Raw genomic sequence first — 72,089 nt, forward strand, 5'->3', positions numbered from 1 at the left:
AATCATTGTCGATAGTTATACCGATAATTATTATGTTCAGTAAATATTGTTAACGATATTGATCACGATACAATCATCTTTGGTAATTATCATTGCCGGCAATTACCACGATGTTATCGCTGTTTGTAATTATCTTATAAACAATACATATTTATCAAAACCATTTTTTTCGAAAATGAGCGTTTTGTTTTAAGCGCTCGAAGTCTGTTGACTTTTTTTATCGAGTACTTTTTACGAAAATCAAGTTTTCCTATTGACATTGTCTCTCTTTGATCCAGTAGTTTTCTTTAGTAAAGCCATAAAAGTGCCTAGAAAGATTTTGTATTTTCATGCAATGAAAACATATTACTCTCTTTATTATTTTACTGATTGCACCTACTTTCCCCCTTGTACTTTTCCTAAAATTTAAATTATAATCTATCTTTACGAGGGTTAGATTATTTTCTGTTATACTAATAGCAATTAAATGTTTTAATGCTAAAAACTTGATTCAGTTTGTATTAAATTGGGTAACGTAAAGCGAAACTGTTAAAAACTCTGCCATATTTTTTAACTTACTTTCATTCATTTATTGTAAATCAAATAAATAAAGAAAAATCCGAAAGCCGAAGCCCTAAATGACGCAACTATTTTTCTTCCCGTAACACTATTTACATAACAGGCCACGAACTTAACTTTCGCTTTCAAAAATCTAAAACGCAACAAACAAAATATGCAACGACTATAAACATTTACTCCATTTTACAAAAACTCTTTTGTTAAATTAACCATTTCATCGTTTGAAAACCCACCTTCTAAATCTGACGGAGTGTGAAATGTGTATTTATGACGATTATCATCTTAACTTCAGTTCTGAATGTCACTCATAGCGGAGGACTCTGTGATGATTACAGGTGCTTTTCATTTCGAATTCGAACTTTTCGCCTTGGCATGCTGACCTCGATTTTTTTTTTTTTTAAATAATTTTTGATCGTCTGTTTTCTCTAAAAACGCGAACGATTTATTTACGTTAGTATTTTTTTAAAGTTCTTTTCTCACTTTTTCAATGATTAATTTAACTGTGCGTTAATTTTTATAATTACTTTCCAACGCTTTTACTCTTGCTTCTCTAAGAGGAGAGTCAGGATTCCTTTATTTAAATAAACATTAGTTTGGTGGAATAACCTTAAATATTTTAAAGAACGTTATTCCAATTCAAGTGAAATAATCGATTGTTTTTGGTATTGTTAGCGAAAAATGTGTCGTTTACATATTTTTAACTGATATTGAAAGGCCGTGCACACGAAATACGTACCAATTTCACGTTTCAGGGAAAACTTAACATAGAACTAATCTTACAAGCAAGACATATCGAAGAAGAAGAAGAAAATACGAGTTTGATTTGCCGTTTGTTACGTTTTTAATACCATTCGTTCGATATTTCAGGAATTTAGCTAACCTTTCACTGCGGAGATCAACAGTTCAATGCCGATGAAACAATGGAATGCTGTTGAAGTTATTAAAAAATTTAAATCCTTAAAACATATTATTGATCAGCAAAAATTGAGAAATCACTTCTGTCATTCATGTATGTTAAATTAAATTAAATTATAATAATTTTTTGACTCTATCATGCTCCATTATTGCTTATTTAAATAAAACGCTTGTTCATGAAAAAGATAATAAGAATTCAAATTAGAGTTATCGTCTTAGTATTCTTATTTCAATTATCATTTTTTCTTTTTTTTTTTTATCGTTTGTTTTCTCTTAACATGCAAACGATTATCAGCGTTAGTATTTTTTTGAAGAATTTCTTTTTCAAGAATTAACTTTAGTGCTTTAATTTTATTTTATAATTATATTTTCACTCCTTCACATTTACTTCTCGAAGACGAAAGTCAGGATTGTTTTACGTAGAGATCCAGGTATTTTTGCTTTGCTACATAAATATTCTTTTTTTTTTTTATATATATATATACTGTAAGGAAAACTGTTTTAGTTGTTTATTGTCTTGATAAAATAAAAGGAAAATGTATTATTTACGTAGTAATTAACATTGTACTTATATCATAGGTATTTGATAGCTCGACATATGAACTAGGTACCGATTTTACGTTTTAGGACTAATGAAATAAGTTAATTTTAAAACTACGCGTTTTCTTTAAAAATAAATCAATGAGTCTGATTAATTCGTTAGTATTGGATTATCGGTTATAATTCGATATCGCTATTAATTGTCACAAAATATCGATATTTAAAGAAGTAGCGCAATATGTATTCCTAATTTATTTCTTTACTTTCATACAGGTCAATGTTTACATAGTAATTAACATTGTACTTATATCATAGGTATTTGAATAGCTCGGCAGATGAACTAGGTACCGATTTTGCGTTTTAGGACTAATGAAATAAGTTAAATTTAAAACTGCGAGTTTTCTTTAAAAATAAATCAATGAGTCTGATTAATTCGTTAGTATCGGATAGTTGGTTATAACAGAATTTCGATATCACGATAAATTGTCACAAAATATCGATATTTAAGGAAGTACTACAATATGTATTCCTATTTTATTTCTTTACTTTTGTACATGTCAATATTTTCACCACTTATCTGAAGTAAACTTTAAAAATAATTATCAATTATAATTATAATTAAAAAAATTACCAATTAAACTAGCACACTCACGATAATATTTTATCCAATAGTTACCACTACATTACCATATTCAATTATTACTGTTAATAATTATGACCGTAAAATTTTCACTTTCAATATTTATAAAGGATTAGGATTTACTTAGATATATCTCCCCCCTTTCGACGTTAGTTTTCGTTCTTAAATATCATTTAATTTTCTAAAAATTAAGTTCTAAACTGGTGTGAAAATAAAGAGCGTTAAAAATTTATATAGATATTCTGTTTCTCAAAACTTATCAAAGTTGACAACTAATAACTACGATTGTTTCTGAAAGCGTATCGTCTACTATGATATTAATTGAAATAATTTATTAGCAGATTCTTTTACTTTCAATTCAACCTGAAACCTACAATTTACCTACAACTTGACCTGAAACCTACAATTTGACCTGAAACCTATAATTTGACTTGCAATTTTTTTTAAAACCATTTTCTTACTTTTTTCTGGTTTTTTATACATTACATGAATTATGATTGATTAATTGACTAAAAGCTGTTATATATCCTCAATCACTGAAATTTAGAATTGGTAAATCGTGGTATTTTTTATGGTTTATTTTTTCATTACTCAATTAAGTTCGAAACATGAGAGCGACGTCACTTGAAGGCATCCAATTAATTCTGGTCCAAAAATTGATTCAGTGAGATAATAAATCAAATCCAATAGCTGTAACGTTATCACGCCATGCACAACCACGTGATTCGACACAACCATGTGATTTCAGCGGTGTTCTTCTCCTTCTCGAATTGTAGGTAAAGTTGCATGGCCCTACAGATATGAATTCACTTAATTGACTGATTCTATATTCTTACAGAAAAAAAATATTTGATTTATTTCTTACCTAATACAAAGACAGACACGAAGCCATAATGTATAAACAAACTAATTATGCAACAATGTTGCCAGATGCATAAACCCAAATATTCTTGGTTTCACTAAAATATATGAACAAATAATGAATCTAAGCTAAATAAAAAACATAGACTAGCAAGTCTTTTTTATTTTTTTTAATTTTTTTTTATTTATCAAAATCGTCATACAATACTGAGTTGTATTTAATTAACATTCTAACTTATGTGGAGAAAATTAGCTCTACTTTTGCCAGCGACATCGAGAATATTAGCACGTCATCTAGGTCATAAACAACCAGCTCGAACCGAGGTCTTAGGTCATGTGGTTGTGTATCAGTAGTCTTCTTCTTCTCTAATCGAGATTTTCTCATTGTGTAAATAAGGAAATTCAATGAGTTTTTTTGTTGTTCCAAATGAAGTTTCAAAGTAGTATTGAAATTTATACAAATCAAATGAAAGATAAATAAGTAAAAACATAACAATATATGAAATGCTTATAAATTGAAGGTTTTACGGAAAGCGTATGTTGCACAATTTTAGAACTTTATCTTAAGAAGAACTTTATCTTATTCACCATTCAAAACAAAGCTAGACAAACTTAGTTCAGTATCCAAAGAGCGTACGAAGCGAGCTCAGATAGCAAAGCGATCTGAAAAGAACTGGAAAAGCATTACTGAGGTTTGACGTTAATAAACGCAGCGAAAAGGGGTTGTAAGCCCTTGTTTAAACTGTTACAATACTGCTCTTTTATTATAAGTTCTTCATTATTATCTAAAAATAATTACTATAATTGAGAACTTTATTTATTTATTCATTTTATTTATGTATTTTAATAAAAAATAATCTTTACGACTGTCGTGCAAGCTAAGTGAGGCTACAATAAAAAAAAAACTATATACATTAATTATGAAACTATATAAATTTTATTACTTGATTAAAAACTTCATTTGCTTCAAAAATATACAAATTTGAAGTTACAGTCGACGTGTTTCCAGCGCTCAAAAACAGGTGTCCATTTTCAGGACTTGACCGGACGTGAATCAGAAGAATCAAAAGTGATTTGAAATGTAAAACGTAAAGTTGGCAAGAGAATGAAATTTATATAGTCATTATAGAACTGCTATTTTTGAAGAGAATGAAGACTTTAATCAAGTAATCCCGGCTTCAGTTCCTTGGTATTATTTATTTAGTATATACATTATATTAACAAGGTACTAAAATGATATTTTAAGCGATACAGACGTATAGTACCAAGCCTGCTTTGAAAAAAAAAAGTAGTAACATTTCATTAATTGAGTACTTGCACTTAAAGAAGAAGATCACAGATACCCACACATGTGACTTATGACGTCAGCTCTAGCTGATCGTTTATAAGCAAAGTGGCGTGTTATAGTTGAGCTACGTTTCTCCACATAAGTTAGAGTGAAATTAATTAAATGCAACACCCTATCGCACACAATTTGTTGAAATATAATTCTTTCTTGTCAACTTCTTTTATTTATTTGCTTGTGTATACTTCTTTTACTTATTTGCTTGTGTATTTTATTGTAATTGTGATAGATTTTTGTTTCGTGCACCTGGCAGTTTCGATGCATTATCAATTTGTTTATGTTCTACGTGACTTCATGCCTGTCTTTGTGTCACATAAGAGAATTGATAATTGACGGTCATGGCTTACTTGAAATAGAATGGAAAGAAAAGTTGCTAACGTAAACAAATGCCACGTTTCAACAACCAATAAGGATCGAGATACCCACTCTACGTCATTTACATGCCTCTCATTGCCAGCGAAGTTAACTTCAAACTTTTATGCTTAGGTTAACCTTAAAAATAACTTTCAAATTAAGTGTTGCCATTCAACAGATTAATTTCTATTATGACTTCGTTGAAATAAATAAAATTTAAATTTTAGCTGAAAAATTATCTTCATCACAAATTAATACTATCCGGAAATAGTGATAATAATTGAAAAGTTAACTTGTGTGTTCTTTCATGGGTGACTCACCATACACACCCGAATATTTTAACCCGCTGACCAACCTTAACAAAGTAACACCTAGAAAAAAAACCATATAAATGAATGAGGTGTCCGTTTCTTATAACTGTAGCCGATTCTTCATTTTCTACTCCATTTGACAGCTATTATCACTCCTAAATACAACTCCACATCTTTTGAACCTGTTATTTCTTTACTAAAAGAAATAAATTTTCATTCAATATCAATGCATAACAACCTATGTCGGGCGTAACCCAGGAACTGCCCCTGGGATTTGACCCCTTCCTTTTGTTTTCTTAAACCGCCAATTTGGCGCGATGCCACCTACTCATCTGTCTTATTCACTTTTTTTTTAAAAACTTATTTTTTACGTAGATCTATCCAAAAGTGTAGCCTTTTTCGTATAATATTTAAAAAGAGAGCTCATTTTGAGAAATGTGCTGGTGAAAGGAGTAAGAGTTTAAGTGTGGGATTTGCTTTATTTATAAATGCAATACAGAAAGTGTAGACAGAAAAACGAATCTAAACATTAACCAGGTGTTGATGCTATCATCATCGCGTATTTACACTAAAAATCACGGATTGCAAAAATAAACAATACAACGCCATTTGTGGATTGGTTATGGTGCTTGTTGTCTTGAATAATTTCATGAAACACATTTAGTTCTTATATAGAAGTTAATCTACATCAAATAGACCAATTTTCAGATCGATCGCCACCTTTGTTAGAGTGTAGTATTGGGTGTTCGTTGAATTAGTTAAACATTTGGTTCAATTTTGCAGAAACCCCGTTTCTTAACCCTGTTTGAAACCACTGTTTTATTTTAGTTTGATAAATTAATATCAATGCTAAATGTTTTAATGTGTTTAAGTGGTTTTAAGAAGAATTGTAAAAAAAAATTTTTTTTTATTACTTTTTGGCTCTGTTGGCGCAAAAAAAAAATCGCCAAAATTAAGGAGACACTCAATTTTAATTTTTACCGCTATCTTAAAATTTCCAATGCTATAACTTACTGAACTTTTCTTTCAATCGAGAACTTCTGTAAAAATTCAATTTCAAGAACAATCGATGCACTTGTATACTAATTTATACCAAAACTGGAAATGTTACGGTGGGATAAATAATTCCACATTTTAATGGAAGTAATTTGCAGTGTATATTTTTCGTGTATTGTTTCTGTATGTCTTGTTTAGTGGTTGACAGAAATGGAGTCCCGACTTGGCAAGTTAGCAGGCCATTTTGCCAAATATGGCATGCTTGGGAGCAAAGCATCTATGAGGGCATTTGTTGTCAGAAGGCAAAGACCTCTACAGAAATAGATTTTGCAATCCCTTGGAGTCGACGAGCGTAGCAAGCAGGGGTGGAAATTCATATTTCATGCCACCCGAATAAACGGTAGAAAAAATTTCAACAAGTTTTAAGATTAGGGATTAGAATTATCTCTCGCCTTCGCTATTTGTATTTCAGATTCTTAGTACAAAAAGTTCTGGTCTTATAAAGAAGACACATAGGCTCCCAATTAGATTAGAAGAACTTATATTATTTTTGGTCACTTGTTTAAGAAAAGAAAAAAAAACTTAGTCGCACAAATGTAATGAGATCGAGTTAGTTTTCGTGAATAAATTTTCCAACATTTTTAAACAAATGCTTGCCATTAGTATTTTTGCAAACTTTCTTTACTAATTATTACACATGTGTAACGCACAACAAAGGGGGGGAAAGCTTTTTAGCTCTGCAAGCTGATATATGGTTTCTCTGCAATGCAAACGAGTTTCTCCTCTCCTGTGCCATAATTCTGTGAGAAAACGGTGCATGCAGGAAAAACTACCAGCTTTCTCTTGGGTACAATGCAATCACAACACTTTAATTTTAATGTCAAAATGGAATGAAAGATATAGATTACATGGATCTCTTAGACCAAAACAGGTTTAATAATAAGTCCTGTCCTAATAATGCAATAAAATTAAAAATTAAGTTCAAAGTTTTTTGTCCTCTTGGATGTCTTTTTAATTACAGAAAATAATATGTTTGTAGGTAAAGTACAAGCTAAATTATTTTTGCAAACATTAATTTTGAAAATATAAAGAAATGAAGATTTAAAAGTTTAATTTTCAAAATAAATATTTCTAAATAATATATTTCCGGATATTTAGTATTTAAGAAATGCTGCCATAAAACAAGTATTTCTATATTTCCAGGTATATAATATTTAAGAAAATCAGCCATAAAAATTAAATTTGCCAAGCAAATATGTCTAAATATATTTCCAGATACTTGATATTGAAGAAATGCATCCATAAAAATTAAATTTTTAAAGCAACTATTTCTAAATAATATACTTCAAACTATATAATATTGAAGAAATGCAGTCATAAAAGTTAAATTTGCAAATCAAATATATATCCAGTTATTTGATATTGAAGAAATGCAGCCAAAAGAGTTGAATTTATAAAACAAATATTTCTAGATAATATACTTCCAGGCTCATAATATTAAGGAAATTTAGCTATAAAAGTTAAATCTGAGAAGCAAATATGGCTAAATATCTTTCCCATTATTTGATATTGAAGAAATGCTGTTACAAAAGTTAAATTCGAAAAGAAAAAAAATTAACTTTATATTTTTCAAGTTATTTAATTTTATAGAAATACAACTATGAAAGTTACAATGAAACAAGTATTTCTAAACAATATAATAATATATTATTAATGTTATAATAACATTTATTGTTATAATAATTTAAATGAAATATATTTCATAAGTTGACCTTTTTTATATAATAATAAATAGTTTTAAACATTTGATAAAAAGTTTAAGATACATTGACTTCAAGATTTTTGAACATATTGGAAACAAATTTGATAGGTTATTATGCTAAACGAGTATAATTCGACCTTAAGTAAGCAATTGGTGAAAAAATTAATATTTAATTAATCTTAATAATATGTTAATTTTATATTAATTATATATTTCATTAATTAAATTTTTAAAATTAATACATGATAACTTTTTATAATTAATGTTTCCATTTAGGTCTACTATTTTTTGCCGCGTCTCTTAAAGAAAATATTTAACTTTTAGATTGATGTTATTTTTAATACACATTAGACTAATATCCGAAAAATAATCTTAGACCTTCAACAACAATATTCAAGAGAAAAACTGAGTCTATAATGAAAGATTCTGAAACTTACAACACTTACCGCCATCTAGTTTCATAAATAGAAATGAAAATGTTTATGTATGGTAAAGCTATTTTTCCAAATAGCGAAAATAAAACATTTTTTTTTATTTTATTGAAAACAATTTAGAAATAAAAATAATTTTATTTAGAATTTATTACATTGGCTGAAATCATTTTCGTGAAATTGTTGAAAGGAAAATAAATTTTCTTTTTATACTTCTTAATAATTAATTAATAATAATGTTGATGTAAATAAGGATATTTTTTTTCCTCACAAAAACTAGAAATATACAATTATTATTTTAAATAATACAACTATGTTTTAAATAATTACATTTTAAATAATTCAATTTTAAATAATACTATGCAATTTTTTTAAAACATAAATTGTATTTAGTTTATTATTTCACGTTAATTTTCTTTGACTTGTAAAAAGAAATTATTTTCAATAAAATGAGCATTTTAATCAATTGTATCATCATTTCATCATCCAGTTTTCAATTATTGATTATTTCAATTAATTTTATCTTCATTTTATCATAATCATTTTTATCGTCATTTCATCATTTTTATCGCCATTTCATCATTTTATCCTAATCATTTTTATCTTCATTTGATCATTTTAAAATTACTCCCATTAAATTTTTGATCAATCATCATTTTATCGGAATAATTTTTATTGTCATTTTATCATAATCATTTTTATCGTCAACTCATCATTTTATCATAATCATTTTTATCTTCATTTCATCATTTTAAAATTACTCCCATTCAATTTTTGATCAATCATCATTTTATCGGAATCATTTTTATTGTCATTTTATCATAATCATTTTTATCGTCATCTCCTCATTTTATCATAATAATTTTTATCTTCATTTCATCATTTTAAAACTACTCCCATTCAATTTTTGATCAATCATCATTTTTATCAATTTCATCATCATTTTAACCCTCATTTATTAAATTTTTATCTCCAAACATTTCGAATAATTAATTCCGTCAATTATTCACGTAAAATAGGAATCAAATTTTCATTTTTTCTGTTAAAAAAAAGAAGAAAACAATCCGAACATGGTAACATTTACAGCCTGGATCCGTTCCCAATGGCGAAAGAAATGGGAAAGATAAATCTTTGAAAAGAAAAAAGAAATAGACATACCTCAAAAAATATCTCGTTCAAGGACTTGCTAAAACATGGAAAACATATAGCAAACTTTAGAATAGTACATCAAGCGTCTGACATAAAAAGCAGCGACTTTATTGCCTTCTAAATCAGCGGAAATGTGTTTCTTTCCAACATTCTGGAAGAATGAATCCTTCCAGATTTCTTACTTTGTTGCCAAGGTGAAGGTTGTGTGAAAGAAGAGGTTGAAAAAAAAATTCGTATAAAATTATTATGATAAAAATAATTTTTGCTACTGAATGAATTTTACCGATTGATCTAACCCAGTCATAAGCGTAGCGTCGAAGGGGCACACGGGGGTACGTCCCCCCTCAATAATTTTTCATAACTCCAGAATTTTTTTTAAAGGTATTACCATATTTTAGCTGTCTTAACTATATTATTTTTCAGGTAATATTTATTTAAGTATATCTCCTTAAATATTTGAAAAGTCTAGAAATAAAAAAAACGAGGAATTAAAAAATCGAGAAAATTCGCTTAAAAAAATGGATTTTTTTTCTTCTTCTTTTTTTTTTATAATTATTTTTTTAAAACTGCGCCCAGAAAGATAGAATAACGGATAAGATACGCGAGAAGAATAGAATTTTTGGTTTATTATTCCTTGAAATAGGATTGTGCAATGAGCAAAAATAATAGAAAAAAGAAAGAAAAGCGAACCATCTTGAATAACTTTGATTTTGATCTAATAATCGGACCTTCACGTTCTAGGACTCAATCTTAATAATTCGAGAGATTGACCTCAAATGTGCAAATTAATTAGTAACAAACGCTATTTAAAATTGCGAAATCAGACCCGAAAATGTACTTCTTCTCAATAAACATACCTTTTTTTATGATGGATTTGGATCTCTGACTCCCAGTCTCAATCTGGGAAATATGGTCCCCATTCTTTGGCCAGAAGAGCGATCCAAAGTTAGAACCCCTTTATATTAATTTTATTTTTTCAATATTTCGCTATATCTTGATAACATTTTAAGCGAATTGAAATTTTTTTGCACTTAATTATGAAATTTGCATGTCCAAATATAATTCCGTGAAAAAACTTATTTTTCGTAAACATTTTTTATTTTTTTAAGTAATAGTCGAAAAAATATTGAATTGTAAGTTAAAAAATTTTTTGCATCATTTTAAAGAATGTAATTTTACATGGGAAAATACAAAATTTATGCGAAATTAGTTGAACAGCTCCTGAGAATTCGAATTTTAAAAATGTCTTATATTTAATATTTGATTTCTCAGGAAATATACGACCAATTTTGCTAAATTTTTGTATATTTACCATGTAAAATTACGTTCTTCAAAATAACGTAAAAAATTGTATACATTAAAATTCAAAATTTTGTCGACTTATAATAGATTAAAAAATAATAAATAGTAGCTGAAAAATTTTTTTTTTCGCTTTTCCTGACAAAGTAAGAGAACTATATTTTCCAGATTGCGTCTACCCCTTTCATTGGGGGGTTAAAAATACGAATACCGCAAAAAAAGAAAAAAACGATATGCTTATTCAGAGAAAGACAACTTTTTGTTTGATTTCGTAACTTAAAATATCGCCTGCACTAATTAATTAACATGTTTGAGGTCTTCCCCTTGAGTTCTAGATTAATGTTGCGCCCTCGAACGTGAAGTTCCGATCTTTCAATCAAAAGTTATTCTGGGTGGTCCGTTTATTTTGCCATAACTTTTTTTAATTTTAAGAAAATAAAACCTGAAATTCAGACTTTCCATGGTTTTGCAATATGCTCTGAATACACTACAGAATCCGTCATATTCAACGAAATTTTTTGGTTATCGCCAAAATACTAGTATAACTCCTCCGTTGAATACAGAAAATTTATCTTAAAATTAGAGGCATTTATAAAAGTTCCTCTGTGTATTTCATTTAGAGTTTTAATATAGATATTGATATTCTAAACACTAAAAATAAATAATAAACAAAATTTGAAATTTTTTTTTTGTCTCCTCAAAAATTTCGTTTATGCTTGCTACGCCTATGAATCCAGTCTATGCTAAACTAGCCAACTTTAAAGAATTTTCTCCCCAGAAAATACATTTGAAAACTTTTCCAATTTTTTTTTTTGGAAAGTTTATTCTCTCGGCGTATGTCGTCGAATTCATCAAAATACTTAAACATGTCGTAAACACTTTTACATTTAACAAGCATGATTTATTTTTTATAATATATTATTCAATTTAGAATGCAGGGAATGAACTTTAACGTACGTAGCACTAACTGGTAATGAATCTAAATCGAAACTTTCCGAGTAAAAAAAAAACTAAAGAGGGTATATTCCGATTCGAATGCACATGCGTGTGATAAGAATTCGTAAACATAGTCTTAAACGGATAAATACACTACTAAAATATTTCTTAATTGCTTAAAATATTGCTTAGTTGATAACAGATAAAATATATCATGTGGAAGTGTTCGATTCTGGACATAGCACAAAATGCGCGTTTAAAATAATGGAGATAAAATTCCGTATTTAAAAAAATAGACACATAGCTCAAAATGCGTGTTTAAAATAGCCATGGCTCAAAATGCGTATTATAAATAACAGATATAGCTCAAAACGCGTACTTAAGAAAATGAACACGGATTTTAAATGTGCTTTTTGTGCAGCGTCTTTTTTTTCTTAAAAATGAATTTTGAGTTTGTCCATTTTCTGATTCGTTTAAATAGTTCCTCAGATATGGAGAAATATGCAAGAAGTAAAATTGACAAATGATTCGAATTGACGAATTTCAATTTGGTAACGGAAATATTTATCAATGTAACAACAATGAGAAAAGAATATTGGAAAAATGTCCAAAAATGTTGATATTTTCAGACGATGTGTCACGATAGTAATATCTGACATCTCCTCGAACAAATGTATAATCCATATCGAAGATAGTATTCTTGAAATACGTGACATTTGTGGAATTGACAGTTGTTCTTTGGGTGACAATTTTCTCTAAAAGTATTCTATTCAGTATATAGTTCAATTTTGGAACAATTATTGAATTTTTGACTTTTTGTGTTTTGAACAGTTATACAAATAATTTTTCAAATAAAGGTTATTCAAATAATTTTTAATTGAAGAATTTAAGAGAGAAAAAATGTACAAAAAGCGAATTAAAAACAGAGAAATGACAAAAATAAGGGGTAGATGGAGAAATGAGAAGAGATTTATTTCTTCAACTCTACGTCGATTGAATTCCTCTATTTCTTCCTTTACCAAGCATTTTTTTCTCATTGTCATTTTTAACTACCTGATGAAGGAAAGCTTGTTCTTTCTGAAGCACATCGTTCTACTTTTCTGTTTATTGTGTCGTTAGAAATCGTAAAAGATACATATCTTATGCCAGTTTTGTACTCTTCAAGTAAAAAAAACAAAAACACATCTATTTATAATGAGAGAAATATAATTTTGTAAATTAAATTTCAATATAACCTATTAGTCTAGATTCTTTTTCTTTAGGGATAGTAACTTATTGTTGATTTTAAAATATTTTTTTGTTTCTTGTTAAAGAATTTATACTTATGAAAAAATGACATGCATAAAAAATTACCTAATTCTTATTTTAATATTCAATTCTTATGGAATAGACTGCATATGCCGAAGTTTATCGAACCTTATTACCATTCAAATTTGCTTCAACCTTAATATGTCATATAAGTTGAACTACATTTTCTTATTTCTTAAAACTTAAGGATACTATACTATGATTCATTTTAAATCAAGACATGGTTCCACTAAACACTTCATTAAATTTGCAGCACATGCGCGCCCTATCATGGTTCAAAGTACTGATATTATCGCTTAATGTTCCAATTTTTCTGAGACTGTAGGTATAAAAAGGTACATTTCCCACTAATCTGAACTATGTCTACCCTGATCTCACGGAACTCTGAGATAATTGAAGCTATATTTTGTTTTATACTTTATAACCGGCCAACCCATTTTTGGGTAAAGCATTGTAATTTTGAACCCAACTCATAAGATAAGGGAACTTTTAGCTCAGCATTTTATATTTTATTTTATAACCGTCGTTAAACAGCCGACCCAATTCTGAGTTTACGACTACTAATGTTTAACTTCGTAGCCTTGTAATTTTGAACCCAATCCAGAAGACAAGGAAACTCCTGGATCAGTACCCCCAGAGGTATGATTTGTTATTGGAACAAGGAGGACTTTGTGATCCGACAGATTTAACGTACATCAGCCACCATTTACTACACGGGAAGTCTTCGGCCGGCGAGATCAAACCCACGACCTCTTAGACATGGGCCCAGCGCCCTACCAGCCAGGCTATCCCGGCCTTTTTAGCTCAACATTGGGACAAGAACTCGCCTTCGTTGATAGATTTTTGATGGAAATTATCCTCATTAGCGTTATATCAGGAGAAAAACATCCCGTGGTTAGCCTTATGACAAGGGGATTCTAACCCGTGTTCCGACTACCGCTGAGGACATTTTACGTCAGCACTGTAGTCGATGCGAGCCGTGAGCAGAAATCGTAACTAGTCTTATAATGATAAACCTTAAGAATAAATAAAGTTTAAATTTATTTTTTTTAGGCTGGACTTCTTTTGATTTATTCTTTTATATTATTTTAATTTTTAACTATTTTAGTATCTAGAAGGAATAGCCTTATAATGACAAAAAGAAACAATTCAGCTAACTTAAAATAGAGTTCTTAGTCATTACTCATGGCCAAGAAGCTATTTCTTCTTACCGAAAAGAACTACAGCTATTTTAAAGTAACTGTTGCTTCTTTTTTTTTCTACATTTTCTCCCTCTTTTCCAAAATTTTTCTTTACTTCCGAGAATGAGTCAGATTTACGTCACTTTTACTCTTGGCACTGAAAGAGTTAAATTTTTTGTTACTTTGATGTCTAGTAAACAGGTGGCTTTAAACTTTCTGTGCCAAAGCATGATTCAATTGTTAAGGAAAAGTATCTTTTTTTAATTTAAAGAAAAATAGCCCATAGGGACTTTTTAGTTTTAAAGTGTTGTTTTATAATGCTAAAGTATCGTAAAATTTATTGCGTTCATATTTTGTGAAGATGCATGATAAAATTAGTTTTCAAAATTTACACAATCTATAAATTGTTTCCGCTCAACCATATGTCAGCCGAAAGTTTATTCGTCTTGAAAAATGTGTACTATTAATAAGCGTAAAAAAAATGTGAAGTGAACAATTTTTTTTAAATAATTTATTTTTTACATGGCGCATTTAACGAATCGTTTCCTATTTCCTTTTTTAAACTTATGTTACAGGTATAAGACATATCAAACTTTCTGGTTGGTACCACATTTTATTAAGAAAAATTATGTATATGAATTAAGGAACAAATTTTCTTAAATCATTGATTGTTTAAATGGCGAATTTTTTGAATTGTTTTCTATTTTAAACTTTAAATATGGGTATAAGATATATCAAGAAGCTTTCTGGCTGATACCAAAATTAACTTCGTGTGTCTTATTTTATTAAGAAAAATTATGAATATGAATTAAGGAACACATTTTCTTAAATCATATTGATTGTTTAAATGGCGCATTTTTTAAATTGTTTTCTATTTTAAACTTTAAATATGGGTATAAGATATATCAAGAAGCTTTCTGGCTGATACCAAAATTAACTTCGTGTGTCTTATTTTATTAAGAAAAATTATGTATATGAATTAAGGAACACATTTTCTTAAATCATATTGATTGTTTAAATGGCGCATTTTTTAAATTGTTTTCTATTTTAAACTTTAAATATGGGTATAAGAGTTATCAAGAAGCTTTCTGGCCGATACCAAAATCAACTTCGTGTGTCTTATTTTATTAAGAAAAATTATGTATATGAATTAAAAAACACAATTTCTTAAATCATTGTTTAAATGACGCATTTTTTGAATTGTTTTCTATTTTAAACTTTAAATATAGGTATAAGATATATCAAGAAGCTTTCTGGTTGGTACCAAAATTGACTTCATGTGTCTTATTTTATAAAGAAAAATTATGTATATGAATTAAGGAACACATTTTCTTAAATCATTGATTGTTTAAATGTCGCATTTTTAGAATTGTTTTCTATTTTAAACTTTAAATATGGGTATAAGATATATCAAGAAGCTTTCTGGTTGGTACCAAAATTGACTTCATGTGTCTTATTTTATAAAGAAAAATTATGTATATGAATTAAGGAACACAATTTCTTAAATCATTGATTGTTTGAATGGCGCATTTTTAGAATTGTTTTCTATTTTAAACTTTAAATATGGATAAAAGATATATCAAGAAGCTTTCTGGTTGGTACCAAAATTGACTTCACGTGTCTTATTTTATAAAGAAAAATTATGTATATGAATTAAGGAACACATTTTCTTAAATCATTGATTGTTTAAATGTCGCATTTTTAGAATTGTTTTCTATTTTAAACTTTAAATATGGGTATAAGATATATCAAGAAGCTTTCTGGCTGATACCATGATTAACTTCATGTGACTTATTTTATTACGAAAAATTATGTATATGAATTAAAAAACACAATTTTTTAATCATTGATTGCTTAAATGGCACATTTTTTAGATTTGTTTTCTATTTTAAACTTTAAATATAGGTATAAGATATATCAAGAAGCTTTCTGGTTGATACCAAAATTGACTTGATGCGTCTCATTTTATTAAGAAAAATTCTGTATATGAATAAAGGAACACATTTTCTTAAATCATTGATTGTTTGAATGGCGCATTTTTAGAATTGTTTTCCATTTTAAACTTTTAATATAGGTATAAGATATATTAAGAAGCTTTCTTGTTGGTACCAAAATTTACTTCACTTGTTTTATTTTATTAAGAAAAATTACATATATGAATTAAGAAACACAATTTCTTAAATCATTGATTGTTTGAATAGCCCATTTACAAAAAAGCGTTTTCTAATTTTTGATTTTAAACTATTTGTATTAGTATAAGGCGTAAAGCATATCAGAGAACTTTCTGAGTGATCCCAATTATTGACATATTATTGTCCATTTATTAAATTATTCCCAATTATTGATATCTATTAAAGAAACGTATAAATGTGAATAAAAGAACTCAATTTCTTAAATAATTTATTATTCGAATGACACATATTCTGAATAGTTTTCTAATCTTCTATTTTAAATTTTTAACATTCATATCAGACGTATCAACAAACTGTCTGCTGAGTGGTTCCAAAATCGACTCGTTGGGTCTCGTCTCATTGAAAAACCATATCTTATCAAAGAACAATTTTTTTTTAAATAATTGATTGCTTAAAGGGCACTCTTTCAAAATCTTTTTATTTTAAACTTTTATTGTTGACAAGAACCCTATAAAGTAACCTATTTCTTATCTTGTCTAGTAACGTATTTCTTTTTGCTGACTCGAATGAAATCAAAACAAAATCAGTAGAACTTTAGGTCTAGATAACCTGGAGTCTTACGTGTAAAAAGTACAGTTTTGCACTTATACCAATTAATAGCTCTGGTATTTATGGATGTGCAAACTAACGAAATAAGTATTGGATCCCATGAATTTTTAAACTAATTAAGATATTGAGACCAAAACCCAGCTGATAGGGCTTATGATTTAGAAGTAATAAGAATCATAAAAGTTCTACGTATAAAAAGTACTATTTTTGTAATTATTTATTTATGCGTCTAATATCGTTATCTGGAAAAGGGACATATTATTTTTAATGAATTTTTTTACGCTAAATTCTATGATAACAATTGTAAGTCGATGAGACAAAGAGTTTTGAAGTTAAATATTTCATGCATAAAATGATATAATTTAAACTTTCATCATTCTTGAACTTCTAGTCACTTGGACGTGGTTCTAATTTCATGCAATTCAGCGTAAAATAGTACATAGGATCTAATATTTTATTTATTTATATTAATACCACATTGCTGGACTTTTTATGCATAAAAACTTTAACTTTTGAATTATTATATCTTATCGACAGGGTAAAAAATAAATGAATAAATAAAATAGACACGAAACAGCACTTTGCCTAGATAGCAATGTTTGAATCCCCCTTTCAAGATGGTGGCTTAAACTCACCTCAGGGTTAAGGAACAAATTTTCAGTAGCCATATTAGACACAAGTCACAATTTTTAAAATAATTTCCAGCTCTTCTATAATTATTTACGTCTTCAACTACTTAGGAACTGGCCTATTATTTAATAATAAGCGTTGAATACTATTTATTATGCAATGCTATTGAATCATGATTATTAATTAATAGTAAATGTTAAATTCTCATTTTTTATTTAATAGCAAATACTGAATTTTTCTTATTATTTAATATTAAATAGTGAATGTCAATTACTATTTAACAATATTTTTGAAACCTATTCATTATTCAATATTGAATGTTGAATTCCATATACTATTTAATAATAAGTGAATTCCTTTTATTGTTTAATAATAGTAATGAGTTCATTCATTATTGAATAATAAGTGTTCAATTCCATTTATCATTTAATAATAACTATAAGAATTGAATTCTATTCATTTTTCAATAAGTATTTAATCACGTTTATTATTTAATAATAACATTAAATGTTGGATTCTATACATTGTTCAACAATAGGTATTTAATCCCATTTATCATTTAATAATTACAACATATGGTGAATTCTGTTCATTGTTCATCCATAAATATTTAATACTATTTATCATTTAATAACAACAAAAAGTCATGAAACCTTTCTATTTGCTGAGAAATAAAAATTTAATCCCATTTATCTCTTCATAATAATGTTAAGTGTTGAATTCTATTCATAAATCAACAGTATGTATTTAATCCCCTTCATCATTTAATAATAACAATAAATGTTGAATTCTATTCATTGTTCAACAATAAGTATTTAATCCCATTTATCATTTAATAAAAACTACATATGGTGAATTCTGTTCATTATTCATCCATAAATATTTAAAATTATTTATCATTTGATAGTAACAATAAGTGTTGAAATCTTTTTATTGTTCAATAGTAAGTGTTTAATCCCATTTATCAATTCACATAACATTTAGTGTTGAATTCTATTCGTTGATCAACAATATGTATTTAATCCTATTTATCATTTAATAATAACATTAAGTGTTGAATTCTTTTAATTGTTTAACTATAAGTATTTTATTCCATTTATTTTTTATTTGATATAACAATGAGTTTTGAATTCCGTTCATTCTTTAATGCATAATAAGTGTTTAAATAATTAAGCGTTATTTTATAGACAAATTATTTTTAACACTTAATCATTTATTTTGATTGAACAATTTTAACGATTTTTTGAAATGAATCTTGATTTTATTTTAAATGAATCTTGATTTTATTTGAAATAAATCTTGAGCTCAGTAGTGAAACCTAAGTAAAAAAAAAAAAAAAAATGCTGTACTTTTCTCATCTAAGAAATGAAATTACAATAATAAATTTGTTATTACACAAACAGTACAACACAGTACATTTCCATTTTTTAACAAAGGCTGTTATAATACAAACATAACTCAAGTACCAAAAATTTTATACAAACAATACAATATATGTAATCAAAAATACAAAGATTACTTATTTTTGAATCATGGCATTAGATAAACATAATTTATTCATAATTTGGTATGCTATAAAAACAAAAGGTTAAAACTAGATTACATATAAATTTGAATATTAAGTGAAATTACATATGAAAATTGGTGCTAATTTTTGCATCATGACTTTACAAAAAGACCATTCATTTCTCCATAATTCACAATATAATATTCTCCAAAGAGAAAAAGCAACAATTCAATTATTTTATGAAGATGAAATACCTTAAAATAATTTTTTATCACCAAATTTATATGCCTTTCATTAGCTCAATTTTTATACCTTTATAACAAAGTAAAAAAAAAAGCAACAATTCAATTATTTTATCAATATGAAATGCCTTATAACAATTTTCTATCAGCAAATTTATGTGCTTTTCATTAACTTAGTTTTTTATACCAAGTGATAACTTTCAGCAATGAAAAGTGTTAAAAAAAACGTCAGATTTATGTTCTATTTAAAAGGGTTTTTTAAGGGTCTGACGTCATTCTTGTACTTCATGAAGCGGATCTTCAACTGGAGTTGAAAAATCCGCTGTGCACCTTATGATAATAAATTTTTTAAACTTCAGTAATTTGATTAAAACAATATGAATTTATGTTATTTAATTATTAAAATTAAGGTTACATGTTATAAAATGTTTTAAAAATGTTTAAATTAGGAATGTTAAATGTCAAAAAAAAAATTTTTATAATATGAAAAAAACATTGGAAGCTAAGAAAAAAGGAATAATTTTCTTAATATTGAAAAAAATTTTTTTAAATACTTTCTTAATACTGTCTTAAATAAAGAGAAAAACGTAAAATAGTTTAAAATGAAACATGCATTTTGAAAAATGAGCAAGTTTAAGCATTAACCCTTTAATAGGCCATTTATTTCCAGTAAAGGTAAATTAAAGTATTTTTGGAATTGAAATTGATGTAAGAATAGTAATTGATATAAGAAAAAAAGAACTCATTTAGCTTATAAGAAATGAATCTAAAATTTAATGCCATTTCTTTTTTTTTGGTGGTAAGTATATTTTCCTCGACCTATTAGGAACTTATTGACTTTTATTTTTCGTTATTTATAATATAAATTTTATAAATACTACAAACTTCAAAAGGAATTATGTATTTTATAACTTTTATAAGTTTTCTTACACTATCGAATGGTTACCAATTTCATTCAGGAATGGGAACCTAAATTGAAAGTGGTAAAAAAGTTCGCAATGGGCTTTAAAAATTGGTTGTAAGTATACTTACCACGGCCTTAGAAAGGATTAAACAAAACCATCTCAAAATTAATGTTTAATATTTTTAAATATTTATATCTAATTATATTTCAATTTAGTCTTCTTGTTTTATGAGACTTTCCCAGAATTATAAATTTATTCGACTCATTTCGTACCCGTGATCTAAAAAGGATTCTTTTAAATTTGGATTAGTCAATAGTTAATTTTAAATAAAAAAAGACAAAAATATTTCATACAATATTGAAATTTATTAGACCGAAATCTTACTTCATCATAAGAATTAATTTCGAAAATCAAAATGCACTAAGCGAGATTACCGAGAATTCACAGGAGCTTTGGTGACTTTTCACCAAAAAAATTATGCGATGGATCATTTTGGTTTTGTTTTGATTGCATGAAACGAGGACTTTTTTATATAGAATCACATACCTTGACAAATATTCCGGATCAAATTACGGTAAAAAGAACGGCATCCTGAGTGTCTGTACTTTTTATCGTAAAATCCATTTTTGCCGGAGCATCTTACGGAACAAAAAAACTCATATACGGTAATTTTCACAATGTTAACACAGGTGGGGAAAAAAAAAATTTCGTACTAAGTAGATTTTACGCTGGAATTATTTATATTAAGATTCCATTATTTTGATTCCACCTGAAATAGGTAATTCTTCACCCATAGTTCCAGTCTTTAGGTATAAATCCGTAGTTAATAGAGATTTTATTGAATTCAAATGTTCTATTTCTTTGCCTAGAATATTTGCATCGATCACACTAAAATTGTCTGCTATTTCTTCATTTTTGAGAAGCTCTAAAAGAATATTCAAATCCGCATCATTTTTGCCCTTTTTAAAAATGCCCTCTCTTTGATCATATCAAACTGTCTTGTCTAAAGGAGTAGATTTATGGTCTCTTAAGAGATCCGTAAATACTAATACAATTTCAGTAGGTTTGAAATATATTTCCCTACTCAAAGTACCATTTACTGATATGAGTTTATCCTTATTATTATTATCATAGCTGCCAACATTGATGGGAAAAATTCCAGTAGATTTTACAAAATAATATAAATTTCATGACAATTGTTGCAAAAGGCACTAAGTATTTTACACTTGGGGAATTTTAAGGATTTTTATAGTCATCAAAACGGAGAAGAACTGCAATATTTTCTTGTCATGATTAATATTGAATGAACTTGAAATGTTACACATTGTGTTTACTCATAATTTTGAATAGTAATACGCATTTAATTCATCAAAGATAGTTAAACGATTTTTAAATAATTAAAAAAGGTACTTCTGAATAAAAGTAAACTTATAATTTTAGAACAAAAAAGTTTTAAACTAATTTTTATAAATGAGGCCTTGCTTCATTATGCATTAGTAAAATGCATGCTCAATATTCAAACTAGTAATAATCCGTGCAAGAATTCTATTTCCATATGGATTTCTCTAGAAAACTTACTCAATTTTAGAAAATTTTTAAAAATGTTCAAATACCAGGAGAATTTTGATTAAATCAGTAGATCAGGAGAAACTGGCAAAATCTAGTAGTCTACTGGAAAATCCAGTAGAGTGGGCAGCTATGTATTATGCTTACTGAAAGATACATTAGTTTGCGAAATTTTATCGCCTATTGTAATCGGTTTTATTCTATTTTTCATTAAATTTGCATCTTTTATATTTAAAGAATTCTTCATATCACTTTTAAGAAAATGATTTGTAACCTGCCTCGTAGTTTTTAATTATATTAAATATGTCTTTGAATTCGCTTTTATTTATTTTATTTTTCTCCGATTGAAAAATAATGCCTGTTGATCCGATAAATGGAGTTTCCGTTATTTTTCTAAATTTATTCCATTTAAAAACTATTTTCTTTTTGTTTACATCGGTAAAATATGATTTTGCATCATCCATAGCTTCATGTTTAAAATTTGATTGTGCAAAAAAAGTTCCTGGCACATTTAATTTTTTGGAATCAGGTGCCACAACCACTTTCCCAGAATCAGGTGACACACCCAATTCCCCAGAATCAAATGTCACATCCAATTCCTCAGAAATAGATGGCGCATTCATTTTCTTTAAATTTATATTATTTACAGGGAATATTGCAATCGTTTTATCTAACCATCTATCGCTACTTCCTTGCTGTTTATTTAATTTCTCATGCGTGGAGAATATACCCGAAAACGAATAATTATTGTTTCCTCGTTTCTTATGTAGTTCTTTGGAAATGGTTCCTATAGCTTCTTGTTTTTCGAAATCAGATGATGCACCCAGTTGCTCAAAGTCGGATGAAGTATCCAACTCATTGGAATCTGGCAGCACATTTAATTCTTTGGAATCAGGTGACACATCCAATTCCTCTGAATCAGGTGTCACATCCAATTCCTCTGAATCAGATGTCACATCCAGTTCTTCTGAATCAATTGACGCATCCAGTTCTTTAGAATCATCAGATAGTGTAGTACGTTTTCCTGTACTGTAATTTTGTTTATTTACGTGATTGATTCGGTGTTTACGAGATTGATCTTTGAAATTTGATGGATTATGGATGATTTTTTTCGGTGGATCCCAAATGATTTCATTCTCTTTAACGTCTAGCTGCTCAAAAGGCATTTTATTTTCACTATTCATGGAAAATGAGTTTTCACGAATTTCTGATATATTTCTCTTGTTAATATCTACTCTCATTTCTTTCTTCTGAACTTTTTTCTTTGTAATCACATTTGGTTCTGTTTCTTGCCATTTGTCACTAATTGTTGATCTCGATGACTCTGGATGGAAATTGAATGATTGCATTTTACTTATGTCAACACTTTCGCTGTTTGGACTAGCTTTGTGACTATAGGAAGACTTTGTTCTTTTTTCAACCTTTTGTGGAATATTTTCAATTTCATTCCAATTTGTATTTTGCTTTTCCAACTCTAGCAAATTATTTAGAATTGTATTCCAATTAGTATTTTGTTTTTCAGACTTTTTCAAAGTATTATCAGTTTCAACCTTATTATCTCGTTTTTCAAATTCTTGCAAGTGATTTATAATTTCATTCCAGTTTGTACTTTGTTCATTACTAGCATTTTTTACATTGTTTGCTGTGTTCATTTGTGTATCACTTTTTATAGAATAAGTGTCCTTCAAAAGCGATAATAAAATGGATTTGTTGTTCTTGCTATGAGCATTCCTATCATACTCTTTCGTTTCTTTTTCCAGCTCCGTTTTATTATTTTCAACTTCTTTCTTCTGAAAATTAAATTCATTTTCTTTCTGCTCGAAATTTTTTAAGTTATTAATAATATCGCCCCAAAGATTGCCTTGTAGTTCATTTTCATTTGTTATTATCTTACTTATTGCATCATTCTGAGCTGTAAATGTGGTAGAAGATGTTGAGAAATTGTGTTTTATATTAATATCAGATGTTTCATTAAGCCTTCCTAAATGCTCATAGTTGTATTCTATGCTTTTCTCAATATTGCCTTCATGAGAGAATAATTTGTCTGGGAAATCTGGTTTATCTAATTTTTTTGCAGATCTGATTTCTTCAATACTACCTATTTGTTTAATAAATTTTCCAGGTTCTTCTGTCTCCCCCGAGTTGTTTTTGGTGAACTTATTTTTAAATTTTTCGTATTTCTCTCTAAAAAAATCCGGTTTACTGACTATTTTTTTCATTTTTATGTCTTTCACAATGTCAGTGTTTTTAGTTACAACTTCAAGTTCTTTTGTCCACTGCAAACCGTTTCCGGCGAACTTTTCTTTAAATCTTTCATAAGAGAGCAACTTATTTGAAAAATGTTTTCTGTTCAATGCTTTTTCAGTTCCTATTTCTTTGGAGCTCCCAATCTTTTTTCCAGATAATTTAGGTTCTTTTGTCCACAACAAAACACTTTTGAATGTCTTTTCCTTAAGAGAGTTATAGATTAAACTGTTTTTAAAGCGTGGACTTAAACAGGATTCATTCGAATCCAACGTTTTCCTTGAACAGTTATCTGTTTCAGTCCCAGCCTCGACCTCGTCGTATGGCTGATTAATGTCATCCAGAAAGAAATTATCTGTATGATTTAACATTCCAAAGTAATTTCTCCCTGACTGGTTTTCGGAGAGATTAGGGGCTATAAATTTAATCTGTGACGCGTTATTAAAGTGCTTTGATGTGGGTCTTGGTTTAAGTTTAGACGAAACTAACAAATCACTATCTTTTTCTAAGTTAAATACATTGTCCAAATTATTTATTGGTATATCTTTTCCTTTTGGGGAAAATTTCTTTACTGCTGATTCGTTCAAATTAGCTTTTTCTATAGTTTCAAGTAAGCCTTCAATGTTTCCATCTGCTGATAGCCAGCCCTCTGTATATTTATCTCCTTCCTTCGCAATTATTTTCATGTGTTCTTTAAATGAGATTTCAGTAGAATGTGCTGTAGTTATATCTGGCAAGAAAGAATTTAAGTTTGAGTCATTAGAATCAGCTTTTCGTATCAATTTTAAGATACCATTGAAGTTTCTATCTGATTCTGGCCAACTTTCTGTTACAGTATCTTTTTTTGTTACATTCATTTTCCCAGGCCCTGTAGATATCGTTACGGTGGTATATTGCGTACTAATTACATTTGGTAACATTGATTTTACAGTTTGCTCGTTGATGTTATTTTTTCGTATCAAATTAAATATGCCATTAAAGTTTCTCTCAGCTATTGTCCAACTCTCTGTGATGTAATCTTCTTTGTTCGTATTTGTTTTCGCATTCCATATAGATGTGTTTATGGTGGAATGTGCCGTTGTTATATTTGGTGAGAATAACTTTAAAGCTTGCTCGTTGAAATCAGCTTTTTGAAATAATTTAAGTCTGTCTTCAATGCTTGCATCTGTGGATGGCCAACTTTCTGTTATATTATCTTTCGTTGTTACAATCATTTTCTCAGGTCCTGTAGATGTCGTTACGGTAGATTGCGTACTAGTTACATTTGGTAGCATTGATTTTACAGTTTGATCGGTGATATTATTTTTTCGTATCAAATTAAATGTGTCATTAAAGTTTCTCTCTGCTAATTTCCTACTCTCTGTGATGTAATCTTCTTTGTTCGTATTTGTTTTCGTATTCCATATAGATGTGCTTATGGTAGAATGTGCCGTTGTTAAATTTATTACGAATAACTTTAAAGTTTGCTCGTCGAAATTAGCTTTTCGAATTAATATAAGTCTGTCGTCAATGCTTGCATCTGTGGATGGCCAACTTTCTGTTATATTATCTTTTTTTGTTACATTCATTTTCTCAGGCCCTGTAGATGTCGCTACGGTAGATTGCGTACTTGTTATATTTGGTAAAATTGCTTTTACAATTTGCTCGTTGATAATATTTTTTCGTATCAATTTAAATGTGCCATTAAAGTTTCTCTCTGCTAATGCCCTACTCCCTGTGATGTAATCTTCTTTGTTCGTGTTTGTTTTCGCATTCCATATAGATGCGGTTATGGTAGAATGTGCCGTTGTTATATTTGGTAATAATAACTTTAAAGCTTGTTCGTCGAAATTAGCTTTTCGAATTAATATAAGCCTGTCGTCAATGCTTACATCTGTGGATGGCCAACTTTCTGTTACATTATCTTTTTGTGTTACATTCATTTTCCCAGGCCCAGTAGATGTCGTTACGGTAGATTGGGTACTAGTTACATTTGGTAACATTGCTTTTACAGTTTGATCGTTGATATTATTTTTTCGTATCAAATTAAATGTGCCATTAAAGTTTCTCTCTGCTAATGTCCAACTCTCTGTGGTGTAATCTTCTTTGTTCGTATTTGTTTTTGCATTCCATGTAGATGTGGTTATAATAGAATGTGCCGTTGTTATATTTGGTAAGAATAATTTTACACCTTGCTCGTTGAAATTAGCTTTTCGAATTAATTTAAGTCTGTCGTCAATGCTTACATCTGTGGATGGCCAATTTTCTGAAACTTTATTTTTTTTCTTCTTATCCTCTTTTACTTGCGCCGTGGTCGAAGTTATGATAGAGTTTGTTGTATTTATATTTGGTACAGAAGATTCCGTAGCTTTGATATTAGCTTTTCGTATCAACATAAATATGCCATGAAAGTTCCCTCTTACTGATGTCCCTCTTTCTGTTACGTCATCTTTTTTCGTAGTATTCATTTTCAAATGCCCTATAGGTGTGGTTACGGCGCAATGCCTCGATGTCATGTTTACATCAAGCGAGTGATTTTCCCCACATATTTTATTGGAGTCCTCAATTCTTCCAGAATTTAAAAGCGGCTTGAAACTTTTATAGATTCTTGTAGAAACTGCAACAGTGTTCAAACCATTATTGAATGCGTCATTTTTCAAAGATGGCTGTTCAGTTTTTTTGACCTTCTCTTTAGGGGCTTTGAACTCCTCATTGGCGATATCGTTATACTGAGACTCATCATATTCATCTAAGTCTCTACCTTCCGCTGATATGTAATATTCTATACCATACCTGACTACCTTTTGAATGGGTAGGGGTCGAGCACACCTGTAAGTGCATTCAGAATAGCAACACAGCTTGATTCCGTGGCAATCAGAATGATAATTGCATTCATGTTTGAAGTGTGTGTAAAGACAGTATCCCTCAATTGGTTCAGGACACATCCATCCTGTAAATGAAACAGTTCAAATAAATTAGTGACGAGGCATTACTGTAACTGATTTGGTTCATAATATAAAGCACTATCAACAATGCATACTGGATGATCCTCAACAATCAACAATGCATACTGGATGTCTAAAAATCAAAGGATTATCTACCACCACAATTTATTAATGATTTAGATTTCTATAGGACTAGATCTGGAACTATAAGGAGCGGGCACTTGTTGAAATGGCTACCTAAGGAAAATAGCCACTTTGTCTAATATCATATATTGTACCATATTTTTCAGAAAGCCAGTTTTTGTACCACTTCGGATATGAAAGTCGAGATAAAACGTATTCATTTTATAAATTTTCATGTTTGTTTTCTTATAGATAAACTTACAAACCCGACAAACCAGAAATTTTCAATCTCGTAATCAAATTATGGTCTCGTCTTATACACCGCAATATATGGTATACTTTTGTTAGTAACAAAATGTAAAACATTTAAAAGCCTTTCAACGCTTCGAGCTTGTCACATTTTGAGTGAAAATTATTTTATATTATTATATTCATTCATTTTTCTTTAATAGCTGGTATAATTTTTTTTGCCTAAAGGTGATTACAAATTTCACTCAATTAGATTAGAAAAAGTATAAGTCTAGGAAATACCGCGCAATAACCCTTACACTTAAAAAATACAGTGTATGGAATAATGGGTTTAAAGCATAGTGAGAAATGGCAGTTTGGCCTTTAAAACTTCAGTGTGGGACATATCGGGTTAGAATACATTTGACAACAAGGCTTTGAACTTAAAAGAAACATCAGTGTAAGAAATACCGGCCAACTCTACGGACAATTGGCAGTTTACCTTAAAAAAAGCATCAGAATGCTGTGCACATTTTTAAACGTGCGAAAAGAAAGTAAGTCAACAACCCACTCTTCATAGGGAGGAATTGGAGGACTGGCACTGTTAGGTAAATGCTTTGTAACCTTGTATCATAATATATCATATTTAAACAAGTAAAAACAAACAATTTGCATAGACTTTCAACAATTTTCTACTTTTTGAGGTAATTAAACAAGTTCTGATTTTCTAAATCCCTCCTTCTTTAATAGTGATTTGTCATGTTTCGATAGTGCTTATTTTTCTTTTACAACATTTTACACTACGTTTCTAAAAATACATATGGAGAACGCATTGAAAATACATATTGAGAGCACTTCGTATACTTTGAAAAATAAAAACAAAAATAAAGAAAGTCTTACGTCTATCATCTGAATATATGCTGAGCTCTCTTTTCAGACGTTGATGTCTTCCTAACATTGGAATTCCATAGACAGCCAACAGCCAACTGAAGAGAATTAGTAGCAAGTGAAGCATGTTTCTGTAAAAAACAAACGTGGTGTTATGTAATTACCACCTTTAACGTATATTTTTGAAAAAAAAAACTCTTTTTAAATAATAACATTGTGTTCTACACATTAAGGATTGTAATTGCGCGAGAAAAAAGAAAATTGTTATCAAAATATGTCGACGGTTTATTTAGTTCAAACTTCGTAAAGATGAAATTTAAAAAATTTAAAACGAGTTTATTTGTCACAAAGTTATTTATAACCTTCTTCTCATTAGAAAAGTCTTTGTCTAATATATAAAAAGCATTATTGCGTTTAAAACATTTGCTCCCTATAAAATAATAATAATATATTATTGTAATTACACTGTAAAAAATCACTTTACAAATTAACAGCGCTTTCGGAGTATCATCCGTAAAATCCATTTTACCGTAAAACACATTTCTACCTTAGAATGTTAATACCGTGATTTTTACAGTACTATTTATTTAAATAGAGGTATTCGGAGATTTTACGGTAATTATTACTATAAAATTTACGGTATATCAGATTTCTTGTTCCGTAACATGTTCCGGTAGAAATGGATTAAAAAGTGAGACACTGAGGATGCGGGTTCTTTTTGAAAATACTATTAAAAATTACTAAAAATACCCAGCTAAATAAATTAAAAATAAATAAATAGATAAACCTTAACCGAATAACTGTTTATAACTGAACAAGGTTTTGATTTTGTAACATTATTTCTTCAGTTATAACATAAATTTATATTAAAATACGTGTATTTAAGAAAATTTAAATACCCTTTTCATTAAAGTTTTAAAGATATGTTAAAAATAGTCGAAAATGTTAGATGAATGCTTATAATTAACTTTCTATGAAAACATTATTTTCTAAAAATATTTTAGCGACAAATTAATTCGCTTCAAAACTATAACACCTTGAAAAATTTATATGAAATAAAATTATATTAATTAAATGTTCGTTTGAGTTAAATGAAATAATGTAAATATATTATAACAATTATTTTCAAATTAAAATAGATTTAATTCTATTATTTCAAAATAACTTTATAAATGCGATAAATCGGTGTTTCATTTTTTACGGTATCTATAACTACGCGTCACCACAATATAATAGCATATGTTGAATTATATGAAGAAATAGTTCTCGATTTTTTCGAAATAATTATTTGACTCATACTGTCTATGTAAGTTGGCGAAATTTCATTTTTCAAGCAATGAGAAAGCTTCACATTCGCTAACAAATCTGTTCTATAGAATATTTTGCTGATGATAGATGATGCGACAAATATTTGAAATTATTCAGATCATTAGAGCCCAATTTTTGTTTATTACTAATATGGAATTTAACATTTTATTAGATTTTTTATGAAAAGTATTTTTTTTTTAACATTCCTTACAGAAGTACGTAAAAGATTGACGTCTAATAAAACAGCACATACCAACGAAAAAAGAGATGTAAATTATGAGTTTCTGAAACAGTTTTATTTTTTAAATGTGGTATAGTATGATTACTTGAAGTTTTTGTTCTTTTATTCGACCAAAGCTTATAAAGCAATTAAATATCTTTTATTCGTTTCATCGTGTACTCATTTATTCAATAGGATCTCTTAGGGTATTGCTTCATAGAAATATCTTTCAAACTTTATACGTATTTTTTATAAAGTGTAATAGTCACACGAGGATTGGAAGAAAAAAAAAACGTAAACTGTTGTACTGTATATATTTTAAAAAGATTTTTTTATGGTGTAGGTACTTACAATATTTTTTAAGGAGATTAATAAGAAGGAAATCAACAGATTTCTGTTTCAAGATGATTTGAAACAATGCCCAGCTCTTCTTTATATCAATTAGAGCTGGTTGATTTACCACTTGAGTAAATTAAACTTTGTTTTAGTTTTATGTTTTAACTTCAATACCTACTGACACTATGTTTTCATAATTAATGATTTCAGTAAAAATATATGACTGCCATAAGTCTCTTTAAGGCCTTTTTTTATGTTTAGAATTTATAACCGTCGCTGAACATCCGAGCCAATTTTGGGTTTACGACTACAAGCGCTCAATTCCGTAGCCTTGTAATTTTGAACTCAATCCAGAAGACAAGGGGTCAAGTATTAAGAGAAATTTGCCTTCGCTGAGGACTTTTTGATGGAACTAACCCGTATTTGCGTTATATGTAGAGAAAAACAATGAAAACCTCTCACAATTAGCCTGACGGCAAGGGGACTCTAACCTATGATTCGTCTAGAGCTGAGGATATTCTGCGTTAGCACTGTGGTCGGTGCAAGTCAAGTGCGGAATTCGCATCGGCCAGTTATCGTTGGGATTCGAACCCCAGTTCACCTCATTGAAGAGCGAACGCTCTATGCCCTGAGCCACCACGGCACTTTATATTTATAATGTACTTTTACTATCAAATTAGGCTGGGATAGCGTTGATAGGGAGTTGGGCCCATGTTCAAAAGGTCGTGAGTTCGATCTCCGCCAGCCGAAGACTCCCAGTGTAGTAAATGGTGACTGGAGAGCGTTAAATCTGTTGGGCCATTAATTCCTCTATGTTCCTATAACAAATAAAACTTCAAGGGTTCTAAATTGGAAATTGATGGTTCTCTGGTTCAGGTGAAAATTACGATCTGTGGATAAATGAATGGGTCCACCCTATAAACAGGCTGTGACATCTGTGTGGCTGAAGTCTTATTCTTGGCAATAGATGACACCACTGAAAAACGAGAATTGTACCCTCTACTTTAAATACTCTTGCTTTCACCAAGCAGGCTTGCTGGTATTGGCAAGTGCCATTAGGAACAACAACATCATTAAATTATTAAAATTAGAATCACTGAATCACTACTGTAAAAACTATGATAAAATATTTTACGGTAAATTAGATTTCACGGATGCGCCTTAAGTACCGTTACTTTATACCGTAGTTTGATCCGGAATTTTTTCCGGTTATAACTATAAATGGCATCTTACCCGTTTTAATTTAAAGTAAATATTAGCAAAATTAGACATATATAGATGTCAATTATTTAAACTTTAGATGCTCAATTTTGGCTATTTAAAAATGTTTTGCACAAATTTCAAGAGCAGCTTATTATAAAACAAAATTTCACTTTATGACTAGGCTATTGATAAACATGATTTTATTTTATTTTATAACCGTCGTTGAACAGCCGACCCAATTTCATGGGTTTACGACTACTTACGTTCAACTCCGTAGCCTTGTAATTTTGAACCAATCCAGAAGACAAGGAAACTCCTGGATCAGTACCCCCAGAGGTATTGATTTGTTGTGGGAACATGGAGGACTTTGAGACTCGACAGATTTAACGTGCATCAGTCACCATTTACTACACGGGGAGTCTTCGGCCGGCGAGGATCGAACCCACGAGCTCTTGGATATGGGCCCAGCGCCCTACCGACCAGGCTATCCCGGCCTTGATAAACATGATTCGTCAATACTCAGTTATTATTATGTCTGTCAAAAAATTCACAAGCCCAGCTTTATATATATATATTCAATTGATTTGAGTTACGCGCATATTTGTTTTCATGCGTAAAAGAATCTATGAACAAAAATTTAAATCCTAATTTAGTCATATATTAATGAATGGAATGAAATTTCAGTTTTTCTGATACATATTCAGTAGATAACTTTTGATTGATCATGTTAATATCATTGTCAAGATGAATATTTATAATCATCTCATAAATTTCTTTTTTTTAGCCGCATATTCATTAATTCAAAAAATTTTTGAAATTTTTGAAATAACCTGCATATAAAAAAACAGTTTGTAAACAACTGAAATTTAATATCATATATTCTGTACAATTGCAACAAAAAAAAAAAAAAAAAAAAAAAAAAAAAAATATGTGCTTGAAAAGTATACAAGCGCACTGTAAACGCACACTACGATATAAATTCTATTTTTTCATAGTAATAACGTTGTAATGAGCTAAAAAACAGTAAATAACATTAATAAATTACATTCACAAAACATTAATAAAATATAGTAAAATGGATATAACTATAAATGGAAAGAAAATTATCACTTTTTAATTAATAAAAAGATTTCATACCTATATTTTTTCCGGTGAAGCATAACCTAATGAAATATATTTCTTTTAAAAAATATCATCGAAATACAGAAACATGTAAGAAATAAGCAGATATTTAGACTTGAATTGTAAACAATTGGATTACAAACGAGCATATTTTTTACGTCATGGTTATGGTTATGCTTAGTCATTATTCATACATTATACAGATTCGGAGACATTATTCTATTTACAAACTTTATAATCTATAAAAATCCATGTGGCATTTTTAGGAGAACTATTTTAGTATAAAATAATTGGAAGCTGTTGTCAAAGACTAGTTTTAAACTATGTCCTACGTTTCTGGAATATTTCTAATTCATATATTAAGACTGTGTAACGTAATTATTATATTACCATTTAATTACTATTACTAACTATTACATAACTAGTAACTATTACATAACTAGTAACTATTACATAACCATTTTTATATAACCTATTTTAATTTTTAATTTACTAATATTTCACCCTTATATCAAGAAGAAGTTTACGAAATTACTCCTAAACTTTTTTAAAATTAAATTTTTTGAATTTATTCAAATAACATTTTTCTAGTTTTAAATTTGTGCGTTCGAATATTTAGTTGCATTTTTTAATACGTATTATGCAAAATTTTTATGTACTTCAATTAAAAAAAATTAATTATTAGAAAATTAAGTATTACAGTTTATCAAATATTAATTTTTACAGCAAGTATGTTTGGGTAAATGGATTGCAGAATTGAGTGAGAAAATTGTTCTCATTCACACAATTAGTTAAATAAGAAATAGTGAACTTGTTGTCAGAATTAATTTTTGGAAAGAGAACAATAAACGTTAGTTAATCTTTTGACTAAATTATTTGGTTTGATAAACTGTTGGCTAAACTCTTGGTCAAACAATGAAATATCTTGACTATATTTTGCAGCTTTTGACAATCCCATGTTTCAAAAGCGAAATATCTAAATTTGTTAAAATTTAATAAAAAAACGTAGGCATAAATTTTCCATTTTGCTGTCGATTGCTTAACTCTAAAACAACTGACATAGTTTCTTAAGATGACATAAGGCTCTGAGATCTAGCATAGCTCATTTATTTCGCCTTAGACACCTGCTCACACTTTTAATCAAGAAGACTGTTTAACCATGCATTTCTAGTAGACGGAAAGAAATAATAAAAATTCTTTGTTACTGTTTTTGAACTAAATAAAAAAATTTCTTCTCTAAAACTGATACGAAATTTAAAAGAAAGTCATTAACCCTGTTAGCCTTTTTAGCCTTTTTTTTTTTAAATTTTTTTAAAACTTTAGCACGAAATAACTCAAAAACACTGCCGCATTAATAACATTTTCAAATCAGAGTATAAGCAGTTCCTATAAAGATTTCTTTAAAGTGTATTCTCTCCAACAATTTTTGATTCATAAGATCTCGTGGCAATTTCTAAAACTGTAGTGATTGTTATTATTATTTTTATTTTATGGCTGTGTTTTATTTATATATTTATGAAACTACCAACAAACACCCTCCTCTTTTTGTCAAACAATCACACCAGCGATATATTCATTTAAAAAAAAAAAAAGTAACTTCATATGCAAAATCTCTTCCGCAAAATTTCGCAGTGCAATTGGAGTTGCAGCGTCATCTACAATTCAGTTCATTGTTGATTATCTCTGAGGAACATTCGAACTAGGACTGTCATTTCGTTCCAGCACTTGCGTTGACAATGTTTTATTTCCCTAGTGGATTCTTATAGAAACTAGCTTATATAATTTTTTACTGCTTATGGCTTCTCTACAACTGCAAACATATAATCATGTATACAAAAACTGTCATGCGCACTAATAATAACAAATGAAACATGATCAAAACACTGCAGTCCTTATGTAGAAATTATATTATCAAAATAATATAATGCTTTAAATATTTGTTCATTGTAGATCCTTATTAAAGAGTGGTTGCATAATTATTTAATCACGCATGGAAAAGAAATGCATCAGTTCTTATAATGGTATTTTGAATTTTTTATATTATACACAAAAGGCTTAAAACTAATTACTGAAAAGAATTTGAAAGAAAATCATTTAATATTCATGCATTAAATTTGATTAGCAGTTAGTTGACTCATTAGATAGTTGAATTTAGCATTACCAATTTTTTTTGTCTTAATGTTTTTCGGTAACTTTTAAACTGACTTAAAGCTGTTTTAATATTGTGAAATAAGATGAGAAAGTAAAAAAAAAATCGATGTTTTATCTATGGTTTCAAAATCCAGTTGCTTACAGGCATTTGATGTTTTTAACTGATTTACGAATTATTACATGGTAAATTTCAAACTTTCAATTTTAGTACTTGTTCTCTCTTTAATAGGTGTTTAAGACACTGCTATAGTTTCTATTGATACCAGTACATGCATTAATATCATTAGGGATATTTTAGAATGAAATTCTAAGCTACGCTTTTTATTTCTCTCTCTCTATTTTAATCAAAGAATTTTCCTTTATAAACAATTTTATTTGCTATGTTCAATAGATGCTCTGTTAAAATCCCTGTTAAAAAAAAGTTAAGCTTCATTTTTTTCATAAAACATTGTTTATTATCTTAATTTCAATTGTTCATCTCTTGAAAACAAACATACTTTTGATTACTTCATTGAATGTAGTATTTGAATATGATTTCAATTTATAGGTTTACACTAATATAGTATCTTCTAAATTAAAATATGAGTTTTCTACACCTGATTGCTCATAAAAATACATTGAAGCAGGAAATTCCACGTTATTTTTAAGGCTATTTTTCATTTCCTTAATCGTCACTATCTTTTTAGTTGAATGTTAACATTTAGTGAGAAGATTTAACACTTGAGAGGGTCATAATAAGTAGTAGCAGCATAGAAATAATACTTAAAGCTTGGAAACTGAAAATCTTTTAATTTCGTTAAAACAGTCATTACAAGTGCTCATGACTCTTAGATTGAAGTAATGGCCACATTTCCAATTTAAGAAAACTTTGACCTTTCAATTTATAGTGCAATAGATTTCTCTGCTGAAGTGGTGTGTTTATGTTAGTCTTTACTTACAGATGACAGACTTTGGGTGATCAACCAATAGTGAATGAAGTAGGAAGGGGACCATGCTTTTAATTTCCTGAGAAAGACAGTCTTAGGACTGAGTAATTTTTAACATAATCATTTTCCTTTTTACCATTAATTTTATACAATGAACTCTAAAAACTGAGCATTTCATAATTAACAAGTTAAATTATCCATGATTGACTACCTATTCTAAATTCACTTAATAACACATTATCTGTGGGAATGATTTATATCTTGAACACAGACAGCAACTGATAAGGTAGAAATTTATATTATTTATTGATACATTTTCAGATGCTCGTTTTATTTTTTTAAATGCTAAACATTTATGTTTATCATATTTTTTAATTATTTTTAAGATAAAATTAACTTCGTACCTTTTTTAATGCTAATATTTGCTTTTACCCGTTTTAGTGCTGTTTGCTCATGTTTCAAAAACAGGTAATTAGTTAATCTTACTCATTATTTACCACTTTTCTTTACTTTTTATGATGTTCAAAATGCTTTACAGTTTAAATTTTAGTTTAATAAATCATTAGTGTGTGAAATATATCTTTTATTTTTTTCAGATTAACTTCTTGTATGCTAACTTAGAATTTTAATCTTGAATATTACACCACAGATTTTATGCCTTTGGTAAGTAAGAAATCAATGAGCATTTTCTTCAATTTCTTGTATATTTTTAATTTATTTAAACTACTTTAGTCATAATAAGAATTTTCTTAGATTTTTTTTTATATTCCTAATTATATTACATAGCATAAAGTACTTTTTTTTGTTGCTATTTATGATGTATCATATCTAAGCTAACTAGAAATGTAACGATTCGTTTGTTGTAGAAAGCATAATTGTTAACTGTTGCTGTGTATAGGTAAATAAAATATAGTCAAGATTTATGTTGAAATTTTCTTGTCACCAAATTTTATTTTTGTAATGAAGTGGGAATCGAGAAAGGGGGATTAATGCCTAGTATTGTTGGCTGTTTACTTTTTCTTGTTGTGGAATGTATTAAGTTCTACACTTTTGTTGTCCACGAGTCACAGGCTATTTTTACTTAATTTAGAAGTGTCTTGTAACTTAACTAATATTTCTTGTCAAATTTTTAAAAATTATTTATTGGTTGATGGTTAACGGCATTTGAAAGAAATTGCTACACTACATTTGAAATCCCTTGTTTAATTATAGTTTTAAAAAAAGAGCATCAACTGAATATTCACTATGTTTGACACCAAACTTATTGAATTATGGCTGTTTTTAATTACCCAATAATATTTACTCCCCATTCATCTCTTACACTGAATTAGACTTTTTTTTAAGTACAGTAGGGAACCGATTATCCGGAACGGTCGGGACCAACGCTATTCCGGATAACTGATTTTTCCGGATTTCTGAATCGCTACAAAAAGCCGTTTTTTTTATTGTTAAACACAACTAAAAAAAAAAAAAATTGGAAATAATCTTAAAAGTAAGAAAAAACGAAGTAATACACTAATGATTATTTCCAAAATGTTGGTAAGGTAAACATCTTTAAAAAAAGAAAAAAAAAATCGTAAAATCTTATGAGGAAAAAATTTTTTTTTTTTTAAAAAATGGCGAGAAAATTTATCGAATATCGTTCCGGTTTTTTGGTTTTCCGGTTTTCTGGTTTCCGGATAACGGGTTCTGTACTGTATTTTTTTTTTAGAAATAACATGAAAAAAGTTTTCTGTTTTTTAGATTTACTTTTAGCACCTCCTCTAATTATGAAAATTATTTCCCATGTTGAATTTTTCAATACATATTTTGTTTATCATTGACATTTCTTATTTTGTTTATTAATATATTGAAGCAGCACATTTTTCAAAAAATTTTATTCACATTTTATTGCAATTTTTTATTCAACAAATAAATTTTCCTTAGGATGAATTTCATCCATTCATTGAGGCTTTGCTGCCTCATGTGAAATCTTTCTCCTACACTTGGTTCAATCTTCAAGCTGTGAAGAGAAAGTATTTCAAGAAGCATGACAAGCGAATGAATATAGAGGAAGAAAAGTTGTGTCGTGAAGAGTTGCAAGTAAGTGGTTGTTTTAAAACGTTGACTTTTTTACATGGTTTTGTTTTATTCTGTCACCTAAATTTTTTTATTTCATTTGGCTCGGAAATTATTAAGTGCCTAAAATATTTAGTGAAATTTTGTTTTTGTGTTGATTTCTTGGTAATTGATTTCTAGAGTAAACTAATTTGGGATGCAGGAAAGCATGCATGTTTTCCCAAATTCTTAAGCCAGTGAAGTTGATTCCAAATTGCTTAATTGCAATTGTAATAATTTTTTTTTTTTTAATAATTTGAGGTAATATGCAGAGAAAAAACAGTTATAAAGGCACAGATTTAAATATTACATTTAATAAAGACTGAATATTTTATTCTCTCTTTTCTTTCTTTGTAAGCCAAAATTCTGTTGGTCAACCTGAAATAAAATAAACCAATAATATTTTTTGATTTGTTTGATAGATCTGATATTAGTTTTCATTTCAATGAAAAAGTTACAATAAAAAAGAAACAGTCTGAGCAAAAAATAATATTTTTTGTAATAAATGAAAGTTTATTTGTTAAAAATTTTGTTTAACTTTGATGTTAAACAATTGTTTACAAACAATTATTAACAATAACAATTGTTTACTCAAAGCAAGAAACAACAGGAAAGAATTTTTGATCTTTTTTTTAATTAAGCCAATTAAATTTTTCAATTTTGTTTTAGTGGTAGTGGTTTAACAAATCAAAGCTGGCTTTACTGGCTCCGATTCTTGTAGCCAGATTTGTCTCTGTGTGCTAACTGCCAAAAAGTTTAAAAGTTATGTCATGGTTTTAAGAGAGCCAGTTCATGGTCTCAAGAAATAATAATAAAATAATGTAACACACTCTTTTTTTGGGTGTTGAAAATTTCAAATTATTTTGTGTTAATGGCTAATGCACAGAAAATTTTAAAATTAAAGAATAAAATTGTTCATTTATTTTCAATGGCATTTTTCTGTATTTGTTATTTTCATTCAGTTTTAAATGTTTAAGTATTCCCTTAACAATTTGCAAACAACTACAGCACTTTTAAAAATGTCATTGTAGAATGAGAGAGTAGAAATAAAACAAAAGTGGGCCTCTCGTCTTCTGGGCAAATTGAGAAAGGATATAACGCAAGAATGCCGGGAAGGTTTTGTGCTTGGAATCACTGGCAAGAAGGCTTCCGGTTGTGTGCTTAGTAATCCTGATCAAAAAGGCAAGATGAGAAGAATTGATTGCCTTAGACAAGCAGATAAGGTATACCACATTTTAATGAAGTCTTTTTTCTTTTCTTTGTTCATTACTCACTTATCATTCTAATAATTTATGTCTGTATTGGTAAAACTTTAAGTTTCATTAAAAAGCTTCAGATATTTTTTTTATATATACATGTAACTTGAGTGCATTGCTCATAAAGATTATTCTGTTATAAATTTCAGGTTGTACAGGGTATCCGCGCACCTGGAATGTCATGAAAAATCATGGAAAGGCATGAATTTCGGTATTGACGAAAATTTGTCATGATTTTAAAATTTTTTTTAAAAAAATCGTAAAAAGTCATGGATTTAGGTCGCCGAAAAATTTAATTTTTAGAATAAATTCACTCTGCCCCCCCCCCGCCCCAATTTCATGGTGTTCCGAATATCTGAATTTGTAACAAAATCCCCACTCAGAGTCATATTTTATTAAAATATAAAATGTTTTTATCATGTTCTTTAAAACTTATGGTGTTCTTTCAAAAAATGAAAGAAAAAATATCATTTCTAGAGTGAAGTATGTTTTAAACTTCTGTCATTTCAGAGTTATTATTATTTTTAATTTATTATTTTTATTTTATCAATTTAAAATTTTAGCTTAAGCAAGCTAGTCATTTGCAAATTTTTTTATTCTGAAATGAGAATGAAAAAATCAGGAGTATTTCTTTCCTTTCTGATGAACAAGAAAAGTATCTTTGGAATATAATTCTGCAGAAAAAAAATTTATTTGCTCAGCTATTATTTTTTCTGTTATTTTATTGCTTCAACTGTTTCTTTACTATGTTTTTTGAATTTAAAATCAGTAAATATGAAGATGCAGTGTAAAGCAGTTTTGGTTATACCTATCATTTCAATGAATGTTATTATAAACGCTTTTTAAATTGATCTGTTTTTGTCGAAGGAAATAGAAAATTCGATAAGTCATGAAAAGTTCTTGGAATTAGTCATGGAAAGTCATGAATTTGAAAATCTAAAATGTAGCAGATACCCTGGTTGTATAATCATTTCAATATTTTGATAGCATTAAACTTGAAGAATTAATGATTTGTAAACTAACGAATATTTTTTAAAGTTTTATCACATATGAGTAATTGAACCGGAAGCATAGAAAAATTCTTCTGTTTTTTTTTTCTTCCTCCAGATCAGCTTTCTTGTTATTTTTTATAGTAATTCTAAAACTTAATTTGAATTCAGGAATTTTTTATGTGTGATTTATTTAAACTAACTTAGAAAATTTATGAAAGCAAGAAGAAGAATTTTGTCTTTTCGAATGCAAGGGAAACAATAATTAATTATGTTGTTGAGTAACATTATCTTTAATCATTATGTTATGTGCTATGTTTTATACTGCATTTATACTACTACATTTTATACTAAAATAATCTAATAAATATTCATAACTTTAAAAACATCCTATTTTTGATGTCCGTTCAATTAACTTAGAAAAATTTAGAATTTAATTTAAAAAAAAAAACTGTTTAAATAAAAAAAAAAATGAAAAAGCGTTTTCTTTTTCTTAAAAAGAGAAATCATGATTTATTTTTAATCCAGAGTTACTAGCTTTTAAAGGAATACCGATAGCATTACATTAAAATTAAAACCTATAAATTCGTTATTTCTTGTGGTGAATTTCTAAAAAATTAAGATATGATTTTAATTACAAATCATTTTGCGCTTAAAAAAATAAACAAATGTTTTCATCTGTTAATTTTTTCAAATACAAGCAAATTGAAAACAAAAATTTTTCATCTACTTAAATTAGAAATTTGCAAACTTTCCCAAGGTACAACAAGATGACACAAGGACAACTTTATTTAAACTGATTTTATGCTAAAAAACACGTGCACATGTTAATTTTTTTAAGGCACTAAATATATTTCAGATTTATTCTGCAAAGAATTGAAGTTCTCAATTTAAACTTAGTATGTAATATATAGAGAAAATTTACTTATTGTACAAAAATCAACACATCAAAGTTTAATGTAATAGAACACATTCACTGCTTCCAAACTGATAACGTGAAAATTTAAGAAATAATAAAAGTAGTGCTGTATAAAATAAATCATAGCAAGCAATATTAAAATTATTAGAAATTATGCATATATGTTGTACCTTAGCATATATTCTGAAATTCAACATGCTTTATTGCTCCACTATGCCATCATCACATAATTTTTTTAAAGAAAGAAAAAAAATATGACCAATCTAAATTAACTATCATAAATTTTTTTGTACAAAAAGGTTTAAAAATCTTCTCTAATGTAACCTATTAAAAGTAAGCCGAATAGTTTCATAAACTCATATTTAAAAAAAAAAATTATGAAATTAACTTTAATGAGATGAAATTTACTTTCTATCTCTAAGACATTAATTCGGAATTTTGAATGCTAACTTATACTGTGATATTAATATATATGCCATTGGTTGCACATTGATAACTTCTAATGCCAAGGTTATTAGAAGTTATCAATGTCCTAAGGTAATTTTATAATAAAAGGCAGTGAAAAAATCTTTAAATTATTACAAATTAATCTTTGCTCCTCCTTGGATAACAGTGTTTTGTATATGATATGAAGTTTGTTTTTTAACCAATGTGAATTCGGGGAATCAAGTTATGTACCGATTACACTCAAAATCCCATTTGAAGTTAAAGAGGCCTGGTCGACTTATGCTCTATGTCGAATTTTACTCAGGAGAATACAATATTTCGAACTGTCTTATTACAGACCAGCTGTAGTCTATTATTTAGTTTTGTTAGTGATTGATTTTGATTTTTGTGTCACAACTGTTGATTGGTTTTATTTTTATTATTGATTTTATTTTTTATTGATTGAAATTTTGAATGACTCATTCAGAATGTTTTAAAATTTCAGAAATCAGAACTTTTTAAAAGAAATTCTGGCTGTTGTTATATAAATTTTGAAGTACTCAGCTTGAAAATAGCCACCAAACTAATTTTAAATGAGTTAAAGTTAGTTAATATTGCAAATATGATTTTTATCAAATTTCTAATACTACATCTTTCCTTTCTCTTATAGGTTTGGCGTCTTGATCTGGTAATGGTTATACTTTTCAAGGCCATTCCACTCGAAAGCACTGATGGCGAGCGATTAGAAAAATCTCACGAGTGCCTCCATCCCGCTCTTTGTGTCAACCCTTACCATATTAATGTTTCCGTCCGGGAACTAGATTTGTATCTAGCGAACTTCATTCTCTCACAAGGTTAAAACATTTCTTTAAATATTTTATCATTAAACCTATCTTAGATATATGAAATATTTAGTTTGTGTTGATTTTATTTTACCAGAAGCTTTAAGCGGGTTGAGAGATGATATTGTGGATCAAAAGCTCGAAGATTCAGGTAAATCATTGGTCTTAACTATTTTATTAAAAGTGTAAACTCTAATTTAAACAAATTTGGCTCATTTCAGTTCATGAGTTTTCATTAATTTTCCGTTTTTAAACATTGATATGAAACAATTTTAATATAATAATGCAAACTAAGACAAATTTTTGGAAAACTCTTTAAAAATATAAAAATAAGTTGTATCCAACTTAGCATGAACGATTTGTTCATAACTTTGTTCCTATTGCATGTCAATTTTGTACAATGTTAGGAATTGACAAATGCTCTATGTACAGTAATGTATTGTTTGGAATTAACAATGTGCAACAATGTATTGTTTAGTATTAGTGTTGCGTATGTACTAATAATATTTATTTTTCACAGATAGTACAACTATCATCACAACTGGTGTATTCACCTCTACTGAACTTTATAAATTATCTAAAGGTATTTAAAAGTGCTTTATTATTTTTTAAATATATTGCCAAAATTAGATCTCTTTAATTTAATATGAAAATTAACCATTTTATTCTGTTGATGACAGAAATTTATCTGCAAAAAGTCATAACATAACAAGTTTGTTAAATTTTAAATGCACAATTTATACTTATATATTCACATTATTATATTAGTAATTATTTTTATACTTGTAATTATTACCTTATTCTAGTACAATGCATAGAAAGTTGCTGATCAGATTGTTTAGCTTATAGTTTATTTTTCCTGTTTATACATTATTTTATTGTATTATAATAGTTTATTGTTTGCTAAGTTAAGTAAATCTACCCTTTTTTCATTTCTAAATCAATGTTTTATTGTGTATCCACTGTAAAAATCAGATTTTGTGTTCACATTTGCTAAAAAAAAAAGTTTCGTAGTTATTTTTTTCCGAAAAAAAAATTAGATGTATGTAATCTCTTTATCATATGGCCAAGTGATTAAGGGTAATTCACTTGTCACCTGTGTGCCTAAGATATTGTTTATAAGCTTCTGATTTTGAAAAAAGAAAACTACAAAAATTAAAAATATGCATTTGTGCAACATTAAGAGTATTTGGCAGTGTGAAATAAAGAACGTGCAGAATGTACATGATTGCAGATTGGATGTTTCTGTAACAAAGGAGTTAGACATCAAAATTGGGAACTAGAAAGAAAAAAATCTGAGTATATTTTTCTTTAAATTCATGCATCATTTATTTTAAGATCTATAAAGGTTTTAAATGTAAAAATATGTAAAATTTGATCATTCTTTTGTGCTAAAACTCTAATCTCTGTAACAAACTGATTTTCTTTGGATTTTAGCATTTTAAATATATTTCTGTACTCTGATTATACTATTGATGACTTGTTGATCTGCAAATAAACTCTGTATTGTCATTCCCTAAAGCGTTGATGTCTATTACAGGTTCCATCATGCCAACTTCTAATGGGGTTCACCAAACCCAAGAGAATGAAGTAGAATCGGTAAATGGTGATTCTACAATTCGTCATGTTATTAGAGTTTGCTCACCTTTCTATTACACAACAGATGGGAATCAAGCTGAACTTATTGGCATACCTAGAGTTGTGGGCTCTGCTGAAAACAACCGATCTTCTACCCCAGATCTATATAATCCATCTAGTCCCCCTTGTGAACCAATCAGTAAACGAGCACGACGTCTGTCGACCAATGAAGATGAACCAAAGTCTGTCACTCCTGATGGAGCCTACTATGTCAATAGTCCTTCTAGCTTAAACAGTCCAACTTCTTGGAGTGGTGATGTTGATCATGGTATTTATTAAGTTTTTGATATTTTCTTACTTTTTTTAATTGTGTAGAATATTCACAAGATATTTAAATATCTATTATTAATCTAGCTATATAATATTATAAATCTACCCAGATAAAAAGTATTTTTTTCTCCCTTTATTTTTGCACTGTCAAAATTCTATGCAAATTGCAAATTCTTTCTACTACAGTAGAAAGATTACACAGAAGTGATTACTTTTGTCTATACTGATTTTGTTAACATTAACGGATTGATGACGATAAACAAATTGTGAATTAGATAAATTTACTGATATCAGTTACATGTGCTGAATGTGAAATTAAAATAAATTAACTCACATTTTATTTATAAACTGTATATTTTATTTAAAATTATGATATCGAATTTTGGTTAGCTGTCATGGCAATTCAAGTTTCTGTTATTCATGCCGTCAAACTCCATGTAAGCAAGTAAGACATAAAATGTTGATACCGTCATTCTCGGTTCAGATAAGACCCCACCCTTTTGAGACAAAAAAAAATATCACTTAAATACCAATCACCACATCCCTGTCCACCTGTAGTTCAAAGACCGCCTAAGGTAAAAGTAGAAGAATTCTCAGAAATTTAAACAAGCGTGCAGAGAAAGAAAAGGTCAGGCTCCTTCTGAGTTTACAGTGAATATTTCTTTGACAGTTAAGATGATTTTCTATGAAATAAATAAAAGCACTCATAACATTAAGGGATATAATTTTAACATACAAATGAATTGAAAAAAAAAATTCGAATCAAATGCGATTGATAACAATAAAAGAGTCTGATAATGAAGAGCAATTTATAACACTAAGCAGAGGCTACTGTATTAAATATTATTATTTCTAGTAATGTGATTTATTTGAAATATACAGGATAAATAGTTTTACGCATTTAGTGCCATTTCAGTCACATGTGATTGAAACTGAACTTTCAGTTTAAGCTATGCCAGTCATTAGTTGACTGGCAGTGTAAAGTATATAAAACTAAAAAAATTGCATTGTTTTAAGTAATTACTGAAAATATAGTTACTTTATTTCAATTAGTAGTTAGTACTTTAAATTGCTGTACGACGCTATGAGATTTTCTAAGCAGCACGTGACCTGACAAGTATTTCCTCAAAAATATGAGTGCTGTTCAATGTGTTAATAATGTTTAACTGCTCATTAGGTAATGTTATTCTATTTTGTTTTAAGTGAGGAATACTGTAGTCTTGCCTGGTGCTTTAGCAACTCGTGCTGGAGTCATAAAGACTGAAGGATCTAGCAGTTTTGTGCCTGTGAATGCTTCGCCTTTATCTCCTCCTCCAGTAGAGGTTATTTTCAGCACTTCGCCTGAGATTTCACCTTCCTCACAAACAGTAGCCTCTCCGGGGAATAAAGACGGTATGAATTATTAAAATTTTTAAGTACATTCATTTAAAATTTTATATTAGGCTCGTGTGGTATTCAGGGCAACTAATAGTTTTTGTCACTTTTACACTAATTAAGTGAATGATTGGATAAGGATTCAAGTGTTTAAACATTTTTGCAGACCTTGCACAGTTCATGTTATGTTATTTGTGGTCTAACAAATATGATAATCAAATCATTTGCTTAAACTAGCTAATTCGTTTTAAAATTGGTGGAAAAAATAATCAATAATGACTTATGTATTTTATTTCCAGATACTGATAAAAAAATATACTAAGTTATATTTTGTAAACTTAATCTACTTATTAAAGTAAGTTTTTATATGTATACAGGCAGTGAAATGATGGCCACTTAATAATTATCGCAATATTTTGTACTTTATTCTTTTTCATGAAGATTTATGTTTTGTAAATTTTATTTTTAGGAAATTTCTTTTATTTAATTTTTTACTAATTTAAAGGCATAATGTGTAGCTACTAGTTTTTCTCTTCAGTTTAAAAGCATGGTTTATTATGTCATGTTATTGAAAGGTGAAACTGCCTTGCATAGAAATTGTATAAATTAAGATTCTAGCTTTTTCTACCTGTATGGCAAGAAAAGAATGTAAACGATCTATGAAATAGTATTACTTAACACTATAAATACAATACAAAATGCTTATCCTATTAGAAAAAATAATATTTCACTTACCTAAATGAAGAACAGTTTTCAATATAGGAGACTAAATTTGCACCTGCTGTCCAAGTTTCAGGATCCTAGCACAAATGGTTCTGGAGTTGTAAGAATGATACACGGGCATACAAATTCTTTAATTTTATTATTTTAGATTATTATTTCTATTCAACAGTGCATCAGAAAAAATGCTCGAACATAAAACTTTATGCCCATTAATGGTTTTTTTTTTCAAAATCTTTGAAACATAATGCCTGTACTTTTTAATGGCCTGTTATTATTTCACATCACGCTTTTTAAATAATAGAATTAAAAATCTTACAGATCAAGAATTTTATTATTTCTTATTGCTTTCCTATATTTTTAAATATGGTAGAAATATCTTATTATATTTCAATTTTGTCTTGTCATTTGTAGGATTGATATCTTTGTAATTTCTTTTCAAGCTTTATCAGCAAAACTAATTAAAGGATTTTTAATAATTATGGACATTTTAAATTTTGCTTTCTTGATTATTATTAAATATTAAAATTTGTCCATGTACCTGTAATGATTAGAATATCATTTTATCATTTTTAATGTCTGTGTTTTTCATCATTTAGGGCTAAGTCAGACATCTAGTTTGGTTCCACCAACTACCACATTAGTTGTGCCTTTGTCAACCTCAGGTCCATATTATCTGGTGACACAGGGGAAATACCAAGAGAATGGTGACACTTTGTCAGATTTTGTCAATCTTGTTTGTCAAGAAGCCCGTAACACAAATTCAAGTCCACAAGTAAGTTCTTTCTTTCATTGGAAAGTTAATGTTGTTGTCATTGGCCATTAAGGCAGAGGGTATGTGATTGTTCTTGTTTTTCGGTGGCGCTATCTATGGCCAAGAATTCGACTTCTGCCACTCCCATACGTCACACCAATTTATAGGGTGGACCCATTCATTCATCCACAGATCACAATTTTGACCTGAACCAGAGAACAATCAATCTCCAATTCAGTACCCACAGATGTATTGATTTGTTATGGGAACATGGAGGACTTTGTGATCCAACAGATTTAACGTGCATCAGTCACCATTTACTACACGAAACCTTATTTCTGTTTAGTTATGTTTTTTGTGAATCCTGCATTCTCTGTAAATGTTTAAAATTTTATATAAAAAAAACAACTTTATAACAGCATTGTATTATAATCCCAACAGCTAAATAAAAACTTTTAACTTGTTTTTGTTATTTTTTTACAAGAATTTTAAATAAATGTTATATTTTCAGTCCTCTGAATCTGATGCCAGAAGTCCACCTAAAATTTCACATTTTTATACAAGTTCAATGTTGCCACCTCCTCCCCCTGCACCTGTTGCACGCCCTGTGGCCATTATAAGATCATCAGGTATGTTTGATTTGTATTAAGTAAGAACTTTTTCATCGATAAAGCACATTTTCTGTGTTAAATTTTTTTGTGTGGAGAACATGGATCGAAATTAATTTGAAATGCAGGAAAATATTCATTGGTCGAGTGAAATTAAAGAAAATGAGAATTAAAGTTTTTTTTAAAGCAAATTCACTTCTTGTTATGCTTTCTGAAACTATGACTTTTCAAATTTTATTTGATTAGTGTTCATTTTATTGAAAGTCAGATTTGATCAGAGAATTTTTACTGAATTATGACTGAAATCTTAGTAATTCTTTAAATTTTAGCCTCCAAACAGATCCTGTTTCCTACTATTCTGTCCAATTTTTTTAGATTTGGTTTCCTCTAGTCTATACGAATTTTAATAAATTGTTTTCTTTCTAAATCATATATACTTTTTTAGTCAAAGTGATAATTTCTAATGTGATTGAGATTTCTATTTATTATGTAGAAATGTTTTTTAAAAATTATATACTCCAAATACACCTATATTTATAGAATACCCCGAATTCATCAGTCTGTGTGACATTTGATTTCCCATGAAGCAACATATTTTATTCTGCTAAATTCTTATACAAATGGAAAAATTAATTAGTGAATTTTTTACATTAGTGTAAATATTATGTTTTTTTTTTATTATGTATGATATATATCAGTAATGTATCGAAGCTTCTAGCTTTAACTGTACTTGTTTTATTTTATAATTGATTTAATATCACTGATATGATGTGTAGACGCCTGGTGGCTTAGTGGTAGGGCTTCGCGCTCCCACACCACGGGTCCTGGGTTCGATCCTCGGGCCAGGCAAGGTTGACTCAGCCCCCTTCAGTGGGTCAATAAATAAGTACCAAGTATGCTTGGGAACTAAACACTGCGGGTTCCGGGTTCGGCTGACCACCTAACTGGAACATCTGCTCCTGCACCCCAGATCCCAAGGTCAAAAAAACTGAGATGGGTACGGTAGGCCTTGACTCTCTATGGATGTCGCGCCACTGAGTTTAGTTTAGATATGATGTATAAATAGTTATGGGATATTTTACTTGTGTTTTACTGTGTGGTGGTGGGATTTACTTACCAATTTTATTGAAATTTATTAAGTTGATACTAAAAAAGAATTATTACACTATATATATGTTTGGGGAATAGAGTGCGCATAAGTTCAAATGAATAATTAATCATCAAAAAGTTGACAAATATAAATATTTAATAACAAAAAAAAATGTTCTACTTACTTTCTACAGTAAGTTTGTGGTCACTAAGATCCACAATAAGATGAAGTTCTTTATTGAAACTGAATGTCTAGAAAATCTACCTTAGCACTTTCTAGCAGTGAACGGTAAATCTCTTCTCTGCCTCAATAGCTTGAACTGATCACACATAGATATACACAGCTGCCAACCCTTCTGCATTTTACAGAAGCTTTCTGCATTTTTACTTATTTTAGCTATTTTTTATGCGCAGAAGATAAGATCTTCCGCATTTTACCCGTCCGCCCGATAGCTAGTATTTTCTCTAAATTAGACGTCGATGCTCCTCTAGTAATGGCCTTAGAAAGCCCGCTTGCGGTGATTCTCCTTTCCTTCCATTTACGTCACATCGTTCAGTGTGACATAAAATATTTCTCCTCTCTTCAGCCAATGCAAGAAGTAATTCAGCTTGTGTTGCGAGAACGCTTCCCGTTATCAGGTGACTTCCTGTTTGCCGGCGCAAAAGTGAAAAGAAAATGGCTTGTGTAAAAGCAAAACAGCAATTGGTTTACGGCAATATTTATTTTCTCATTAGATTAATCTTGTTAATTCATTATAGCTGAGCCAAAACAATACAAACAAGTCTTTAAGGAGTCCTATTCTCTTTAATTTCCATTTATTTCTAAATCGAATCTTGGAGTGCATGATGTACGTTGCAACGTATGTAAAAATGACTTTAGCATAGCGCAGGGTGGTAAAACTGATATAGTCAGACACATAAAATCGACAAAACGCCAGAAGTGTAAAAAAATTTTTAGTGTAATTCTTTTTTCATAATTTCTATTAAGTTTATAAATAGTGCATACTATTATATTAAAATTAAACTAATGTTAATAAGCCCTAAAATATGACATATTTCTTTTTAATCAAGAATATTATACCATCAAGTAGCTAAGTTTTTTTAAAAAATTATTAAATATTTTAAAATTATTTAAATTAATATTTAAAAATTTTATTAAAAACTTTTTAATTTGTAAATAAATAAATTAAAATCCCATTCTTTTGTAAATTTATTAGTAATTAGTATGCTGTTGCGAATCTTCTGCATTTTTAGGCATTTCTACTGCACTTTTTTTGTCCATCTTCTGCATTTTTATAACTAGAGGTTGGCAGCTATGGACATACTAAATTGTAACATATAAAATGTTATTAATATATGATATAAATGTATGTCTTTTATTGTTAAATTTCTGAATTTCTTCATGGGCTACATTGTTTTTAAGGTTTAATAAGATAATCCTGTTTTCAGGTCTAGAGACTGTGTCTTCATCATCTCCTCCCACTTCTCCCCTATCTCCTAAGTCAGAACCTATGCAAGAAGATGAGTCTCACATTCATTCTATTCAGGATGAAGATCCAAGATGTCTGCAGGAAGATGATCCTCAATGCCCGCCACTTACAGATGACGATTCACACTGTAATCCATTGGCTGACGAGGATCAGCGATGCCATCCGATGCGAGGAGATGATGATCCTCGATGTAACAGTCCAGGAACGGATGACATTTCAGATCATCCTTTGTCACCTCCAAGCTCTTCGTCGGGTAAGTAGCTTTAACTTCATTTTTCATAAGAAAACAGCTTTTAATTGTGACTGTATTATTTTGGAACTATTATTATTTTTATTTTGTAATTAATGATATTGGTCAGGAACTTTGTAGAAACATTTGCTAAGCATCTACTCTATTATATTTGATAGAGTGGTGAAAATGAAATCAAATTTTAAGTACATGACAGCATGTTATAGTTAGTTATACATGAACTTCACTGATTTTCCATAAAGGAAATTTTTAGCACTTACAAATAATAAGTTCTAATTGTAGCATATATTGATACCGTTTTGGAATTCAAAACACAAAAGCAAAGCTTATTACTTGTACAAAGATTGAAGACTTTTGTTCTTGCTGGAAACATTTATGCTTTAATCCTTGGTTATTTAGTTATTATTATTTTGGGGAGAAAAAAATTACCCTGACAAATATGGTTATACTTTTCAAAGTAGCTTAAAGGCTACAAAAACTATTATCTTTAGAAAATTCTTAATACTGTAATAATCATTTTTCTTCCACCTTCTAGAAAGGTTTTGAGTGACTGTTTAAGTTGACAGCTATGCAAATATTATTTATTTTGGAGCCATGTGTGGTTTCTATGTTAAGAAATGTTTATTCTACAAATCCATATAATCTAATATTAGAGTGTGTAAATTTCCATTCCAAACAAAAATGAAACATGAAAGCATTTAAAAGACTTTCTGAATTATAAATGACTTGAGATTGGGTATAAATGAATTTCAAGCCAAGTAGTATTTTGAGCCAGACTAGAACTTTTTCTTTGTAACTGTAGTTATTTGAAAAAAAAAAAAAACTATGTATTTAATCATATGTATACAATCATATATGCAGTGAAACCTCCAGGAAAAACTGATCGCCTCTGTTTAATATTTACGAGCACTTTTGGGAGGCACAGAATTTTTTCCACTTTGTGTTGGAGAAAACCTCTCTCAATGACCGGGCAAACTTCCACACCAAATGCAGAAAAGGTTAAATAAGGAAACAAAAAATATATCAAAATAAAAAAATATTTACAAAGCAGATAAGTAGATTCAAATGTTTTCAAAATATTTGTATATAGCTTTTATTTAAAGAGCTCATTTTGACTATCTCTGAAAAAGATTGACTACCTCATGTTACAGTCAGAATTCAGTTAAAAAAAGTTATTTTAGAATAAACTGAGCATTTAAAACAAACAAACCTTTGATTTTTAAAGTAAATTATGATATAAAATTAAAATTAAACTTAAGAAACAACCATAATTGTTTATTTATTTAACATAGTTTTATCATTTATGATTTTTAAATTTCATTTTACACATAATCATATCAGTAGCAGTCATTTTTATTGAAGCTTAATTTTATTCATCTATCCGTTTTTTTTTTTGTTGTCTTTTTTGATGCCAACACAAGTGACATTCCTGCACCATGAAAATGGCACTTAGTGAAATTAAAATTGCTTGGCAAAAATCGTGTATCTTCGATAATACTTTGAAGTCAATGGAAGTAACCCCTAAGAATGATCAACCTCCATTAACAACCATTCTGCTATGGAACAGAGAGTCATTGCTCCTGAGAGGTTTCACCGTACAATCATGAATAACTGGTAACATTTTTTTTTCAGGACCAACTGTAAGCAATGCAGATACTCCACCTCTAAGTCGGTCAATTCTGAACAGCCCATTTACTGCTCTAGTCAGATCAGAACATACTTTTGCCCATATACACCCACAAGCGCAAGTAAGTTTAATTACTTCTTCTTAATATACTGCAGTAATTCTCAACCATTTTTTTTTGTTATGGCACAATTTTAACGATTCCAAAATCTGACGGATCAGAAAGAAAAAATCTAATTTTAAAAGTTGTTTACTTACCCATAATGCGCTATGTATAATAGTTTATGATAGTTTTGAATGTATAATAAAATAATATGTACTACAAAAACAACAGTACATATATTAAGGGATTAAATACAAGTTAATAATAAGAATACTCTTATTGAAAAATTTGAGCTTGCTGTTTTTTGATAATTTCATTTATATTTGGTGGTAAAAGTGACGATGCTATTCTCGTATTGTCTTTTACATTTAACAGTCCCGATTTTTTTTCCCCGTTTATGTTGGTTAATACTGAAAATTCGAATTCACGCAAATAAGATGTAGAAAATTGTAATAACATTCTGAAAACTTTTTTGGCTGTCATGGGATAGTCGCATCTTAAGTCAATCCAAAATGAATTGATTCTTCTGGATATTTTAAAATTAAATCTCGATTATTAGAAAGCAAAATTAGTTCTTCCTCTTCATTCGAAGTTTATTCAAATACAAAAGTATTCGTTATCATAAATGGATTACAAACCTAATAAAAAATTTTCTATCTAACTTTGAAAAATAATGAACAATTCTCTCCTCTAATATTGTCAAATGGTCAATAACAATTATATGAATAGTTTTATTAAATTCTTTTGGGACTGACTCAAACTTTCTCAAATTGTCTTCCTGAGCTTTATTCTTCCATAAAGTTATTTGTTTTTGGAATCCTACCAGTTTATCTTTTGAGTGTTGTCAGCGACAGGACTATCGCAGACGAAGATGTTCACGTGGGAAAAGTATATATATACTCTTTAATTTAAACTTTACTCATAATTAAAAAACATAATTTTACTATACCATTTCTAAAATTTGGCAGCATGCAAAATTGCCTTGGCACAGCAGTTGAGAATCACCACTGTACTGTTATCTTTGTTAATATTACTTTCACGCCTGGAGAGTCTTGAGAATAGGAGTCTATATTAGAATGTTCTATAACCATCTTCATATTTTTTGAAGCAAATGAAGTTTTTCATCGTTCAGTATATCTTTCCGGTTTAGTTTCTTTGAGTTATTTATTTCAGTATAAGAAATGAACTGACGACTCGAATCATTCTATTGTAAAATTGAATTCTGAAGGTGTTGTAAAATTGGAAACCTAGTAACATTCCATATGCATAATGAAGTCTATGTATTTCAAATTCTTTTTATTCTATTTGGGTTCGAATTTGTTTAAAAAATATTTCTTCCTCAATATTGTATATATTTTGATGACTTGCACATAAGAACTGAACTTTTTCTTCCCACACAGTTATTTTCGTATCCAAATATTAGTCCTTTAAGTGGTGTGATTAGTCCAACAAGCCTGTCTATGTTCACCTCTCCAGTCACTACGCCACGTACCACACCTCGTACAACACCTATACCTAGATGGAGTGGACAGTTTATTTCTATAGATGACAATATTGACTACAATGTCATGGCTAATCTCATTCACTGCAACACTTCAGATTCTGATCCTCCTCATATAATTGGTGAGTCAAAATTTATTGAATTTTATTGTTTCAATAGTTTTTTCCTGTAGTTCTTGCTAGTGCTGATTTCCACGTGGTTTTTAAAATTACAGTTCATTTATTACTACTTGTGAGTTTTTTATTGCCCTGTTAAATAATCACTTTTTGATGCTCTTTTTTTGTGCCAATTTCATTGTAAATATGATTTTTTCTTTTATTGCAATTGCTATGCTTTTCCACGTAATTTTGAAACGACGACAATATTACTCAATCTGAGTTTTGAATCGGTTGTTTAAATAATCACTTTTTGACACACATTATTTGTGTCCCGATTTAATTGTAAATACAAGTGAATTTACAACAATTATTGCAATGCATCTCCATGTGATTTTGAAAAATTCTCCTATTTTAATATATTATTATGACACATGAGTTTTTTTATTTTTACTTAGTTATTTTTTCAAGTTATTTTTTAATAGTTTTTTCAGCTGGAAGAACCATGTTAGTTGGTGTTATTTAAAGTACTGATATTTTAATACAATATTATTGTAATGCAGAAAGTTTGAAAAGTGGAGTAATATTCAAATTTTTAACTGATTATTGTTTACAATTTTGTTTCTAATTTTTGTACATTGAAGTGTTTCTTTTCCCCCTCCCCCCCAAAGGAAAAACAAGCGTTTACTATTTAACATTCGTGAAACCTCCATTACTGCACCAAGTATAAATATAAGTAGAAGCACATTCCCAATTATTGTTATTTTACATATTGTTCAAAAAATGAATTATTCATTTTTTTTTAAAACTTTAATTCTGTAAGCAATACAGTTTTTTTATTATTAAAATTATTTTAATGAAACTTTGTATTTGATAAAAATAATCATGTGTTGATATTTGCAAAAAAGTGCCTAAGTTGACAGATAAAAATGATTTAGTGCTTAGAATGCTAATGTTTATATAAAAATTATAATATTTTCCATCAACCTGTCTAAATACGCTGAAGGCCCCTCGTTTGACTTGCTGTACAAGTAGCCCATCTCTCAAAAAGGTTGTGCCCCCTAATTTATGCCAAAAACTTTTATTTTATCTATAAATTACTTTTATAACTTCAAATCTCTATTGACTTTTAATTAGTTCATTAGTGCTTTGCGTCAAAACTTTTTCTATGGTTTCTTTTACAGTTTTATTTGTCAGTAGTTTTAAGTGCAAATATTTGATACCCTTTGATGGACGAAGTATCTATTATTATCATTGGCGTATTAAAAATATTGAGGGTTTTCAACTTATAGTTGATTGAGAAAAAGTGTTACAACATTTTCTTATGTAAAGCATGCATTTTTTGTTCTTTTTAATAGCTATTTTTGTAAATTTTCCTTTTATTTCCAATGAAAGCACATTTATGTTAGAACTTAATAATATTTTGTCAATTAGAAACTAGTCTTTTTCCAAACCGCTATACATTACTTACTCAAGTAAATAATATTAAAAGTTTTTGTGCCAAAAGTGGGGAAATTTAGACATTTTAGTTTGTACCAAAGATATAATCCTTATAATTCCCATTCTAACTTACATAGAGTATTCATACTTCAGTATTCAAACTTCAAATTCGAAAATTACTGCTCACTTTACTAATTTACTTCAGTATGCACATGTAACTATTCAAACTTCGAAATTTCTTATGATGAAATCAAGATAGGTCTCAATAATATTTAATTAGCTAGCAACTTTTAAACTACCATTTTCCCGACAGCATACAATACTCAAATAAATAATAATAATAATTTATGTTGTAAAAGTAGGGAAATTTATAAATGTAAGTTTGTATCAATGAATTAATCTTTATAATTATATTCTAACTTAGGTGGATTATTCATACTTTAGTATTCACACTTCAAATTCACAAGCAACTGTTCACTTCAGCATACACACATAACTATATAAACTTCAAATTCACAAGCAACTGTTCACTTCAGCATACACACAACTATTCAAACTTTAAATTCACAAGTAACTGTTCACTTCAGCATATGTGCATAACTGTTTAAACTTCAAATTCACAAGTAACTGTTCACTTCAGCATACACACAGAACTATTCAAACTTCAAATTCACAAGTAACTGTTCACTTCAGCATACACACATAATTATTCAAACTTCAAAATTGCTTGAATATCTATGTAAGTTTCTGCTCAAGAATTTTTAATTATATCATTGAAATAAATTCATACTTTTTTCAGTAAAATAAGTTTATAAATTTTTTTAAATCTAAGTTGTTTAATTTTTTCATTAATTTTCAGAACGCTTTTTTCCGGTTGTACATTCAAATGAGGCTGTGGATGCTAGCAGTCAAACTGGAACAGCATCCCCCATTCCCATGAAGTCTGATGCATCATCATCATCATCATAAGTTCTCACCATGCACCATAAAAGACACTCGCAAGACTGTGGTATATCACTTTTCACCATATACTCAAGCAATATCAATGCTTTTAAAATACTTCTTAGATTTTAAATGTAGCGAATGTGGTTTTAAAATGCTTTTACTTCACATATTTAAAGTCTAGGAAACCAAAGTAGTAATACAGTTTTTAAAATGAGTGTAGAATCATTACACACTTTAGTAAGGAAAAATTAAAAAGGGATTAATCAAGAAATATAGGGTGATTATAAAAAAAGCATGAGATGTTTTTGCATTTTTAAAAATGCATGAAAATTAATGGATCAATAGTGACTTAATTTAGTATCGAAAGTTGTCAAATCATTCTGAAGATGCTATTATTCTTTCATTGTTGTTGTGGTTTTATTCTTAATAGTAAAGAAGTAAATATTCAAAAAATAAATTGCATTCTAAAAACTAAAATGAAAGATAGTTTTACTAAAAAACTTGCCTATATTGGATTTATTGAATTTCATTTCAATTGATTTAAAATTCTCAATTACCTTTTATTTTTTATGCTTTATTTTAATTTTTTTTCTAATAAATATTTATCTTTAATTTCAAAATCTTATTTCCTATGATGTGGAATAAATATTTGAGTTGTTAAGTATAATTTTATTCCTTAGTTTTCTATTTATAGACTTCAAACTCCTGATTTGATTTTAGTATACCTTTGCACATTAAGTTTGTTAATCTATCTTTTGTATGTTTATATTAGTGAACTTTATTTTATTTTGTTATTTTAAACTAAGTCAATGAAATCTTTAAAATATTCTTAGTATTTTCCAAATTAATTTGTTGGAATTATTAAATAAGAAAGCTAAAAATTACCCTTGGCTTTTTTTTTAAAAAATCTGTTTTAAAAATATTTACGAAATTGGAAATAATTTCCAATTTTGTAATTTACATCAAAATTCCAATTTGATGGAAATTACAAAATTAGAATATTTGTGTGATTGAAAAGCATGTAAAATTTCCAAAATGGTTTTAAAAATGTTCTGAGTGAGTATTGTTACACATATGAGTAGAGCCAAGGAAAAAAAGAAAGTATATTTTAATTAAACTGCTACTTAATTGAAAAAAAATTTATGTTCATTTTCCAACATTTATAGCATTCTAAAAAAAATTTTTTTTTTAAAAAAAAAAAAGGTAATTTCTGAAATATAGGATTGCTTTTATTTTTAGTAATATGTATTAAAAACACTATTACATTTGTTTTAATATTTTATTTTAAATGAGTAATTGAAACCTAACATTTTCAAATAATTAGTTTTTTTTTTTTTTTTTTTTTTTTAAATATCTTTCTGTATAAATAAGTAAATTATTTTGAAACAAAGCTTATGAACTTCAGCTTCTTGTCACTGTTTTCTTGTTTCTTTTTTCTTGTATGCTCTCTTGTAAGTATAAGTAAACTCTCTTGAATCAAAATTTACACAGTGCAAGTTAGTACTCTCTGTTATGATTCACTTACTTATAAATATAAGTATTATACTTATAATAGAAATTTAAAAAAAATTGTACTGTACTTTGTGTAACTTACTCTTCTTGTTGCTGATTTTATGTCCCTGTATGAATACCTGCATTCTTTTGAACAAATATTATAAATTTATTTGAGTAAAAATTTGGCTCTGCACTCATTTTGATTACAATATGTGAGGAGAAGCTTTAAACCAAGGCATAGCCTATCTCTCTCAGAATTTGGTAATTTAGCCAAAGGTATCAACTGTGATACTTTAGCATTATAAACTCATATAAATATATATACAAATATATGTAGATTACTTTATAAAAAATTTTATAGTGAATGTACAGATTCAACAAATTTTATTGTGGGATTTTTATTATTGTATTTTTGTTGTGCGTGCTTTGATATTGACTCTTTCATTTGTGTGTCATTCAAATTGTATTTGCTTCTATTTTTCAAAGTGTTTTATTGTTGACATTTTTCTGATACAGTCCATTATCCAAAATTCAATAGATTTTAGTTGTGAATATTAGAATTTTCGTAAATTTAGGTAATGTGAAAAATTTCAATTTCCTGTGCCTATTTAGTGACATAACATGAGAAAAATTAAAACCTAGGAATAGTGTTTTTTCTTAAAGAAGAAAAGAAATCTATATTTCTTTATGGATATGGCAAATTTTATTTATTCACATAACTTTTATTTTAAGTTTAGATGACAAAAGTATTTTCATCATAACTTCTCAAAATTTTAATCCTAAACAATTGAAATACCGTATTCTTAGAAAATGATAAGGAGTTCTTGTATCTTGGAAATATAATTAACAACAAAGGAGAAACTGATGAAGATGAATTTGATAGATTAAACAAAGCCTGAAGCAGTCTCGCTATTTTCAATACTAATATTAAATCTGTCCTATATCAGGGTGCGTAGTGTTTTTAAAAAGTGCTTAAAGGTGCTTATTTTCGTTTTCAAGAGCCCTTAAAGGTGCTTTTTTCATTGGGTGTTTTTAAAAAGTGCTTAATTTTCCCTTTTTCAAAATGAGATTTTTCCTTTACTATGTTGATTTTCACTTCGAATTATGCTAAAGGACACAGGTCATATTCAACTTTTTCACAATTATTTCAAACCCAATCTATTTCGGCGTATTGTCAGTCAAACAACATTGATTTTGTTGTTTGTATGAAAAAAACATTAATTTTGCATGATTCAAAATTGCATGATTTTTGACAATTGTCAAAAACAATGCCAAAAGATTTTTTTATGGCGTGACAGTTAAAACAAAATAAAACCGTAAATTGTCAAAAACTTTCCAACCCTGCATAATTATGATATTTTTTTTACAGTGCTTAAATTTTTTTTTTGAGTGCTTGAAAAGTGCTTAAAAGATACTTATTTTTTGCTGAATAATTTGGCTACGCACCTTGTATATGGATCTGTGACATGGCACTGCGATAAAAATATCATGCAAAAACTTCAATTATTTATTGACAACTGTATAAGAAGAATATTGCGTAACAAGTGGTTCTGTAAAATTTGCAGTAATCCTTAGACAAGCAAAACAGAAACCGATTGATCTGGAAATTTAAAAATGGAAATGGATTAGTCCATGTTCTGCATAAACCTAAAAAATTTAAAATACATTTTTATTTGGAACCCTAAAGGCAATAGGAAAAGAGGAAGACCTAAAATGCATGACGCAGGACGATTGTAAACAAATTGAAAACACTGGGAAAGACATGGAGAGAGGCAAAATATCTGGCCACAAATAGAAAGAGGTGGAAAGATGTGATAGATAGAAGCCCTATGCTGCAATTCTGGTTGAGGAGTTCTGTATGTATGTATTGCAAATGGATCTAAGTCATGTTCCTATTTTTATGTATAAAATTGAGGGGCATATTTTTTAAATATTAATGGTTTTAGTGATATGTTAACAGCCCAAGGTTAAGAAAACTGAGATGGGCACAGTAGGCATTGGCCCTCTATGGGCTGTCGCTCCACTGAGTTTAGTTTTTTTTTAAAAAATTTTTTTAAGTGATATGTTACCAGTTGCTATTCTAGGTAATTATTCCAATAGAAATTAATTGAATTCTGATTTTTCTGTAAGATTAAGTGAAATCCAGTAGTTGTTTGCATTTTATAAACAATATATATATATATATATATATATATATATATATATATATATATATATATATATATATATATATATATATATATATATATATATATATATTTGAATTAAGATAAGAATTTGAAAATGCATTCAATATTTTTGATTTTGGACTGTATCTTTTTTTATGTATAAAATCATTAAAAATCAAAACATAGTTCATGTTTCTGATTCTTCATGTTTATAATGTGTTTTGACAAATTTAAAAAATTCAATATCTGTAACAAAAAGAGTTGTTTAAATCTAAATCAATACAATAAAACATTCAAATTACTCTATATTTAAAACATTATTTGTCAAATAAACAGGCTACACAAACCGTGTACCAACATTTTCAGCATTTTAATAAATAATCCCAAGAAACTGAAGTGGTAGGATATTACTTGGTTAAAAAAACTTTATTACCTTTAAAAATATGCAGATGGTAATTAAAGTTGACATTTTATACCTTGATTTGAACCTCTCAGCCGTAGTGGTTTTAAGCTTCTGTTTATCATCTTTTTTTAAATTCCTTTTTGGCTACTGCGGTTTTTGCTAGTTTTGTTTCTTTCCTTTATTTTCCATTTTTTGTTGGCAACTTCATGTTTTATATTTCAAATCACTTTTGTTTTTCTTCTCATTCATCCATAGAGAGTCTTGAGAATGGTTGCCAGTATTTGAGCATTTGAAACATGTTGACTTTGATTTCCATTTACATATTTTTTAAACCAATAAAGTTTTTTAAGCAAGTAATAACCAGCATTTGCTTGAATTTTTTGACTATCTATTCAAAGCTTAAAGCATTAAAAAAAATTATAATAACTATGTAATACAACAAGCTAGGAGTTTGGAAAACTTTATAAATTATTGTTTTTTTTTAATGACACTTGAAATATAAAATCTACGGTTGCTATTTTTCAAGTTTTTTTTTTCTTCAATTAATGTATGATAATGCATGAGAAGTATCCAATCTTCATTTAATTTTCAAGTCTCGTTTATTTTATCGGTGAATACTTTTGCTATAATTATTTCATATGTTAATATTACTCTTACTGGAACAATTGTTTGTATGAGCTTTTGCATGTAGGAGCATTGCATTGCAGCTCATACATGTTAAAGGATAAAAACCATCAATACCAAATTATTTAAACTATTCTATCATGATTGGAGGTTTTATTGCCAATCTAATTTAATATAAATCAGGTTTTTTTTCTTTGGTAAAACTGCATGATAAAAAAAGTAGAATTTCGCATTGTGCATTGATGAATAAAAGTAAATTTAAAATTTATGGCATGATTTTTAAAAAAAATAAATATCGAACTATTCATAATATTACAATTCTCCAAAGCTGTAATGCTTAAAAACAATAATTAAATTCCACTTTAGTGAGTTTTAAAAGTTTCCTTTAAGTGCAATATGAACATTAACATAAAATCTTATTATCTTTTATTTTTTAATTAGTGAATGTTTTTGTTTAATGTTTTAACATTAATATGTTGAGAAAAAGAAGTACCGGATATTTCTGTTAATGTTTTTACATTACTACATTACAAGGCTCTTGAATTGTTGTAAGTCTGTGATAAAGCATTTGCATTTCAAACTTCTGCATAGATACTTTTTGCATGGTGCAAGAGTTTTTAAATGTAGGAATTTTAATCTCTATGGAAATTGATTTAATAAACGTATTGTACAACTAGTACTTTAGCTTCAATGATTTTAGCACTTTTTAGAAATCAGTCTGTGCAGTTATAAAAATGCTACACGCATTTTTGATCCTAGTACTTAAATTAAATTTAAAAAAGTCACTGTAGTATTTAAAGCATGTACTGAATATAAAATGAACATCTAAGGCAATAATGTTAAGCATATCATTTATTTAAAAATTTACATGTTCATTTATTTAAGATTTGTCACATGATGATAAAAAAGTGAGTCAAAATTTCTGAAGTTGTATATCATCTCACTAACTGGGGCGAAATCTTCATTGAGACGCTTTTGATAATTTGTCTTTTTAAGAGGGATGTCCTTTTCAAAGGACATTCTTTTAAGTGGACTGAGTAGTCTAATGTCGAAAATTGTTATTATCAAAGTACTATTAGACATTTTGACTGAAAAATATTCTAGACACTTCTTCATTTAATTTGTTTTTAAAATTTAATTTTTTTCTTGTTAGTTTTATGACTTTGACTCTTGGTTAAAAAGTAAAAACTTTTTAAAGCTGAATCAGCAACAACTTTTCTAATTTATTTTGATTGGATTATATACGACAGAGTACCTATTAAGTTAAAATCTTCTTGATTAAATGATATTTAGTTAATCGTTGTAGGGTGTACAAAATAAAGAACGAAACATCTGAATAATTTTTGAATAAAGGCAGTCTAACATACAGCCTCATTGGTTCTAGGGATTCACCTTAAGTATAGCTACCATAGCGTTCACATAGGATAGCTATTTCATTTGTGCTGATATTTTAAATTATAAAATCTTACATAAAAACTCTCTGAATAAATATATATTTTTTACACCAGGTTGAGATTTTTAACCCTCAAAATGTAGAAAATATTTACTATCTAGAAAACATGGTTTTAATGGTTAAGAGATGGTTTGAAAATTTAGACAACTTAATGTAATTTTTTCTTTTTAATATTTCTGTTTCACTAAAACTTAACCTAAACCACCAAAAAAGAAAAAAATTATTGCACATAGTTATTAAATTTGTTTATACAAAAGTAATTCTATTCCAGTCTATTTTTTTATAATTAAATTTTATTCTCTAATTTAGTCATTTGTATTAACAAACAGTTCAGTTGATTAAACTGATAATACATTCAAGTCATATCCATTTTTGCATTATTTTTAACTCCAAAATTGTGTAAATTTAAACAGAATCTGTCCTCAGAAGCATAAATTTAGAAAAATTACGTATTTAAAGTTTCTTTACTCAAAATCTGTTGGGCAAAATTTAGTTCAAATTTTGGATTTTGTCATTTAGGAATACATTGTACAAAATTATGTAGAGATTTGTATTCCTTATAGTTCAAAATTTCGCTCATTATTATAATAAATAAGGACAGATATTAAATAATTTTTTCAAAATTATATTTTGTATCATTTTAATGATTTGATTTTACAAATGGAATTAACATTTAAAGTTTCAAATTTTTGTTTCTGCCTGCACTATTGGGACAATATTTTCCAAGTCTCAGCTACCTTCCTTATTTTGAAAATCAAGAATCCAAATTTGTCAAAGTAAAGGTGTGTTTATTTTAAGAAAGTGCTTTTTGTCTCCTACTTTCTAATTGTACTAATTCATTAGCATACATAAGTTTAGACTCTTGAATCAATAGGATTGCATGTTAGTACATGGAATTCTGATCTCTAAATCATTAATTATGTTGGCATTGTGTTTTTTATTTTGTGCACTCTACGTGTCTATGAATGAATTTTTTGTAAATAGTTCTGGATTAGGATTTTGATGCACTACTAATCTATTTTTTAAGCAACTATTTTCGATGAAAATTTTTTTTAGTTAATTTGTTTATTTTTTGTTTGTACGCTGGGATTTTTCTAAAAAAATTATCTGTATTAATTGTTAATTTGTCACATTATTTATAATTCTTCTAAAAAAATTACTGCATAAATCTTAATTCACTTATTCTTCTGAAATATTTTTTATTGCTATTCATGAAACTCTTTACTGTTTGAATTAGCTGGTGAAGCAATGTACGACTTGAGGAAAATTAACATAACAGAAAATTGCACCAATAATCATATAGCAATAAATATGTATGTTCAAAAAACCTGGTTTCTTAAATTTTGCTCAAATATAAATGTGAATTTTAAAGTTAATCAGAATAGTACAACGAGTCAATCAAAATGTTATTTGTGAGAAAATATTTGTGTGACAAGTCTTGCATCGTTATATTTAGTAGTCACAATTATTTTTATTGGTATATTTGATGATCTTAAAAAAAATGTAGTGTACTGTTTCAGTTTATGTAACAAAACAATCTCGTGTTTTCTGCCAGGACCTATAAATATTATTGCATGTTTAACTTTTCTCTATTTTTAATAAATGTGTAATTTTTTTCAAGATAATGTACATTTTTGTCTTAAAATTTATTTTTGAGTATCTGTAGTGTAATCCCTATTTGTAAATCCAAGTAGAGTTCTTAAAAAATTACATAATTAAGATTGAAATTAATATTAAAAATTTATTTATCTTTAAAAGTAAATTATGCTAAGTTTATAATACTAATGAAAGTTGTTAATTTTATTCAATGAATTACTCTGTAATTTATGAAGTTACTTATATGTTATAGTTTCAAAAATTGCTTATGTTCAAACATTATAGAATTTTTTAACTCGGTGATACTGAACAAGTTTATTGTATTTACTATTTTATAGATTTTATGGTAAGTTCCTCAATTATTTAAATTCTATGTTGAATAAATTAGTATATTTACCCTTTATAATTCTAAATTAATGCTTAATAAAAAAAATTTATTTATAAAATTGTTGAATTACATATTTTTATAGATTGATGCAAAACTGATACGGCCCTATTTCAAAATATTAGACTTTTTAAAACTAAATTTTTTATATAAAACTTTTAATACTATGGCTTTGGCTTACAACAAGTACTCTCTTCTTTTTTTTTACTTGTTTACTTAATTACGAATGTTTAAAAGGAAGTGGTAGTCAGATGGAAGTGGTAGTCAGAAAAGGAAGAGGTAGTCAGTGTTAGTAAAAGCAAGATTAGAAAACAACAAGCATGCAGTGCTAGTCCTTCAATTCTAAAGTACATCCCTATAGGAGTAGAAAATTTCATATCTTTTGCAGGTGAAGAGAGGTAGAAGATATATGTCAGCATTTTCCCAAAATAGACTCAGTAGACAGAATTTATTTTCGATTTCAGAATTGAGAAATCGAAATTAAAATGTTATCTTTATGGATCAAAAGAATTTTCATGCTCTGATTTTGCAATCCTTAACATTAATTTTTATTTTATATTATTATATAAATTCATTTTTTGGCAGTAGTTGAAATAGTTTTTTTTTCCACTAGGAGCTACAGTCATGAATTTAAAATTATTTCAGTACATGAAATACCTGCCATCGGCCCTTCAACTTAAAAAAAACCCATCAGTTTAAGGAATACAAGATAAATATGGCCCAAGCAAAGGTAATTAACCTTAAAAATCATCGGTGATAAGAATATAATGCATTTTTCTGCCTTTCTAAATCTGCACAAGAAGGCAATGATTATCTTTCCATAAGAAGGCATCTTGGAATTGAAGGACTAGCATTTCTTAACCATATTTCTATTGCATTCAATTCAGGAAACCCTATTCTTTAGTGATCATCAAGCGCAAACTCTTAGCGAAATATTAAGTTTCCATTTACATAAAATCTTATTTCTTGCACCAAATGGTTTTTGGTTTTGGATACACAAAAATGTTATTTTTCATTACAATATCAATCCAAACCATATTTTGCATACCTAAATTTGATAATTGTTAATGTCATTCTTTTTATCCTTGCTTCAGCAATTACAAATATGTGAATGTCTTTTATTCAATGTGATTCAATTTGTGTGCCTTCATTGTTATATGACATTCACTCAACATTGATCATCAAATGCTATTAAAAAAATTTCAACGCTTGCTACATTTTGTTTGCACCTTTTTTTAAAATCGTTTTTTACTTTTTTTATTAGCAAGTTTTTTTTTTGTTTCTTGTAAATTAGTAACTGAGTAATGAGTTTAAATTTTACAAAAAGTTTTTTACGAATATCTGTGTAAGTTTGTCTTTGCATCAAATGCATATTAGTTTATCCAGCAGAGAGTTATTAATCAATAAGCTTTGTTTGATTGAATACTTATCGTTCAATATGTCTTACAACCTATACTCTAATGGTTTGATGAAACTTAAGAAGGATCCAGTTAAAATCTGCTGTTTCAGTTTTTAAAATTATGTACAGCTACTGTTATTTCCCAAAACCTGTTTTAATACTAGTTGCTTTTTCTCTGTCTCTCTTACTAGAATGCAGAGAACAAAATGATACGTCAAAAGCAAGAAGGGATGAAAGGACTTTTCCATAATATTACGTAAAAAAATGGTGCACGAAATATATTGCATTATATTATGTAAAAAACAGGTTACATAACTGACCAAGAATTTTACACTCTTTATGATTAGTAAATAATATTTTTATAATTGTTGTTGTAGGAAACTTGATGCATTGAATAAAAAGAAAATTAATGATAACATTAAAAACCATAAAATTTAATAACATAATTTCTCCTAATGTGTATTTTGTATTTAATGTGCAAACAACTGGTCAGTAGGGTTGTTTAAGATCATTCAAGACTCTTAAATAAGTTTGTTAGACATGAAGTAGTACTTATTTTATAATATTGTATCACATTCAGATCTAAAATGAGTCACATTTAAAAAGTTTATTGGTGTTTTGAATTTGGTTGCAATAGTTTCGCATCAACTTGTAGTATGTCTTATTATTAAAGTTCTACTCACTGTTATATTTGGTGCAGTTAAAACAAGGTCATTAAGATTTTATATTGAAACAAGGTCATTATTTTTTAAGATTCATTAAGATTTTCTTAATTTAAATAACATGAGTCCATTTAATCACAAACTAACTCTGCTAATGATTGAATTTCAAAAATGTATTCAAAATGTTTCAGAAATAATGAGGGATGTCATAAATAATTAGCTGAGAAAAATGATAAAATTTCCATATTAGAATTTGAGTTAGGATATATAACTGAAGAATCACATAATTTTATGCAAAATTATTGAATATTTGCAAAGTAAAATATTATTGATTTAATTATTATTTTATTTAATTATTCCTTTAATTTATAATTTCTATAATAGTTTAATTTGTGTAATTATTGTCATGTAATTTGGAAATCAAGTTTCTGAAATTTTATGTTACCTTGCAAAGTTAAGCTCACATTGCAATTTTTTTAATGAGGAACTCTGCTATGTCATAAATTACTTGCATGCTGCTATTTTATTATTTTTAAATTTTGCTTATTCAATTTATAGAAAATTCTAAATAATTATTACAGAAAAATACAGTAAAAAGTTCATATCAGAATCTAAGTTTAGATCAATTCCCTGTGTTACTGTTTTTTTTTATTTTTTTTTATTATTATTATTATTTTGAAATATCTGCTAATTCAAGAGACTTTATTATTTCTCAAAATATTTTTTTTATTTGCTGATATTTGCAGAGTAGCCATGTTAAAATTTTCAGAGCAGCATAGCTGAAACTTGCTTTACAAAAAATTTGCTTTATCTACATCTTTCAGGCACACAAAAAAATAAATAAATAAAAACGAATTACAAAAAGCAATAACACATCCTAAGTAGTTTGAAATTATTGTTCCTAACACCTCAATGTTAAAGCTGTTTCAAAAGTATAAAGTAGCTGCTAAATTATTTCTAATATACAATCACAGAAATGTAGTAATTAATAAATAATTTTATATTATTAAAATTTTAAAAAAATTTTAAGTCCTAATAAAAGCCAGCTTTTTTAAGTGGTTTAAACCAGAGAGAGACTGGCTTTTTTTTTTTTTTTTTTTGACCTGACAAAAGCTTCACAACCCTGATTCTTATGTTGATCAACAGATGAATTTGCAAAATGTGTAAATTTCAATTTGTATATGGTTACCATAGTTTAACTATTGTCTCATAGACATATAGTTTCACAGCATTTCTTTGGTTACATTACCGTAGTATCCATTTGTGGAACAAATAGCTTGGATGATGACTTGTCCTTCAAAGGCCTGTTTTAACTGCACTTGGTATAGTCACTCATTGAGAAAAAAGTATTCATTTTTTTATTTTAGTCTTATTTCTACCATGTATTCTGTGACCAAGCTCATCATATAACCACTTTTAAATTTTTTTTGATGAAATTGAATGGTATATTATGAAGTGTTTTATAGCTGTTTTTTTTCTTCCTTCCTATCCCTTAATTTAAAAAGAAAAACAAAACTCATTACTTTTTTAAACTTGTCTTCCATTGCATTCATGATTGTATGTGCAGTTTTTTATGTTTTTCATAATAGCTTTTCAAGAAATGTATGTATATTGTAAATACAAAAGATTTTAAACTTAAATCACTGCTTAAATGATCAATTTGTATTATGTTGTACAGAAAAGTTTTTTCATAATGTAAGAGTATTTCTAGTAACTCATCTAGCCAGTGCTAGTGATACACATATAAATATATATATATATATAAACATCTTTCATTTTGAGTGAGTGTGACAATTAACTACTACCTATTAAAACTTAGTGCTAAAATTTTAAGATTAACTGCATGGATCAAGTTACTAAATAAAATTTAGATTTACTATTGCTCACATAGTCTAATGTTTATTCTTCAATTTATTTTATGAAACACGATAATGTTTTATAGAATTTATGTTTATTATTTCTTGAATATGTATGACTAGTAAAGCAGAAATCCTGCAGATTGTCACCGCAACTGCAGATTAATTTTCATCCCAGATTTATAAATAAATAAAAATGGCTGAGGCTTCGATTTTATACTTATATTAAAAATGAAGAAGAGAAAATATTTTTTCAAAGGAAAGGGGTAATGATTTGCTGTTGAAAGTGTCATCGCCATCGGGTAGTATCAAAGGAAAGGTGTTTTTAAAAATAAGTATAGTTTTTAAATGAGCAGAAGTAAGCATAACGGTATCCAGGAATAAAAATAAAATATGCACTTCTGCAGAGTAGTATCAAAGGAAAGCTGTTTTTAAATGAGCAGAAGTAAGCATAACGGTATCCAGGAATAAAAATAAAATATGCACTTCTGCAGAGTAGTATCAAAGGAAAGCTGTTTTTAAATGAGCAGAAGTAAGCATAACGGTATCCAGGAATAAAAATAAAATATGCACTTCTGCAGAGTAGTATCAAAGGAAAGCTGTTTTTAAATGAGCAGAAGTAAGCATAACGGTATCCAGGAATAAAAATAAAATATGCACTTCTGCAGAGTAGTATCAAAGGAAAGCTGTTTTTAAATGAGCAGAAGTAAGCATAACGGTATCCAGGAATAAAAATAAAATATGCACTTCTGCAGAGTAGTATCAAAGGAAAGCTGTTTTTAAATGAGCAGAAGTAAGCATAACGGTATCCAGGAATAAAAATAAAATATGCACTTCTGCAGAGTAGTATCAAAGGAAAGCTGTTTTTAAATATAGTTTTTAAATGAGCAGAAGTAAGCATAACGGTGTGCAGGAAGCACGATTCCAAACCGTAATGTTCCCAATCCTTAAGACGGGGAATATGCAACTTTTTCCCTCTTTCTCGGGAATAAAAATAAAATATGCACTTCTGCAACCGCCAGTTGTTGTTGACCAAGGGGTTCGTGGAGGTTAATGCTTCACAAGTCCTGATGGGGTGGCTATGTGCTCAGCGCAGCAGCCGCCTTTTTCTTCCCATACGAATTATCGAGCCATCAGTCTGATGCTAAGTTGACTTGCAGTCGCCACTGGGGATGGATAGTCAGGAATATACTGTGTACAATGCACACTATATATATATATATATATATATATATATATATATATATTTTCAATGTCCACCTGGAGAACGACCTTTCGTCATACAGGCATCTGAAGGGCAGATTTGTTGGCCTCTCTTTTAGGTATAAAGTGGGCCAACGCTGCTCCCACAGTAAGGACAGATAGTGCAGAGAATGAAAGAACATCCATGCCTTGCCCGGGATTCGAACTCAGAACTTTTCTAATACAATCAGGCCAATTCGAACTCAGGCCAATTCCCTGACCCCAACACAATCGGTAGGCTATGCACAAAATATAAGAGAGGACACTTCAATAGCTTTTGATCTAATGATTGGTATTCACGTTCTAATTGACGTATGGTTTATGGAACCAACCTTAAATTTAATTCATTTATTTAGTCGATATTCTGCGTTCAGATATCTGGCACAAGCGTTACCTCTTTTCCTGAAGAATAGGAATTTTTGACCTTCAAAATGTGAGGAATCGTCGCAATCTAGAAAGTATGAGCCTAATAGTTTACGCAGGAAAGCGGCCGAAAGTTTGGGTCTTTTAATTTCACTTTTTGCGCATTTCGCTATATTTCTAGAACTAATAAAGTTTATGTATTAAAAAAAGATTCAAATAATTATATAATTTGTTTATCCATGATAATGCTATCTGAAAAATTATTATTTATTTGATTTATTATTATCATTATTCAATTGTGAGGTACACACATTTTTACCTCATTTTGATCTACGTTATTTTAAATGAAAAAATCCGAAATTTGAAGGTAATTGGTCGAATATAGTTCTTGAGCAATAAAATTTTTTAAAATAAGACCTTGAAGCAGCGAAATAAGCAAAAAGTGGAATTAATATTAAGGGATTCAAACTTTTTATCACTCTCTAAGCAAAATTATTGAGTCTTTGTAAGATTGTGGTTACCCCTTGTATTTTGAGGGTTAAAAATTCAAATCTGTTGAAAAGAATTTTTTTTTTGTTTCCTTTCGTAACTTTAAATATCGACTATATTAACTAATCTGCAGTCAGCAGATATAAATTTAAATTAGTTAGGAGAAGAAAAAAAAACTATTATCCGATTTCACTAACTAAAGCTTCAATTTTATATTTAAAAGTACAGTAATTATATTTTAATTTTACAACTTTAGGCAAAGGTGTAGTTTGCGAATACATGACAATGACGTAGATTAAAAACATACTACTGCCAAGAACTACTTAGTTTTTAGTCTTTTTTTCTTTCTTCTTTGAAGCAGTATCTCTATTGCAATAAACTAACTACATCAGAAAAATTAAGATTAAAAGATGTTAAGTTCTATAATTTATATTTGCATATGACTCTTCTTTTAAGTTGATTGCGTATGTTTCAGTGCCTGGTGTGGGTATTTTTGACGTGTTTATATCTTTACTTTAAAAAGAAATTGAAGGTGAGCAACTGTAGCCGGCGGGCATCCCACTCTTTTGTTCTAATTTTTTTTCTCTCCCATTTGATTTATTTTAAAGTAAAAAAAAAATCACGGGGCTGAGTTCAATGTTTGGCAGACGAGAATCTACCCCCACACTTAGTAAGTAACAGACAAAAACTCCTCCTGTTGCTTTCAACCTACATGCGGCCTTCTCCTAATGGAAGAATAGTGAGGTGAAGAATTGGAAAAACTTTCACATAAGGCCACTTCCACTTTTAAGAGAACGCTATACCGCGAGAGAAACTCGTCTTAAATTTTCTTCCACCTCCATAATTAATTTAAGATTAAAGTATAGAAGCAGTGAGTTCAGACAATTCTAGAGTAAGCAATAAAGTTTTAAATACTGAAAAAAAATTAAAATAAATTATGAGAAGATAACTTAGGATTACACAATGGAGAAGCTCTCTTCTGATAATTTTTGCATTTTGATATTTTGAAAGAAAAAATATTTAAATATCAAAATGGAAATAAATTATGAGAAAATAACTTAGGAGCAATGGAGAAGTTCTCTTCTAATAATTTTTGCATTTTGATCTTTTGAATTTCTTCGAAAAAAAATTTTCAATTTCATAATGGAAATAAATTATGAGAAAATAACATAGGATTACGCAATGGAGAAGCTCTCTTCCAATAATTTTTGCATTTTGATATTTTGAAAGAAAAAAAATTAAATATCAAAATGGAAATAAATTATGAGAAAGTAACTTAGATTACGCAATGGAGGAGCTCTCCATCTAATAATTTTTGCATTGTGATATTTTGAATGAATTTTTTTTGAAAAATAAATTTTAAATTTCAAAAAGGAAAATAAATTATGAGAAGATAACTTAGGATTATGCAATGGAGAAGCTCTCTTCCAATAATTTTTGCATTTTGATATTTTGAAAAAATAAATTTAAATATCAAAATGGAAATAAATTGTGATAAGATAATTTAGGATTACGCAATGGAGAAGCTTTCTTCCAATAATTTTTGCATTTTGATTATTTTGAAAGAAAAAAAAATTAAATATCAAAATGGAAATAAATTCTGAGAAGATAATTTAGGATTACGCAATGGAGAAGCTCTCTTCTAATAATTTTTGCATTTTGATATTTTGAACTT

General features: G+C 28.3%; 2 protein-coding genes across 7 annotated transcripts; one reads left to right on the plus strand and one right to left on the minus strand.

The window, feature by feature from the left end:
* Positions 1 to 16,974: 16,974 nt before the first annotated feature.
* On the minus strand, positions 16,975 to 32,910 carry LOC122269811 (uncharacterized). Its single transcript, XM_087157591.1, has 3 exons — positions 32,789 to 32,910; positions 28,597 to 28,715; positions 16,975 to 27,350 (listed from the first exon to the last, which is right to left on the minus strand). The coding sequence occupies exons 1-3, from the start codon at positions 32,809 to 32,811 to the stop codon at positions 22,432 to 22,434; spliced, it is 5,061 nt and encodes a 1,686-aa protein (XP_087013717.1). The 5' UTR covers positions 32,812 to 32,910; the 3' UTR covers positions 16,975 to 22,431.
* A 1,669-nt stretch (positions 32,911 to 34,579) lies between these two features.
* Positions 34,580 to 57,153, plus strand: LOC107442279 (nuclear factor 1 X-type). 6 transcript variants are annotated; one of them, XM_087157593.1, is made up of 16 exons: positions 34,592 to 34,794; positions 36,292 to 36,318; positions 36,447 to 36,513; positions 37,777 to 37,932; positions 38,979 to 39,170; positions 42,208 to 42,391; positions 42,477 to 42,530; positions 42,900 to 42,962; positions 43,920 to 44,285; positions 45,491 to 45,679; positions 46,981 to 47,156; positions 47,647 to 47,764; positions 50,282 to 50,575; positions 52,205 to 52,320; positions 53,700 to 53,922; positions 56,195 to 57,153. In XM_087157593.1, the coding sequence occupies exons 3-16, from the start codon at positions 36,505 to 36,507 to the stop codon at positions 56,302 to 56,304; spliced, it is 2,250 nt and encodes a 749-aa protein (XP_087013719.1). In that variant the 5' UTR covers positions 34,592 to 34,794; positions 36,292 to 36,318; positions 36,447 to 36,504; the 3' UTR covers positions 56,305 to 57,153. The 6 variants fall into 6 exon arrangements, with proteins under 6 accessions (XP_087013718.1, XP_087013719.1, XP_087013722.1 ...); XM_087157592.1 differs by lacking the exon at positions 36,292 to 36,318 and having other exon boundaries at positions 34,580 to 34,794; XM_087157597.1 differs by lacking the exon at positions 45,491 to 45,679 and having other exon boundaries at positions 34,602 to 34,794.
* Positions 57,154 to 72,089: the final 14,936 nt, after the last annotated feature.

This window comes from Parasteatoda tepidariorum, chromosome 2 (genome assembly GCF_982258835.1).
Source record: "Parasteatoda tepidariorum strain Cologne lab strain chromosome 2, Ptep-v5.0, whole genome shotgun sequence".
NCBI lineage: Eukaryota > Metazoa > Arthropoda > Arachnida > Araneae > Theridiidae > Parasteatoda > Parasteatoda tepidariorum.

Bases quoted from the DNA above. Each gene is read 5' to 3' on its own strand.
- LOC107442279 (XM_087157592.1), top strand. The intron at 42,531-42,899 runs GTAAATCATTGG...TATTTTTCACAG, and splicing joins TCAAAAGCTCGAAGATTCAG to ATAGTACAACTATCATCACA. The intron at 52,321-53,699 runs GTAAGTTTAATT...CTTCCCACACAG, and splicing joins ATATACACCCACAAGCGCAA to TTATTTTCGTATCCAAATAT.
- LOC122269811 (XM_087157591.1), bottom strand. From the start codon at position 32,811: ATGCTTCACCGGAAAAAATATAG. The intron at 28,716-32,788 runs GTATGAAATCTT...TGTTTTTTACAG, and splicing joins CTTCACCGGAAAAAATATAG to AAACATGCTTCACTTGCTAC. The intron at 27,351-28,596 runs GTAAGACTTTCT...TTTCATTTACAG, and splicing joins CATATATTCAGATGATAGAC to GATGGATGTGTCCTGAACCA.